At 32.6% G+C, this 72,089-nt stretch overlaps 5 protein-coding genes and 3 pseudogenes across 5 annotated transcripts; 6 read left to right on the top strand and 2 right to left on the bottom strand.

The window, feature by feature from the left end:
- The first annotated feature begins 22,765 nt into the window (after nt 1–22,765).
- On the top strand, nt 22,766–24,409 carry LOC134240690 (E3 ubiquitin-protein ligase Midline-1-like; annotated as a pseudogene).
- A 1,503-nt stretch (nt 24,410–25,912) lies between these two features.
- LOC134240711 (uncharacterized) lies at nt 25,913–31,160 on the bottom strand (annotated as a pseudogene).
- A 1,611-nt stretch (nt 31,161–32,771) lies between these two features.
- Nucleotides 32,772–35,285, top strand: LOC134240667 (uncharacterized; annotated as a pseudogene).
- A 3,926-nt stretch (nt 35,286–39,211) lies between these two features.
- LOC134240666 (uncharacterized) lies at nt 39,212–45,605 on the top strand. Its single transcript, XM_062722730.1, has 4 exons — nt 39,212–39,717; nt 39,982–40,074; nt 42,551–42,657; nt 45,359–45,605. Exons 1-4 carry the CDS (start codon nt 39,576–39,578, stop codon nt 45,590–45,592), a joined length of 576 nt encoding a protein of 191 aa, XP_062578714.1. The 5' UTR covers nt 39,212–39,575; the 3' UTR covers nt 45,593–45,605.
- Nucleotides 45,606–48,181: 2,576 nt separating this feature from the next.
- LOC134240689 (universal stress protein in QAH/OAS sulfhydrylase 3'region-like) lies at nt 48,182–53,347 on the top strand. The gene is made up of 4 exons (XM_062722755.1): nt 48,182–48,485; nt 50,405–50,500; nt 51,991–52,091; nt 52,925–53,347. Exons 1-4 carry the CDS (start codon nt 48,416–48,418, stop codon nt 53,123–53,125), a joined length of 468 nt encoding a protein of 155 aa, XP_062578739.1. The 5' UTR covers nt 48,182–48,415; the 3' UTR covers nt 53,126–53,347.
- Nucleotides 53,348–55,950: 2,603 nt separating this feature from the next.
- Nucleotides 55,951–58,877, top strand: LOC134240665 (universal stress protein Slr1101-like). The gene is made up of 4 exons (XM_062722729.1): nt 55,951–56,138; nt 57,493–57,588; nt 57,898–57,998; nt 58,332–58,877. The coding sequence occupies exons 1-4, from the start codon at nt 56,069–56,071 to the stop codon at nt 58,533–58,535; spliced, it is 471 nt and encodes a 156-aa protein (XP_062578713.1). The 5' UTR covers nt 55,951–56,068; the 3' UTR covers nt 58,536–58,877.
- Nucleotides 58,878–61,526: 2,649 nt separating this feature from the next.
- LOC134240664 (universal stress protein in QAH/OAS sulfhydrylase 3'region-like) lies at nt 61,527–66,007 on the top strand. Its single transcript, XM_062722728.1, has 4 exons — nt 61,527–61,689; nt 63,493–63,588; nt 63,943–64,049; nt 65,390–66,007. Exons 1-4 carry the CDS (start codon nt 61,620–61,622, stop codon nt 65,585–65,587), a joined length of 471 nt encoding a protein of 156 aa, XP_062578712.1. The 5' UTR covers nt 61,527–61,619; the 3' UTR covers nt 65,588–66,007.
- A 728-nt stretch (nt 66,008–66,735) lies between these two features.
- On the bottom strand, nt 66,736–70,276 carry LOC134240663 (heat shock 70 kDa protein 12A-like). Its single transcript, XM_062722727.1, has 4 exons — nt 69,883–70,276; nt 69,215–69,433; nt 68,528–68,684; nt 66,736–68,439 (listed from the first exon to the last, which is right to left on the bottom strand). Exons 1-4 carry the CDS (start codon nt 70,255–70,257, stop codon nt 67,382–67,384), a joined length of 1,809 nt encoding a protein of 602 aa, XP_062578711.1. The 5' UTR covers nt 70,258–70,276; the 3' UTR covers nt 66,736–67,381.
- Between the last annotated feature and the right edge of the window lie 1,813 nt (nt 70,277–72,089).

Below are 72,089 nucleotides of genomic sequence, written 5' to 3'. Positions count from 1 at the left end.
TTTAACCTTGGCCTTGACCTGCCATCAAGGGGCTTTAGTGTTCTGCAAACAGAATTTATGTCATAATCTACAACTTTATAATTAATGTACTTGGTTTAAACTCTATTCGCGACAATCCTTAAAAATTCTGCATTTGGTTGTAATTGTTCCTTTACTACACTTGCTTATAGCTTGCAGATTATCTTTCAGATGAGTGTTTAAATAACCTTTTTCCCGGCATGCATTGGCAAAATTTAAATTCCTCATGTTCATAGGCTCACAGGTTTAAAATTTGATGAGTTTCACAAGCTTGAAATGACCTTCTGCAGCATACAGTCAATCAATCAAACATTCTGTTTGTTTTTTGTTAAACATTCCTCTCGAGAAGTTTTACACACATATGGAGGGGCCACCATTTGCCGGTGGAGAGCTGCAATTTTTGTCTTCTACATGTACTCGGCACTCACGGCCATGAGCAGAGAGGGATCTTTTTCTTGACAGCCCGTTCTGCGACACGGGACCTTGGTTTATACAGTCTCATCCGAAGGACCGGTTTCAACGTCCCACAGTGGGATTTGAACTCGCGGTGTAAGGATCAACTCCTTACTTTACGACTCTAGAGCAGACGCTCTAACCACTGCACCAGAAATATTTTCAAAGCACCTAAAAGCAGATGAAGAAATAATGAATTAGAAAAAAAGTAAATGCAGAGTCATGGGAGGATTACCTGAGGTAAATGTACATTTTTATACAAAGTATAGGTTCCAACTATTTTATATTTATCTTGTATATTATTAAAATCTTTAACAAGTCTGTACATTTTATATTCATTATCTTTTTATATCTTTTTACTATTTATAAATGGAAAGGGCCTAATCTCACAAGCTTCATGTATATTAAAGTGTTCTCGGGTGCCACTATTTCGTAAATAATTAATATTCGCAGAAGACAAACATTCACTATATGGCACCTTCAAATTAACTCTATATTAAAGTGTTATTTGCATTCGTATATAGCCATTTTGAATACGTAAGCAATATTTCGATTGTTACATGTACCAAACAACAAAGTTTAAAGCGTAGTGTTGCTTTTGTAATACTTCTATAATGTATATCTGTGTAAAGACAAAAGGTAATACAACAACTTATCTCCTTTTCACCAACATACTATTTTTCGTTATATTTTAAATGATACTTTAACAAGTTTCTGAGAAAAAAGATTTTGGTCGTAGGAGGACCTTCTTTTGTACAATAAACAATGCATGTATTTTGATTTTAATCACATTTATTCAGATAAAAAATTCTGGGAAAAGACAGAATTGGAAGATGGAATGTTTATAAGGAAAAATTATTTTCTTTCTTCCAAATCTATTTTTTATTAAAGAAAACTTCAAATAGGACACGAGCACAGAGAGCCTCAATAATGTTGTAACAACTTATTGTATGAATTTACAATGAGCCTTGTACTTTTCATTGCTTAATTTTAAAGTTACATAAATGAGTCAAAATCGTGCGTTTCTTTTTAGATATCTATATCACACAGAGAAAGATTTATATATAGCGAAGATCTTACTACTGTAGATCACTTATTTTTCGCGACACCTTATTTTCGCGAGATAGTCATTGACTCTTCATTAGCGAGACAAAATTTTCACGAATTGTGGTCATTGTTCTATACAATCTTAAGTAATTCTATTATACCGCTGGCTACTCAATCAATCTGAATGACTCTGATAAATATATTTTCAAAGCACTTAAAAGCGGATAAAGAAACAATGAATTAGAAAAAAAGTAAATACACTTCTTTGAGTCATGAGAGGATGACCTGAGGTAAATGTACATTTTAATACAATGTATAGGTACGAACTATTTTATATTTATCTTGTTTATTATAAAAATCTTTAACAAGTCTGTACATTTTATATTCATTATCTTTTTATATTTTTTTACTATTTATAATGGAAAGTGCCTAATCTCACAAGCTTCATGTATATTAAAGTGTTCTCGGTTGCCACTATTTCGTAAATAATTAATATTTGCAGAAGACAAACATTCACTATATGGCACCTTAAAATTAACTCTTATATTAAAGTGTTATTTGCACTCGTATATACATGTAGCCATTTTGAATACGTAAGCAATATTTTGATTGTTACATGTACCAAACAACAAAGTTTAAAGCGTAGTGTTGCTTTTGTAATACATCTATAATGTATATCTGTGTAAAGACAAAATGCAATACAACAACTTGTCTCCTTTTCACCAACATACTATTTTCCGTCATATTTTAAATGATACTTTAACAAGTTTCTGAGAAAAAAGTTTTTGGTCGTAGGAGGACCTTCTTTTGTACAATAAACAATGCATGTATTTTGATTTTAATCACATTTATTCAGATAGAAAATTCTGGGAAAAGACAGAATTGGAAACGTTTATAAGGAAAAATGATTTTCTTTCTTCCAAGTTTATTTTTTATGAAAGAAAACTTAAAATAGGACACGAGCACAGAGAGCCTTAATAATGTTGTAACTACGTATTGTATGAATATACAATGAGCCTTGTAATTTTCATTGCTTAATTTTAATGTTACATAAATGAGTCAAAATCGTGCGTTTCTTTTTAGATATCTATATCACACAGAGAAAGATTTATGCAAAGCGAAGATCTTACTACTGTAGATCACTTATTTTTCGCGACACCTTATTTTCGCGAGATAGTCATTGACTCTTCATTAGCGAGACAAAATTTTCACGAATTGTGGTCATTGTTCTATAAAATCTTAAGTAATTCTATTATACGCAAGAACGAAATTTTCGCGAGCATACCGTCTCGCGTAATTACGCGAAAATAAAGTTCTATAAAAAGTGGTTTACAGTAAATGTCAACTAAATTGCGCTGTTAAGCAAGAAAAATTGCCAAATATTACTGCCGGAACAACAAAGGTTGTATCTACTGTGTCGTTGTTTTCGTGTCAAGTTCACGCCACTTTTATTTTTAGCTGAAACGTATGGACAACATTCCACTGTCAAGCATGCAAAGGTGAGAGGCATTTTCTAAGAACTTTTTAAAAAGATTGAATCGAAATTTTTGGTCTACCTACATCCATTCTTAAGTGCTTAAGACCATGGTAACCATGGTAACTCATTCAAATTCTCTGCGCACGCGTACAACAGGGAGGAAGAAGTAAAGGAAGTTTCGTGCTAGGACATACTGAAATTATATTTTTCTTAATTAAAATAGATTTTTTATGTTCTGAATCCTGTCATTTTCTGAAAATTTCACATGTAATACTTTCAGGAATTGAACAAAACTTACAGGGTTAAACAAAAAATTCTAGATTTCTCAACGGTGCCTATTTCAAAAATATTGAGAATCATTCATTTTAAAAGAATGTTTTTAAAGAACCTTTTTTTTCAGGAATAACTAAGGAAAACATCGCTTACGTGTGGAAAACAGAAAATTAATTTGGCATCTTTGACGAAACCCATCTGTAAACATGCACGCTTGACCAGAAGTTTTCTGTTCAATATACAGCCGTAGTTGTGATTAATGAAAGCAATAACATCTTACTGCTGCCCTCTGCTAGTCAAGGATTTTTGTCGGGCTAATTTGCTCATATTCATCTCTATTATAAGTGTAAAACGATAGCTTTGTTTGCAACAATACCAATTACTATGGTTCACCAAGATATTGGCTGTCAAAACTTCCAAGATTCTCGCAGAGGAGAGCTGAAATGTCCGAATTGCTTTCATAATGAAGTCAAATGGCAGTCTAGGTTTGTTCTGTCAAGGAAAATCCATCAAAAGAAGAAAGCTGAACTGATAATGCCAAACTGATATATTGTTCTTGTAATTTAAAGGTCCAAGATTGCAAATCCAAAAGCCACCAGTCTGTTTATTTCTTTTTAATTTGACAAAATAAAGGATATTTTTTGTGCAAAAAAAAATCCAGGCGGAAAAGCATACACTGTTCAATTTATAGAATTATTGAAAGTATTAATAATACGCTAGGTCATATATTTTGTCCTCGGATGAAATTAAAACAGAAGTCAATTGGAATCCGTTTAAATTAATTATGAGCTAAAACTGTCTTAATACTCTATGCCATACTGTGTGATAAGCACGTCACAGAAATACGGAAATAAAACATATCAATTTAGTTCAATGGCCGGCGTAGGAGTTTTACCCTGCATGTGAAAGTATTCACAGATGAGAAAATAATATATATTTGCAACTCTTTGAATACATTCACCAATAATAAAGGCTGCACATAAATCTATTTTTATATTACTTTTTAATGAAATGGTAATCACATGCACCATATATAGTCTTAACTATCTTTTTGCTGTGCGTTTTCAACACAATTCCGTGGATATAATAAAAACCATGTCAATACATATAAATATACGTTAAGTAAAGACGGAATAAAAGTGAATTATACACCAAAGCAAACATGGACCTCTTTATCTGCAGTACTATAGCTCTCCAAATAAAAATCATAGACAAACTGGTCTCTGGTCGTCCATTCCATTTTTTCGTACAATCTAGTTACGTATCTGCAGCTAGAACCTCTAAAACAACAGGTGGGATCAGGTGCCATGGAGGAGCAAACAATTCCTGTCGACCGGTCACAGCCGCCGTGTGCTACTTATGAGCAGGAAACAAGGGAAAATCTGTCGACAAAAATGGATTTACAGTTACAATGTAGTATGAAAAACGTCATGCAGTTGGCATAAGACGTATGACAGATTGTATTTGATATCATGACAAAGTAATTGTATCGACCGTACAACTTACAAAACAATGACTTTAAACGAGTCCTGATATTCTTGTTTCATCAACTTGTTTATTAAAAATCTACCTCGTTTCAGATATCCATCATATGTAGAGCATGTTTCACAGGACTATATGTCTGTGAACTTTCGGGAAATTAGCTTTGTAGGATAGGTACTCGCTTTTTCTACCGTAATGCTAGATTGGTAAAGATAAACAATTCCGATTGAAGTTTGTTACACAAACAATCATAATAAACAGATACAAGAAATAGATTGTTATAGTTAGTTTAAAATTCTCCGTTAACACCGTATGCAGGTGATAGGGTATAGTAATGCATAAAAGTAATGGATCTACTATCAGATTTTATTTGGCTAGCGCTAATGAAGCTTGCTTGGCCTGTTGTCAGACTTAAAGACAAAAAAAAACGAACAAGAAATTTTTATGTTCATACTGTTTGTATATGCAGACTTATAATCGTTATTAATCACTGATTATTACTTTTTATTTCATTCATCGATAATACTCAAAGTATCAACCGATACACGTATGTAAAATGATGAAAAAAGTCTTAAAATCATGTACTTCTGAGGTTAAAAAAAGTTGAGCGTTTATTTAATTACTTCCCCTCGGATAAATTATCAGATTTAACATTTATCAAATGAATTGCATAATGTCTGTTATCGCATATATTTGCCCGCTGTTAATAAACATGCAAAGTGCTTGTCTGTGAAATGGGCAGATAACCGAGTCTGGACTTTGTCACGGAGTTTTCCTAGCCCGATGCTTTATGTCTCCTAACCCGACCCTTTATATTTGCTCTTATCAAATTCCACTTCATAAAGTCAATCTGCCAGTTTTTTAGCGAGTGAGATGAAAATGTCACAATTGCACGAGTTCAACATTTCAAACAGGAAGTTATTCTCACAAAATCCCCACTAAAATCAATCTTCTCTCTGTTAAGTCGAGGTAAATAGATTACATTGCTGTGATAATCTCTTTGTTTGATAGTTTACGACTGTATGCTATTGACTTATCTTGATAATATAAAAGAAAATGCATTTCTTCAATGAAAGAAACCAGATATTGTACTTATAGTCTAAGAACTGTGTAAACTGAGTCAAACGTGAAAAAAATCTAAAGAGAATTGTTTTTCTGATCGCTCCAATCCGACGAAAAGAATTGAGAAGACCTGTTTTATTATGTAACACAATTTAGAGGTAAAATTGACCTTTGTTTTAAATTTAATTAAGTGGATGATAGTTTACATGCCCGTTTCATACATTAAAATATTTAATTTTAAAGATACATATAGTTCACTCTAAATCAGACGTGTTAATTAATATTGTTTTTAATTTAAGACCCCAAAGTTTTATTATCTTAGAATTTATAATAAGAAAATGTTGCTCATGCATCTACAAGTAAAAGAAGGATAACTCGATGAAAACATACATTTTATGCATGTGCGTATAGTGTAGAGGTATGGTGTTCTGGAAACTGCAGCATTTTAAAATGATATCCTATCATATGGAATTTTGTATAAAAAATAAATAAATTAATAAATAAATTGAGTAAAAAGACTACTCATTGTAAATGTTTATGGAAAGCTCGGTAGAATTCCACCTAGTATACTAGTAAAGTCCAGAATGGCTGGTTTCTGGCAAAGGATTTTGTGTGGTAAAAATGAGTAAATTCCCTTTAATTTGTACTTCATTTTGTATCAGTTTAGTTCAAAAGATTTTTACCATTCAAAATGGGTCATGGAAATTAAGAATATTTTACATGAATGAAATTTGAATCTAAAGTTGAAAGCTCACCATGTTGATAAACTTTGCAAAATTGGTGTGTTAGGTAAGAATTCATGAAGAAAAAATAATTTCATACAAGACTGTAATGAAAATGTATCAAATTCTTTGAAATACCTTAATTATAGAGTGTACACATATGATTTTGCATTGGGTTTCGAAAATTATCTAAACATATCATCAACTGATCTTAGATGATATTTATGTAGTTTCGTTGTGTCATTCAGTACTTGCCGATTGAAGATGATAGATTATAAAGTATTGATAGATCTGAGAGACATTGTAACCTCTACAATAACAATAAACTTTGTGACGAGTTTCATCATTATTATATTCCTCATTCTTATTTTCCTTATTTGTCCTTTTAACAATGAAAGACATAGATTTATTCCCAGATGTATTGACATGAACTCAAACACAAACTCTTTTTTATGATTTGATGAATACTTCTGATATACATAAACTAATAATTTAAGCTAAGTTTTGTTGAACTGTCCATACCTAAACTCCATACAATGAAGATATTAAATGATATTTTGACCAATATCAGCACAGTCCATGCTCTGATAATTTAGATGTGGATGTATGTTCATGTGTGTATCAATATTTGATCTTTTATATACCCCAATAATCGAAGATTCGGGGGAAACACTATAAATATTCTATTGCCCTGTCCATCCGTCTCTCTGTCTGTTTATCTGTTTGTTTATCAGCAAAAATATAACCTTAACCATAACGTTTGAAGAGTTGAAGCCATGTGCATGACTTTCATATTTTAAATGTGTATTCTTTGTGACAAGACCTTTCTATGAGTACCATAAAATTCGACCTTTTGACATCGACCTTTGAATCTGACCCAGTTTTGCAAAAATTTTTCCAAAATTTAATTTTGGCTATATCTTTTGAACAGTTGTTGGTAGAGCCTTTATTCTTCACATAATTACTAAATGTAAATAAATGCTTGTGACAAGTAATTCCATTTGATACCAACAACTTTGATCCTTTATCTTGGAGTCTGGCCTTCTTTTTAAATAAACTTTAAGACCGACTATAATTTTTGAACAGTTAGGGGTAGGACTTTTTCACTTCAAATATGTTATCCTTGTGACAATATCTTCCTTTAAATAACATCAACCTTGACCCTTTGACCTTGAATTTGAAGTTTCCAATACCTTTTAAAAAAATAATCTTTAACGTAGCATTTGAACAGGTGGTGCTAGGACTTTCATATTTAACAATTGGATTTCTTGTGGAAAGACCTTAATTACTTTGGGTACCTGAATATTTGATTTGCATTTGAGAAAGTTTAACCTTTGCTGTAAGTTGCCATACGGGGGCATCAGTGTTTCCCAAACACATCTTGTTATTCAAAACATGGATTAATTTTTTTTTACTTTTTTATAATATGTTCTATCTAGGATTTTTTTTGTGCTTTGTAATGGAAATATAGGGAGCATGTTATGGTAGGATTCTTCTCACGAAAAACTGTATTTCTTGTATTCGAAAATTATTGAAATTTTCACAGAATCAGGACAACAATATTACTAAGTGATGGTATCAGTTAGATTAGTTTTGACCGTTTTATATTAGAGTTAAGGTCAGTTCAAGGTCATTACCTTTTCCCTGGACATTAAGAATAAAAATAACTGCATCCAATCATGCGATGGAGTCTTCTATTTCAAAAGATTAATTTTTTTTTTCCTTTTGCATAAAAAGATATTATCATATAGGGTATATAAGATGATATTACCATATTGACGGAAATAGTTTAATAAAAATTGATTTGGACAAATCCGAATTTTTTTCTATTCTTCTTAAATCTTAAGGATATTTAGGTTATTTTTATATGCGCACTATATTTAATTTTTTTCGTATTTTCACATATGGTAAAGAAGTCATAAAGAGATACAAAAAAATGATACAAAAACAAGTATTTTCGACCGTTTTCTAAGAGAGTAAAATCACTTTCTGCTGATTTTTGGCTCATATCTGTACTTAGATTGGAAGCTTTTAAAAGCTAACATAATTGTAGTTTGTCTGGAAAATCATATTTCTTTGATATATTTAAAATTTAAAACTTTAGTCCCTTATTGGCTCACCTGAGCCAAAGGCTCAAGTGAGCTTTTCTGATCACAATTTGTCCGTTGTCTGTCGTTGTCGTCGTTGTCGTTGTCGGCGTTGTCGTCGTTGTCGTAAACTTTTCACATTTTCATCTTCTTCTCAAGAACCACTGGGCCAATTTCAACCAAACTTGGAACAAAGTATCCTTGGGCAAAGGGGATTCAAGTTTGTTCAAATGAAGGGCCAGGCCCTTTTCCAAGGGGAGATAATTATGAATTAGAGAAAAATTAATGGCATTTTTAAAAAATCTTCTTCTCAAGAACCACTGGGCCAGGAAAGATGAAACTCATGTGGAATCTTCCTCAGGTAGTGTAGATTCACGTTTGTTCAAATCATGACCCCCAGGGGTAGGGTGGGGCCAAAATGGCCGATCAAAGTTTTACATAGGAATGTTTAGAAAAAATCTAAAAAATTTTCTTCTCAAGAACCACTCGGCCAGGAAAGATGAAACTCATGTGGAATCATCCTCAGGTAGTGTAGATTCAAGTTTGTTCAAATCATGACCCCCGGGGGTAGGGTGGGGCCAAAATGGCCGATCAAAGTTTTACATAGGAATATATAGGAAAAATCTTTACAAAATCTTCTTCTCAAGAACCACTGGGCCAGGAAAGATGAATCTCATGTGGGATCATCCTCAGGTAGTGTAGATTCAAGTTTGTTCAAATCATGACCCCCGGGGGTAGGGTGGGGTCAAAATGGCCGATCAAAGTTTTACAAAGGAATATATAGGAAAAATCTTTAAAAATCTTCTTCTCAAGAACCACTGTGCCAGGAAAGATGAAACTCATGTGGAATCATCCTCAGGTAGTGTAGATTCAAGTTTGTTCAAATCATGACCCCCGGGGGTAGGGTGGGGCCAAAATGGCCGATCATAGTTTTAATTAGGAATATATAGGAAAAATCTTTAAAAATCTTCTTCTCAAGTACCACTGGGCCAGGAAAGATTAAACTCTTGTGGAATCATCCTCAGGTAGTGTAGATTCAAGTTTGTTCAAATCATGACCCCCGGGGGTAGGGTGGGGCCAAAATGGCGGATCAAAGTTTTACATAGGAACATATAGGGAAACCTTTTAAAATCTTCTTTTCAAGTACTTCAAAGCCAGGCTTCGTTATATTTATAGGGAATCATCCTCAGGTAGTGTAGATTCAAGTTTGTTCAAATCATGACCCCCTGGGGGGGGGTGTAAAATTCAAGTGCCCCCCCCCCTACCCCCCACCCCGTTTACTTTCAGCTATGATCTGATCTGAGCCAATTGCTCAGGTGAGCGATGTGGCCCCTGGGCCTCTTGTTATTAATTTAACTAATATTTGAAAAAAATCTTCAAGTCTTTGATTGTGTAAATTTAAAAGTAATATATCTATTGTTCTTTGATAATTTTTAGAGGCAGAAAAGGTATTTTCATTATGCCATCATTTTGCCAAATATATACCGGTAGTCCCTGCTAGTTTTCGAACACAATGACCATTTCTATTTAAAGTTGTACAGTTGTGATGAGAAATGAAAAATATGGTCTTTTGAATCTCTTTCAACTTAATACAACATTGAATATTTCCTCTAATATAGTCAGAAACCAGAAAAGAATCCTACCTGAACGAAAAAACCGCAGATAAATAATTATTTGATCAGGATGTATTTTTACAATTTTACAAAGAAACAATAATATGAGCTGTAACTCTGATGTCGGAAAAATTTTGTTAAAAAATTGAAATTAACTATTTTAATTATAGAAAATAGTGACATTCATTTACTTTTGTCTTTCATATTTGCGATGGAAGAACTATTAATGTGCTTAGAATGAAGCAAAATTACTTAATTGTTGTCCTGTACAATATTGATTTCTTGTATAAATTAATACCATACAAGTATATTCCATTGCACAGAAATCACTTTTCTTAAACAAATTAATACTTTCTTTTAGTCTAACTCATTATAAAGATTTAAATTACATACAAATTTATCGCAGCAGTACATTTTAACAGCAAAATAGAATTCTCAAAAGTGCAGTTCACATTACTTTAACTGCATGCTTGTTTATCATATTTTCATCATTATGACATAATAGATATTTCATCAGCAAATAAGCTTTTAATTATTTGTTTATGCATATCATTTTGTAATTAACTTGATAGACTTTTAGCAAATTACAGTAATTTTTCTCCGTTCTAATCACTGATGATTCCATTAAGAAAACAAACCCTGAAGCATAAAGGTTTTCATAAGTCCGCTATCTGATCCTCTATACAGCACTTCATATTGTTAAGGGGCTTTTATATAAAGCGGAGATAACATCCGTTTTGAAGCACTAATTGCCCTATTCACTGCAGAGACGCTGGTATACTACAACGATTATCGTTCTTGCTTAATGAATATTGCTGTTTCACCACCTTTGGTCAATCGATTTGTTTTTCGGAGTATATAATTATCTGTATGTCGTCACGTTTTCATATGGAAAATTTAAGAAACTATGGATAAAGCACGCCTAGGTTTTAATGATGTTGACCACAAATGATGCCTTCAATACCATGAAAAAGGTTTGTGTCATTTTGTTCATTCCCTAGTTAAAGATATTTTTAAGCTCCTGAAAGAAAATTCTGTATATAATTTTATTTCATAGTTGTTGACATGATTTGACTACATGTTGCTTTAAATCGAAGTATGCATATCGTGACATCAATTTACTGAAATATCTTAATCAATTCTAAATTTTATTTATCTATGTCCTTATTTCATTAAACCAGAATTGTCAATTCAATAACAATTGGAAGTATTGCCGCAATTACCATTTCTAAGTCCAATTAGCTTTTTATTACAGAATTTACATGTACATCTCTCTTCATGAACAAGCAGCTATGGGATGCTCATCGTCATCCTTTGATCCAATCACAGACTCCTATAAACCTCCAGTATCAAAGACGCCTTCTTCAATTGGCCACGAACCTTCTTCCGTCTATAACTCTTGTGAAGTTATGTCCGAAAGTGAAAAACGAATTGTGAAGAAAACCTGGAAGTATCTAGCAAAAGACATATCTGCAAACGGTGCTCGCGTATTTCAAAGAATATTTGAGCTCAATCCCGATCTTAAGAAATTATTTCCTTTTCACGACAAAGAAGGAGAGGCCTTATTAAATGATCCAAACTTTACAGGTCATGCTTCTAGGTTTATGCAAGCGGTCGGAGCGGCTGTTGACAACATCAATAATTTAAATGCTTTCTTTGGACCATTGCTGATCGGGCTCGGAAAACAGCATATCGAGTTTGGCGGATTTAAACCGGAGTATTGGGACATTTTTACGGAAGCCATGCTTTTTGTTTGGGAAGAAGAACTTGGTGAGGATTTTAACATGAAATGTAAAGATTCCTGGAGTAAAGTTTTTGGTTTTATTATGGAACAATTGAAAGAAGGTTACCGATTAGGAGTAGAAGAAGAACCAGGAAAATATTTTACAAAAGTTTAATATATGTATAATCTACTTTTTACACAAGTGAACATTTATTTGATAAGAAAAAAAATACATTTCCTTTTTAACAATAAACTCAAAATGAATAAATAAAAGAATGACAAATCATTTTGAGTGTGACACTCAGAAAAAAGATACCGTTGCCAATGACAATATTTTCAGTTTAGATTTGTATAAAATCTTACGAACAATTTTGTTAAAAAGGAAAATTTAACATTTGAACGCATTATATCATGTGTGGAAACAAACAGCAACAAAGCTGAAATATTTGAAGACATTAGAAAAGGGTTACGCAAAGGTTAAATATATATGTACGATAGCTGTTCAGAAATTAGATTAATACAAAATAGGAGAAGAGCAAAACAGACATCCTAAACATTAGAGGTGGGATCAGATGCCATGGAGGAGTGAGCATCCACTGCCGACCGGTCACACCAACCGTGTGCTCCTTAATGACTTTAAACGAGACTGCTGATTTTCTTGTTTCATCAACTTGTTCGTCAATAATTCATCTCGTTTTAGAAATTGATAATACAGATAATACGTAGATCATGCACCTGCGTATCGAATCAGCTGAGATATATAAACTCTGTCTGCATGTGATAAGGTATATTGTTGCATAAGTAAGGGAAGTTAACAATAAAAATATTTAATTCATCACGTTTATTTAAGAGCTTTGTTGTATGATAACCATTAACCTCTTTTTTTGAGCGCAATATCCAAATATAAAGCAGATGGGTCAGACTCTGTGGTATTTTTTATCTCAAACTTACCAGTATATATAGTATTGGCATAAGAAAGGAAATTACCATTGTTAGTTGACAAAACGTCAATCGATTTATATCTAAATATCTAGTTAAAGGCCACAGCAAGTGTTGTTTTCTTTTCACGCATAAGATTTTGCACAAATTCTGCTTCATATGAATGCAAAAATAGGTCTGCTAATAACGGGACGCAATCGGTACCAATGGGAATTCCAATAGATTGTTATAAGACCTGGTCTCCAACAACAACAAATATGTTTTGTCAATCAGAAACTCAAGCATCTTTTTGATGTCAAAATCAGAGTATTGTATGTACAATCAGAATGCTTTAAAGAATAAAATAATTTTGCAAATGACCATTGACAAGGTAAGTCAATTTACTAGTTTCATTTTTATTGAAAAAAACAGCTGCCAATGATATAAAAAATCCTGGACGGTACCTTATATTATCTTGGGAATGGTTTTGTATAAAGTGAAAACTCAGTAGTTTTTAAGCTGTTGATTTTGGTGAAATCTTATGATTTCAAATTATTCAAAAGTTCCTTGGAATTTTTAAATATCCACATCTTATTTACACAGCTTCTTAAAGTTTCTCCTTCACTACTGTTGATATCTTAATGAAGAGTAAAGAAATATGCTTGGTTGAACATTTACTGGAACCCGCTATGTATTTTTGTTTGTAAGGATTTTTATAAAGTTTTTGAATCTAATATACATGTATACTTATATGTAGTTCAAATTCATTTTGCTTCATTGGGGTATTAAAAATATTCAAAACTAACGTGTATAATTTCTTCCTTAGAAAGGGAACTATGAGTATAGGTTCGCTTATCATGTATAGAATCAAATCCAAGTTCTTCTAATATACAATTTATATAAGGAGCCTTATAATTACAAACAAAGACAATGTTGTTACCTGCTTTATCAGCATGTCCGGTACCTATTGATGATGTAATCTATCTAGCTCTTTTTCACTCCTCGGTTATTGAATACAGAAGGATAGATGGTTTTCGTATCGCCCCTCAATCTTTTAATACGTGATTCTAACATGGATCTTATACATTTAATCCATTCTGACAAAGTGTCAACATCTTTTTCATATCTTGGCCATCGCCAGGCGTAATCGTCAACAGAATCCATCATATTTATGAAATCCCGACGCCAGATGAAGGATCGGGCTCCCCTAAATTTAAATATGTTTTCATGCTACTTGATTAAATCGCCAAGTGAGTTACTTGTTAACATGCACGATTTTTATTTTCACGTGTGAGATAATTATATTGATATGCGATTTCTTTTCAGTAAACATGCAAAAAAGTTATGTTGACGTACGATTTATTTATGTCAACAAACATTATTTAAAGTTCATTATAAAATTGGTTTAATTTTAAGAAAAAATTACATTAAAATGTTGCTTGTCAATATAGCAATAATATTTTCAATTGATATACAACAAACTTTTCTTGTATGTTGACATAAATACACATACATGTATAACATGTATCTAGAAAATGACATTTTGAAATCGCAAGTTAACATACTTACATAACTAAATCCCAAGTCAAAGTATCTTGAATGATAATAAAATAAACCGTTACATTCAACATTTTAAGTTGAATATTAAAATTGCTCATTTTAAAGGGATATTTGACATAAAAAATCTGACTTATCAGCAAAAATATTTCACATGCCAACATAACGTATAGCGGATTTCCTTGGCGGATGTAAAATTTGGCGTTTTGCCTGCTCAAAGGTATGTTAATTTTGGTGAAATTCATTATAGTGGACACAGGGTTTCAGCATTTTGCAGATGATGAGTACTAAATATTTTTAGCGATTAAAATTTTAGCGGACTCCCATCAAAACGCCAAAATAGCCCATAATTAGCACCCTGCTAAAAATAACCCCTATACGGTAAATAGCAGCTTATCAACATAACCCGCGTGCTTGCATACATAAGCTGCATCAGAAATACACAGTGGTCGCATGCCTATATGTACATTTACAGGCATATTTCGGACCCATACCTGCAAGATAAATTATATCAATATGCTAGAAAAAAATGTCAACAGGGCGATGATTATGTCTACATACCAAAAAAATTATACATGCTAGTTATCAATCTTATAAGATTGATTGATTGATTGTATATTGTTTAACGTCCCTCTCGAGAATTTTTCACTCATATGGAGACGTCACCGTATGCCGGTGAAGGGCTTCAAATTTAGACTTTATACTCGGCACTCAGGGCCATTGAGCAGTGAGGGTTCTTTATCATGCCAGCGCCTACCGTGACACGGGACTTACGTTTTTAAGGTCATATCCGAAAGACCCGTGACTTTCACTTCTGATGCCGAGCGCTTGGCGAAGGAACAGTCACTACCTATTTTTACGTCTTAGGTTTGACGCGGCGCCGCGAATGAGAATCGAACCCGGGCCTCCCGATCACGAAGCGAACGCTCTACCACTAGGCTACCGTGAACGGTCAATCTTAGAAAGAGAATAGATTTAAAATGGAAAAAAATTTCTTACCAGTGCCAGTACCTGACATCATACATGCAAGATGCAACATGATTATGTTCATATTAACAAGTTGCATGTCTACATGATTATATCGCATGTAAACAAAAATATCTAGCATGTCAACATAGATTTGTTGCTTCCTGCTTGTTTCAAATGTCATATTATGGCGTACATATGTAAGTTTACCATAATGAAATCAACCTCTAAGATAAGAAACTTCCATATAAACATAATAAATTGCTTGGTGACATAAATAAGTTGCATGTCTACATAATTGTTTGTATGTTAACATCTTGCATGTAAAGAGCAGAAATATAAGGGTACCACCATATATAAAATATCTAATTATATAATTGATTAATTTAGCACACTTTACGGGAATCTGATTTTGAATTAGTATCTCTCATCAAAAATGCTAGATAATCTATTTATATTGACGTGTTACTTATTAAATTCAAAATGCGAGTTTAATAAATCAACATGCAATATATTTATGTCTATATGCAACATTAAATTTTACAAAGGAAACTATCAATAAATAAGTTGCATTATTATATCTTGCATGTTGACAAAAATAAATTGCATTTCAAGTTGTTTATCTGGTATGACAATGAAATATATAGAGATAACTAATAGAATTCAAGCTTTTAAGTCCATTTAACAATACAAACTTAGAGCATAACAAACACTTATCTCTAAAATATCAGAAGTGGGATCAGGCACCAGTGAGATACCCCTGCCGACTGGTCACACCCACCGTATGTTCCTTGACATGATAGGGAGATAATAGTCTGACAATTAGTATGAAAAACGCCAGTCAATATTTTTTAAATAATATACTGTGTTTGCTGAAAAGGTCATTGAATCGACCATAAAACATAGGAAATGATGACTTTAAACATGGCTGCTAGTACTCTTGTTTCATCAATTTGTTTGTCAATAATTTACATCGTTTAAGAAATTGCATGGCCTTTTGTATGGAATCAGTTGAGAGATACATGTATAAATGTAACCCCGTATGCGAGTGATAAGGGTGTATTGTTGTATATTGTTGAAGAAGTAAGTGATGTCGATGATTGAAAAGTTAGTCATGATTATCATAGAGCTTGGTTGTTTGATTACCATTAACGCCCCTTTCTAGTAGAATATACCCAAATTTGAAACAGATGTGTCAAACTCTGTGTTATCTTTTATTTCATGCTCTCTCCGGGATATATCTTTTCCACATATGAATACTTGATATCGCGATTAATCAACTTAGCAGAACTCTTTCGCGATGGAGGTAAGAAACGTCTGTTGGATGGGGGCAAATGTGCTATTGAATACTATGCAAGATCGATCATTGTAGAATTTATATGGACAAATAAGTAAAAAAATCCTGGTGGAATACCTTGCCAGACAATCCCTGAATCAGCCTAATCAATTTTTAAAGGAGCTTATCCTAAAATGTTACATTTTTTACAATTTGTTTTAACTAAGCGGACTCTTCTCATTAAATTTTAATTGAAAATCGTCGCATTTTAAAGCTTATAAAATATTTTAAACTTTCCTTATTCAATGTACTATTTGGAGTTAATCCATGATAATACATTGTACTTTCGGCATGAAATAGTTCGAAACATTAGATTGTTACCGTCTTCCTTGGAAGTCTTCGGACTATGCACTTCCTCTCTTCTGTGATTGGTAGAAATTACATGATGAGAAAGTTTTCAATTATTTCATTGGTTGAAATGCTGTTCAAGGCAAGGGAGATAACTTTCTGTTGGTCGAATTTTCGTACGACTTAACAATTTTTCAATATTTCCAATCTTAAAAAAATGACAAAACGAACCACAAAATCAGCAGTTATTAATTCTAAATAACAATATTTTTAATAGCAATAACTAAACAGGTCTCTTTATGTTCATGAAGTTGCAAATAAGATTTGATTTTTATTGCTTGCTGGCTCTACAATTTATATTTATTCTTTTCCCCTTATTTGTTTGAAGAAGGTGACATTTAACGGAATCAGCCGGGGTTTGCTGAAGGGCTCAGTCAGTTTACAGAGATGACCGAGCGACAACCGCGGTCGGGCTAATACCAGTAAAAATCTAATGTAGAAATACGAAATCAAGAAATTCAAAAGAATTATACGACTTGAAAGAGAATTATACGACTTGAAAGATGTAGATTAGTTTATTGTTTTCGATTGTTGCTAAAGACGGTAAGCTTTAAAAAGCTCTACTTGTCTCTACTGTAAACAATGTCATGTGCCCCAGAAATCTTGCGAGGTTTAGAGCTTTCTCGACGCCCCCGCAAAAGAGCGGTAGTAAGGTAGATAACAGCGAGGTATTCGCTATATTACATATTGAAATAACATTGTTAATTGAAAATACTTCGTCGATTTATCTTAATGTCGAGTTGAAGGCCACAGCTAGTGTTTTCTTTATTTCACATATAAGATTTTGAACAAATTCTGTCTAAAATGAATACAAAAAGGTCTGCTAATGACAAGGCGCAATTGGTTCCCATGGGGGTTCCAATAGTTTGTTGAAAGACCTAGTCTCCAAAAACAATGCACATAGATGTTGTCAATTAGAAGCTCAAGCATCATTTCAATATCAACTTCATAATAAGTTTGTGTACATTTGCAATTAGAATGTTTTAACAAAGTTATTTAGTAAATGATCAATGACAATCTAAGTAAATTTACGAGTTTCATTTTTTAATGAAAAAGCAGCTGTCAATGTTAATATATGAAATCAAAATATCTTCCATGCTAACATAATTATCTCGCATGGTGACATAAATAAGTTCAATATTGACTTTAAGAAGTCGCATATCAACACAATTATCTTGCATTTTGGAAAACGATGTGCAATTACACATAAATATTTTGCATGTCAAAATTATTACTCGCATGTTGAAAAAAATACCCTGCCTTTTAACATATTTGTGTAGTATTTTGACATAATTACAATGTATCATTCATGTCAAAATAATTTTCTAGAAGCATTATGACATAATTACTTTGCATGTCATTATAAATAAACATGCCTACATCATCAAATTGCATGTCAACATAGATATATATACATGTATTGTAATGCAACTTAATTATTTTGAAAGTTTGATGCCATATAAATTTATAATGAAATCAGATTCTGCTAAAAATTTTCGTAACTGTCAAGATATGACATATGAAGATACCTGCAGTTTTTACGCCTATATCTTTATAAAAGAAAGCAGGAGTCAATGATTAATTGAAACGTTTTTTGTTGAAATAATTGTAAAAAAAAAATTTCGGTTCGTGTAAGAGGAAGTTTTACGGTTAATGTTGCTATAAAAAGTCGCATTTAAGAAGAAGAGAAGAAGTAAACACTTCTAGCTGAAAAGTCAATTTTATTTTCCGTAAATTTACTTTTATCGGAAATAACAAGTGCAAGTCCTTGTTGATTATTTTCTGAAATCAATCTAAATTCATATTCATTATTTTTTATGCGTCTAAAAGTTACAGAAAACAATTAGCATTGATAATTTCAGTTAAATTTAAAAAAAAAAAAAAAAAAAAAAAAAAAAAAAACAGTATACAGTTGTATCATAAATGAATCAATTCTTCATAAGTGTTGGTAATTTGTAGTGTATGTTAAGATAACATTCTGATCGAAATCTTAACAGGCAGATTTATAATTGCATATAAAGACAAAGATGAAACATAATAAACTAGGTATTTCTCTTTGTACGAAGCTCAACACATTCATTTTTATGCTTTATCTTTCAGAATTAAATAAATTTCAGGGGGTATTCAGAGGTGCATAAAAACTAGACTACAAGAAAATTTTAAAATCAACGTTTGACCCTGCAGTTCGAATGGATTGTTTAAATTGGTCAAAAACAAAATAATGTGAATTGTTGCATTGTTTTCCTCTAAAATGAATTTTCTATGTCTTAAGCTTCCAGAAGACAATATAAATAAACAGGATGCCATACATTTTTCAGGATTTAAAGATAAAACAGTCTTGTCTTCAATTTTTGGTCGCGAATGTTGGGCCAGGAGTTGTAAAATTTGAACGGCAATTCATTTTCTATGAAAACAGTGCATGGTACTGCTCCTTACATACTCCGAAATAAATTTAATTCCGAAATCTCCAACGCGCAATTAGTTGGGAATTGGACGTTTTACTGCTAAAATAGTTACATTCCCGTTTCCTTCGATTAAAACTTTTGTCTGTGTATATGTTTCTGCATATATTAAAAATAATGTTTTGCAAAAATAATACAAAAATAGAATACAAGGCTACTACATTGAATTATTTTAAATCAATTCAAGATGCAATGAAGACTAACATTTTAGAACTGCTAAAAAGGTATAATGAGGTCAGACAGGATATATAGACACAAGTATTCACTGAATAAAGCAATTTATGAAGATTCAAGTAAACAAAACTTATAGCAAAATGTTTGAAAGGGAAATTAATCATTATACAATATATTTTGATAATCTTTAAAAAGGATCTCTAGAACATCACAAATGCTGCAAGTTAAAAAAAATTTTAGACGTTGACAACTATTAAACATTTTAAGCATAATATATTATGTCGTTCATTGTACAATCAGCAAATTAAGATAAAATGCCCTAAAACCTTTTGCTTGTTGATTTTTTACAGGAGGGGAAGCTATTCTGAATCTCTAGATATCTGAAATATCACAGAACATTTGCATTTTATGTAAAATCCTTGGCAGATTTCACAAATTTCCTAGGATATCTTTTTTGTTCTGAAGACATCTCCTGTGAGAGAGCAGGAACTCGCGTCCAGGCAAAAAAAAAAACAGATCTGCTCGGTACATATATGTAGCTATATTTAGTTTTAAGTACAAACTATCAGTAATACATGTAAGTTCGCCCTCGGGTCTAATTAGTAAATCATGGAAATTTCCAAATTTCGCGACAATATTGTGCAATACATTTTTCATCATGTCATACAGTATGACGATACCTTTATTAAAACCAAAAGATATCGGGAATTAATTTCGATGAAAACTATATATTTTTCTTTTCTGAAAACAGGAATATTCCGAAAGCATTCTAGAATTGTAAGATGAGATAGCAACACCTCCTTCAAAGACGTGGTAAAGTACAAGAAGACAAGTGACTCTCAATATTTCGAAAATACATGTTTCATTTGATACATGTACATGACTCTAAAGAAAACCAAACCAAACCCTTGCTTATCAAAAGTGTTTGATTAATATCAAGGAACAGATTTCAAAAAATAAATTTATTTTAAATATATAAGAGAGCCCCCCCCCTTATGGTACCCCTGACCCTGGGACCTTGAAATCCACAGTTCTGGAAGAAGGATCATAGCTCTATAGGTAGTTCATTCGCTTAATACCCAGGAGCAGAGAAGAACATTTTCAAAATTTTAATGTATTTTACTATATAATCTATAGAGCCCTGCCCTATTTCAAAAAATTCATGAATTGTCACAATTCTGGTAGAGGAGTAAATGCTTTTTGAAGATTGCATTAATTTAAGTGTTTCTGGACCCACCCTTCAGCCCCCGGAGGGGGGGGGGTGCACACACTATGAAATTCATAACTTTTGTTTCCCTTCATCCATCAATGTCATATGAGTTCAAAAGAACATACCTTGAAATATTCTTTTAAAATGAAATTTATGCCTCGTATAAAAAAAAACCCCATATTTATAAGGAATGCTAATTTAAAGCAAATTTGTTAAATGATGATCTTAAGCTATTCTATGTATCTTAGAAAATATTGGCTTCCTATAATAATGTCAGTTTTTACAATCCTTTCTGTAAATATCTTACTTTTTTGGGTTTATTTTGTATCTGTGCTCCTGATTACAACAAATCAAGAGAGATAACTCTAAATGACACCAGACCAAGAGGCGTAATCTTCGTTTCCAGCAGCTGATAACAATGTCTGCCATTGCCGGATTTAATTTTGCAGACAAATAATACCCTGAATTTTCTGTAATAAGGTACTCTTTTCTTTGTTTTCAATATATATGAATAACCATGCATTTTATTATTTGGTAACATCTGTATATGACAGAATAACCTAGCTCTCTGTGTACTTCTTAAATCAATACGCCAGGAGTTATTACAATTGAAAATAATTCAATTGATATCTTTAAAAAAGAATACTGTACAAATGTCCTTTAAAATTATCTTGTGGCCACATAGCTCACAATTTTTGAAAAGTTGATAGTTAATTCATACAGAAGAGCAGATTTCAAAGCATTAATTCACCACCCCTCCCCTTGGTACCCATGACCCAAGGGTCATGAAAATATTCATTTTTAATGAGCACCTTTCTTCATCCTAAATATGTACTTAGATCATTGGCATAACACCTAAGAGGAAAGGGAAAGATTTTCAAAAAAAAAAACCAAAAAAAAAACCATGCATTTTCATTATTTAATCAATAAAGCCCTGCCTTAACATCAGAACCCCTGTCCCTGGAGTTCTGAAATTCACAAATTTGAAAAAAAAGCATTCTTCCTCATCATAACTATGTACATAGTTCATTGCTTTTAAATCTAGGAGCAGATGAGAAGATTGGTAATGAATTAATGCATTTTTACTAAATAAATTATATAATAATTAGAGCCCTGCCCTTACACCAGAACCCCTGACCCAGGGTCCATGAAATTCAGAAATTTGGAAGAGGTATGCTTTCTCATCACAACTATGTACATAGTTTATTGGTTTAAAACCCAGGAGCAGAGGAGAAGATTTTTAAAGCATTAATGCATTTTCACAATATATTATTAGAGCCCCCCCCCCCTTACACGAGAACCCATGCCGTAGGGGCAATGAATGTCATAATTTTCGTATAGGCACCCTTCCACATCATAAATACTTGCTTAATAATCTAAGTCGTAGGAGAAAATTTCTCACGAAATGATACATTTTCACTTTACATTGATCATAGCTCTATCTTATAACCAGAACCCCTGACCCTTCAGCCTAGAATTTCATAATTTTGGTAGAGGGCTTAATACTTAATACGATCATGTCAACAGTTTAACTGATTGATGTCCAGGAGTAAAGAAGAAGATTTTTAAAGATTGCATTAAAGTTAGTTGTTTTGGCTCCACCCCTCAGGCCCCAAGATGGCAGGGACCATGAAATCCAAACACTTTAACCCATAGATGCAATATGCTAAATTTTGTCGAAATTGGTTGAGAAGTGGTTTCACAGAAAAAACTAATGTGTCATTGTAACGCACGATGCACAACGCCTGACGAAAACAGATAGCAATAGTGACCCAGGTGACCTAAAAATACTATAATACAAAATATAATACTTTATGGTTTAAGATCAAAAGTTACCATGGATACCCGCCTAAGTGCCCAGGACTTGACTAGATGTGACCTTTGTGAGACAGCTATAGTACAGATGTACAGTGATTTCTGTCATGTCAACCTCTGTAAACCCTGTATTGGAGAACACATCGCTGATGAATATGACAAACATAAAATTGTCCCATTCAAACAAAGAAAATCCACCTTGATTTATCCTAAGTGTGCAATGCATTCTACAAAATCCTGTGATTTACAATGCAAGGAATGTGACAACCCTATTTGTGCTATATGCTCAGTATCTGAACGCCACAAAAAAACATACATTGTCTACCCTATTTGAAATTTACAATTCAAAGAGACAAACTATTGAAAAAGATTTAGAGGAAATAGAAAACATAATTTGCCCAACATATGAAAAAATTCCCACTGATGTAGAAACAAAGATAGAAGGCTTAGATAGAGAATATGAGAAAATCACAGCAGCAGTAAAACACCACGAAGAAAAATGGCACAAAGAAATTGACAACATTGTCAACAAACTGTCAACAGAAACTAAAGAGATGAAAATCAAACACCTGAACATTCTGAAGAAACATCTGGATGAAATCAAACAAATTCAATCAGTTATTGAACAAACCTGGCTCAGTCTGAAAAAGAGTGGAAGAACCAAAAGAAATATCTATGACTATAGAATACAGGTCTAAAAATAAAGAATTCAACAATCTTCCTCCAAAAATCCAGGTATCAATGCCAAAAATTAGCTCAAAGACAATAGACAGAGAACAGCTTTACAAATTGTTTGGATCTTTTACACGATTATCCACCAAAACAGAAGAAAAGGGCTACCAAAGACACCAAAGACACCAACTAGAAAACTGCTTGAAGAACCAGAACTTATCACTACTATAAATACTGGGTATGAAGAACTCCGTAATGTTACCTGTCTCAGTGAAGAAGAAATCTGGACAAGTGGGGTTGACAGTCATATGAAATGCTTTATCATTCAAGGTTCACTTACCAAGACAATTCAAACAAAAACAGGAGAATGGCCTTATGATATAGCACTGACAGGTGATGGGAATCTTGTGTACTCTGAAGGGACAACAAGGACTGTGAATAAAATGAAGAATGGACAGACAGAGGAGATGACCAGACTACAGGGCTGGGTACTTAACAATCTCTGTGTGACCTCCCCTGGTGATCTCCTGGTTACCATGCACAGTGATGATAAAACACAATCCAAAGTTGTTCGTTACTCAGGGTCCAAAGAAAAAGAAACAAATTTAATCCAGTTTGATGAGGAGTGTAAACCTCTGTATTCAAGAAACAGCTTCATTAAGTACATCAGTGAGAACAGAAACCTGGATATCTGTGTTGCTGACAATAATGCTGATGCTGTAGTATTAGTTAACCAAACTAGAAAACTCCGATTTAGATATACAGGACATATCTCTACTGCAAAGAACAATCAATTTATACCCCGTGGTATCACAACAGAGAGCCGGAGTCAGATCCTGATAGCAGACCGTAATAACTGTATCCACATTCTAGACCAGGATGGACAGTTCCTATGTTATGTTTACATGTGGACAAAAAAGACAATTTGTTTGTGGCTGAATACACTGGAAATGTTAAAATGATTAAATATCTCCAGTTTTGTGACACCTCGTGAGAATAATGATAGCCAGAAAATTTATTATACCCGCACTTTCTAAAGAAAGTTCGGGTATATTGTTACTCATGTCCGTCCGTCCGTCCGTCCGTCCGTCTGTCACACTTTTCTTCCCTGAACTCCTCCTACATTTTACACAGTAGCTTAATCATCTTTTGGGAGATGGTTGGTGGTGTCAACAATAAGTGGAATATGCACAAAAAACGTCATTTTTCCACCCCCGTTTGATCCCCCGGGGAAAAAATCAAAATTATGAAACCTTACTGCACATCTACATAACACCACCAACCATCTCCCAAAAGATGATTAGGCTACTGTGTAAAATGGAAGAGGAGTTCAAGGAAGACGGGGCTTTTTGCATAAAAAACATCATTTTTCAACCCCCATTTGACCCCCCGGGGCAAAATCAAAATTCCGAAACCTTACTGCACATCTACATGACCCTACCAACCATCTCCCAAAAGATGATTAGGCTGCTGAGTAAAATGTAAGAGAAGTTCAGGGAAGACGGGGCTTTTTGCATAAAAACGTCATTTTTCAACCCCCATTTGACCCCCCGGGGCAAAATCTAAATTCCGAAACCTTACTGCACATCTACATGACACCACCAACCATCTCCCAAAAGGTGATTAGGCTACTGTGAAAAATGTAGAAGGAGTTCAGGGAAGACGGGGTTTTTTGCATAAAAAACGTCATTTTTCGACCCCATTTGAACCCCCGGGGCAAAATCAAAATTCCAAAACCTTACTGCACATCTACATGACACCACCAACCATCTCCCAAAAGGTGATTAGGCTGCTGAATAAAATGTAAGAGGAGTTCAGGGAAGACGGGGCTTTTTGCATAAAAAAACGTCATTTTTCGACCCCCATTGACCCCCCAGGGCAAAATTAAAATTCTGAAACCTAACTGCACATCTACATGACACCACCAATCATCCCCCAAAAGGTGATTAGGCTGCTGAGTAAAATGTAGAAGGAGTTCAGGGAAGACGGGACTTTTTGCATAAAAAACGTCATTTTTCGACCCCCATTTGACCCCCCAGGGCAAAATCAAAATTCCGAAACTTTACTGGACATCTACATGACACCACCAATCATCTCCCAAAAGGTGATTAGGTTGCTGAATAAAATGTAAGAGGAGTTCAGGGAAGATGGGGCTTTTTGCATAAAAAACGTAATTTTTTAACCCCCATTTGACCCCCCGGGGCAAAATCAAAATTCCGAAACCTTACTGCACATCTACATGACACCACCAATCATCCCCCAAAAGGTGATTAGGCTGCTGAGTAAAATGTAGAAGGAGTTCAGGGAAGACGGGACTTTTTGCATAAAAAACGTCATTTTTCGACCCCCATTTGATGATTAAGCTACTGTGTAAAATGTAGGAGGAGTTCAGGGAAGAAAAGTGTGACAGACGGACGGACGGACGTGAGTAACAACAATATACCCGAACTTTCTTTAGAAAGTGCGGGTATAATAAATTTTCTGGCTATCATTATTCTCACGAGGTGTCACAAAACTGGAGATATTTAATCATTTTAACATTTCCAGTGTATTCAGCCACAAACAAATTGTCTTTTTTGTCCACATGTAAACATAACATAGGAACTGTCCATCCTGGTCTAGAATGTGGATACAGTTATTACGGTCTGCTATCAGGATCTGACTCCGGCTCTCTGTTGTGATACCACGGGGTATAAATTGATTGTTCTTTGCAGTAGAGATATGTCCTGTATATCTAAATCGGAGTTTTCTAGTTTGGTTAACTAATACTACAGCATCAGCATTATTGTCAGCAACACAGATATCCAGGTTTCTGTTCTCACTGATGTACTTAATGAAGCTGTTTCTTGAATACAGAGGTTTACACTCCTCATCAAACTGGATTAAATTTGTTTCTTTTTCTTTGGACCCTGAGTAACGAACAACTTTGGATTGTGTTTTATCATCACTGTGCATGGTAACCAGGAGATCACCAGGGGAGGTCACACAGAGATTGTTAGGTACCCAGCCCTGTAGTCTGGTCATCTCCTCTGTCTGTCCATTCTTCATTTTATTCACAGTCCTTGTTGTCCCTTCAGAGTACACAAGATTCCCATCACCTGTCAGTGCTATATCATAAGGCCATTCTCCTGTTTTTGTTTGAATTGTCTTGGTAAGTGAACCTTGAATGATAAAGCATTTCATATGACTGTCAACCCCACTTGTCCAGATTTCTTCTTCACTGAGACAGGTAACATTACGGAGTTCTTCATACCCAGTATTTATAGTAGTGATAAGTCCTGGTTCTTCAAGCAGTTTTCTAGTTGGTGTCTTTGGTGTCTTTGGTAGCCCTTTTCTTCTGTTTTGGTGGATAATCGTGTAAAAGATCCAAACAATTTGTAAAGCTGTTCTCTGTCTATTGTCTTTGAGCTAATTTTTGGCATTGATACCTGGATTTTTGGAGGAAGATTGTTGAATTCTTTATTTTTAGACCTGTATTCTATAGTCATAGATATTTCTTTTGGTTCTTCCACTTGTTGTAATTAGTCCCGTCTTCCCTGAAGTCCTCCTTAATGTTACTCAGAAGCCTAATCATCTTTTAGGAGAGTTGAATATTTTGAAAATTATGTAAAACAGCAACGTCAAGGGGTAAAAAAGCATCGCATGCTGGGAAACACCTTGAAGTCTTATGAGTAATTAATGTACATGTCAAATGTGAGCGTCATATCTCATCTCAATCAAAAGTTATGAGCAAATGCAACATTTTTGAAAGTTAGGTTAGACTTCAAGGTCAAGGTCACAGAGTAAAAGTCATGATTCATTTGGAAAGATCTTATCACAGTTAATAATATACATGCATTATAATATGAATGCCCTAACTTTTCTCTTTCAAAATGATGAATTTATAACAATTTAATTTTTTTGCAAGTAGGTCAAACTTCTAGGTCATATGTAAAAAAAAAAACCATGCCATTCTCACAGGTTAATACTAGTACATAAGTTTATATGAATGCCTTGTCTCTTCTCATTCAGTAGATATGACCGTGATGACCAAGGTTAAATTTATTGAGACAGATGGACAGTCTGACATACAAATGTACATATTTCTATATGAATTGGGTAAAATTGGCCCAGTGGTTCTAGAGAAGTTAAAAATGTAAAATGTTTTCAGACAAACAGATGGACGACACGTCACGACAGACGTTATATGATAAGGAAACCAGAAAAGCTCAAATGAGTGTTTTGAAAGGGTTACAATATGGTTGCAGTATTTGAAAAGCTGTTTTTTTCATGCAGAGATATGCATGACTAACATATTCATGTTTTATATTTTCTTTAGTAATTTGTTTGTTTGTTGTGAATACACCTCTCTCAGGAATTTTTCCCTCATATGGAGACACCACCAAATAATAATGAAGACAAGATGTGTTTGTGAAACACTGATGTCCCTGTATGGAAGCCTATGGCGAAGGTTGAAGTTTCTCAAATATATGTCAAACTCAAAGGTCAAGGTCAAAGGGTTCAAATTGTTGATATCAGAAGAAAGTCTTGTCACAAGGAATGCACATGTGAAATAAGTAATCCCTAGTACTTCCTGTTCAAAAGTTAATTGCCAAGGTTAATTTTTTTTAAGTGGTTCAAACTCTAGGGTCAAGGTCAAACATATTTAAACCTGTTGACAGTTCACAATGAATACACATTTTAAGCATGAAAGCCCTAGCACCTACTGATCAAAATTTAAGCCAAGTTTAAGGTTTGGTATTTTTCTTGTAAAAATGTGTATCCTAGGTCAAGCGATCAGAGGTAAAAATTAATGGTACCCAAATAAAAGGTCTTAATTGTCACAAGAAATAAACCTACAAAATGTGGAAGCCATTTGTATAGCCCATCCCACTTAAAACTTATGGGCAAGGTTATAATTTCTGCCGACAAATAGACAGACATAATATAAACACAAGAAACAAAATATGTATAATTAGTCAAATGGAAAAAATATACTATTTCAGGGACAGGGAGTGGGTAGGGAGATTGGACCCCCCCCCCTGGAATTTGCTTTGTTATTTAAACAAGACTATATACTGAAGCAAATAAAAAATGACTTTGGACATCCTCCCCCTAACTTAGAAAACATTGAACCCTGGTGACTATCATTGGTTTTATTTTGTTTATTTGTTTTCAGTTTTTTTTTTCTCCTGCTTGTCAGGAAATTCTTGGCTGGAATTTTTTGACTGAGATGTGAACCCCCCTCCCTACTCCCGAAAAAAAATTCTGGATCCGCACCAGTATTGGCAGTAACTGAATGTCACATCGACAAAGGGGGATAACTTCACAATATGAAATTCGTGTAGTGATCTTTGACCCTTTTTGAACTTTAACCTAATCGTTTGGGTTTATTTTACCCTCCACTATACTTAAACTTGTACTTGCCGACCTCCATAGGTCTTGTCAACTTCATGAAATATATAATCCAATTATAACAGAAAATGAATATTATTAATCCAATGCACACCAGACTGCAACATGACACTGCTAATGCTATTCCATTCGGCAAACCTTCGTGCCGTCGATTCCGTCACCTTATCAGATGAAGTGGGAATCGGCCGAGGTGTGCCGAATGGAGTTTAATCTAAAAATATGATAATGGGTGACGCAACGTGATGTGATGTAGAAATTTACATGTTAACATGTATAGTACAAGAATAAGTTTTAAATTAATTCATAACAAACGATGTTTTAACAAAACTGTTCCATCTAGCCTATTCCAAAAAGTATGTGCTGTGTGATTGTGATGTCGAGAGGGGGGGGGATTAGTAAATTTGAAAAGGTCCTCAGCAATTATGAGCAAAACATTTATCAAAATCTAATTTACATCATTAATGAATTCAAATTGGTATATAATGAATTAAACATGTAAAATAAATATAAGAGGTTCAGAGTTATAGGTCATAGGGAGAATTTCATACTCAATTTGATGAATACATGTAAATTATATAGAATTATCTTGACTTTTTCCTTGAAAAGCCGCCCAATATGTAGGAGCGTGTATTTAGAGGCAAACACCTTAGTGCTGGTATTACTGTCTCATGACAGCATCTAGTTTAATGTTTGGAATCGAATTATCATTGAAAATATAAATTCTTTTTTTAGTGTGGTAGTTGAAGTTTTATTCCAATCTAGAGAAAAGTCAAAATAGCGTAATTCAACGCTTAAAGTTGACGTCTATACTTTGTGTTGGGACCTTTGTTATATCTTTCATATTAAAAATATTAAGTAGAAAATCTAGATTCTTTATAAATTGCTTCATCTAATGTCAACTAATTCTTCAGTATTGTTTTTATAATCTCTATTAGCATCATGTTTCAATATACGTGAACATGGAATGTTTTTATATAAGTAAAAGTACTGAGATCAAATGTACCTGGAAGACAAATAATCCTTGTTAGACATTACTCCATAGTCATTTTCAGATTTTGAGTTAAACAAGATATGTTTGTGTAACACTGATGCCCCCGTATGGCAACATAGCGAAGATTAAACTTCTCTTAAATGCAAATTTAAAATATTGGTACCAAAAGTAGGGTATTCTCAACGGAAATACAATTGTGAAATATGAAAGTAAGCTAAAGTTTAAGTTTTCTCATCAGCACGTAAATCTCCGAGGTCAAGGTTAAAAGGTCAAGGTAATTGGTATTCAGTGAAAGGTCTTGTCACAAAAAATACATATGTAAAGTATGGAAACCCTAGCCCAAACCGTTCAGAAGTTATAGCCAAGGTTAAAAAAATTGAAAAGTGGGTCAAACTCCAAGGTCAAAGGGTCAAAAGTCTTGCAAATGAAAGGTCTAGTCACAAGAATTTAATATGTAAAGTATGAAAGCACTAGCCCTTACCCTTTAACAGTTATCATCAAGGTTTGCTTTTTAAAAGTAGTTCAAACTCCAAAGTCAAGGTCAAAGGGGCAAAGTTCTTGGTCTCCAACGAAGGATCCTCTCACAAGGATCACATATGTGAAGTATGAAAGCCCTAACCCCTATCGTTTAAAATTTATGGCCAAGGTTAAAGTTTTTTTTTTCAAAAGAACGGAAATCTCTTAGGGCAAGGTCAAAAGGTCAAGGTTGTTGGATTCCAATGAAAGATTTTTCAACAAAGAATATATATGTGAAGTAAAAATGTCCTGGTATCTACTGTTCAAAAGATATGGCCAAAGTAAAGTTAGGATTTTTTGTGTAAAAGTGGGCAAACTCAAGTATCAAGGTAAAAATGTCAAATTTGGTGGTACCCAAAGAAATGTCTTGTCACATGGAATACACATAATGTGAAATATGAAAGCTCCTTTAAATCAAAAGTTATGGGCAAGGTTAAAGTTTTTGCGAACAGACAGTTAGACAGACAGACAGCTAGACAGACAGACAGACAGAGACAGATACTACAAAAACTATATACCCCGAAACTTCGTTTACGGGGACATAAAAAAGATTAATAAATAGGACTAGGCATCCAATATCTGTTCTCTTTCCTGTTAAAAAAAAGGTTGTTTTTTTTTTTCATTTAAAATAGCTTTTATTTATATGCATATTTCAAAAATAAAATTTTATCTGTAACAAGGCTTTCATACAATACGATTTAGAGCTCACATCTAAGATTTATTACCCTTGGAATATCATAATATTTATTTACGCATATTTGCATCGTAGTAACAAAACCGACTAGACATCCAGTTTACTAGATATTAATTTCTCCTCATACTTGTTTATGTCTTGTAAAGACATATTTGCCAATTTTTTCATTTGCACATTTCATTTATGACTTAAGTTTTACAATAGGATTTTGAAATTCATTGAAAGCTCTCTCCCAAACGTATATGACATCATCACAGAACGTTATGGAAGCTTTGTACCAAATGGCAGAAAAATCCATTACTTACAACTTACGCAATTAACAACCCTAATACTATATGCGACGTCATACATTCAATTTAAAAACCCAATGAAAATCAGAGGAAAAGAAGTGTTATAAGGATCAAATAGTATTCATAAATTAAAGCAACTTACAGTTCATTTACTTATTCAATTTTTGGCTACCATGCAGCCGAGGATTTTGACGTCTTTATATTAGAAATTAATAAAATGAATGCATCGTACTATTGTAAATCAAGAAGTCATTACGTTCGATAACTACCAAATATACTCATAATCAGAAAATCTGGAACGTAAATTAGGAGCATTTTTAGACATAACATCATATAGTTTACTCGAGGATATGCCTCATCTACATGAGCATGTAAGTATGGATTCTCCAATGAGGGTCTGCAAACTTTTAAGATGATCATTGCATATTTGAAGAGTTTAATTTGACTCTTTCCATGTAATTTTTCAGAGACTTTGTTTATCAAAATTACAGTGAGGATTGAGTCACGGGAAAACTCAAGCAGCTCTTAACTTGTGAACATTTTGTCACTCATCTTGTAACAGGAATTAAAAGGACTGAAAGTGACACGTCTTAATTTAAAACAACAAATAGAACACAACACGCCTTTATCGGTGATTTTATTATTTGCTAAATATATCAGGTAAGTCTGTCTGATTTATACAACATGAATACATCTTTCTAAATAATTTTCTCTCGGAAAGTGATACAATTATCTGATGCGCGGATGTTAAATATGATTTTTAATATGCACTGAACACAAATTGTATACACACTTGATCATGGTTTTGTCAGATTTGAACTTTAAAGAAGAAAGTCCGGAACTTATTGAGTTATTGAGAATATTTTATTTTCAGATGACATTAAATTATCCTCTTCCCTGGAAAAAAATTAATAATTTAAGTTTGATCTTTTCTGGCTTCATTCAATCTAAGTAAAGCCATCGAATTATCACCCGTGAATACTTCCCGAATGAATCTTAGAAACTCGTATTTATACCCTATTTATATAAATAAAATAAATAATTTTTTCTTATAGAAATGATACATTGTGGCGATAAGTGCTTACAATATTGAGAAATCTTTCACAGAAGAGTTGCCTCTCTTTATCGGTCTAGGTCAACGAGAATCATCCATATTGTTTTAAGATCAAGTTTAGTTTACTAAGTATTCTGCTTTTATCAAGGTAAATCATGCGTTTTTTGATATAAATGTAAATTTAAAAAGAACATGTATTGTAAATATTTTGTAGATCAAATTCAAAGTGAGCAAGTCTTGCATATTTTAGATTTTCGCTTGGATTTTTAAATATTACTAACTGTGTGATTATTATGAAGGGAAAATTTATTATCAAACTTAGACCAATGGTGAAATTAAAACAAAGGTTTTATTTGCACCTTTCCTCCCTTTTAATTTTAATTTTTTGTTTTTTGTAATGCATTCCAGAAAACGATACCCCTGTACAACATGGCGCACATCACTCAAGCTCAAAAGATACTACTCTGTGATCTTTGCCTGGATCCAGTGTACAATTTTTGTCGAAAATGTCAGACCGGACTTTGTAAAAGATGCACAGCCAATCATTTCGTTCTAAGACCATCAGAAGTGCATGATATCGTTCCTTACAAATACAGAAACGGACGCCAACATTTCTTTCCTCAATGTCCATGCCAGTCCGTCGAACAACCGACGTTTTACTGCTATAATTGTTATACTCCTTTCTGTATTCTCTGTGAGGAAAGTCATCGCACGCATACTTCAGGGTGTATTTCAGAAAATATTCACGTTCTTGTTGAAATGATCCAAGAACAGAATTTAGATCTTCTTAATAATAAAATTTCTCATTATCAGTCATTGATTGACTCGACGATGACACAAATTTCTGACCTACCCGGAAAGTATAAAGAGATCAGAAAGGAAATGGAGACACACAAACAATTAGTGCACAAAATCATTGATGAAAAATTTGAAAGAAAATTCGAAGAATTGTCTGCAATGGAAGCACAGCATCGTACAAGACTATTGAATCATCTTGACGAATACAAACAACAAATGCATTTCTTGAATAAAACCGTCAAGCGCAATAATTTGGTAGTTAGTGACGCTGCAAAGCTCCAGGAAGCAAATTCATTTAAGACGTTCAAACCTGTTATCGAAACTTTTCCAAAATCTATAGACTTTAGCATCCCTTCATTTTCTGCAAATTTAGCAGATTTAAGCGTCCTCAATGTTGTTGTTGGTTCTTTACTCGAGGGGGGATACGCCATTCCTTCTAAGAAATTGACATATCAAAAAACATTTGAATTAAAACCAATGAAAACGCCTGAACAAATTAAACTATTTCCCTTAGAATTTTATGCTGGTGATATTGTCTGTGAAAGAGGTGAAACGGTTTGGGTTTGTGGACTTGGGTCCAGGACAATTATGCAATACGATGTACATGGAACACAAAGAAATACATTATCTGTAACAAGTAAGCCCTCTTTCTTCTCTTTAAATAATTCAGGACATTTATTTTTCACAGAATTTGGAGACAGTTCTGTGAAAATTGTCACCCATGAAATGGCACAAACCTTTATTAAACCAAAAGGATGGCAACCCCGGGGAATTCATTGCAATGAAAACGATAACGTTCTCGTTTCTGAGTACAGTAACGATCTGGGGCATTCGAGAATAGCCAAATATGATAAAAACGGATCTCTAATAAATGCCATTGAATATGATGAAAAACAGATGCCTATCTTTTGAAAACATTCTGTTCATTTGTCAAAATAAAAACGGTGATATAGGTGCGACTGAGAGAGAAAAGGCGATTGTAACTGTTGTGCGCAAGAACAGAAGAAAGAGATTTCAATACTCTGGACGCATTAGATCCAGTGCCTTTACAGACTTTGAATTCAGTGGAATTAGCTCAGACAGACGCTGTAACTTTGTCATTTCGGATCCTCGTAATTATACTCTTCACGTGATTGACTGGCAAGGGAAATTCCTCTTTTATGCCATGCCTGGGGAGATTGTAGCTCCAATGGCGATTGGTGTTGATGAAAAAGATAGAATTTGGGTTTCCGAAGCCCGTGGCTCGATCAAGGTGTTGACCTACATGGATTTTAACCTGGGATAGTATATTCAAATGTTGAATCAACATGGGGGATAAATCTCCTCCTTATTATATGTGTGAAAGCAATTTTTTACTTAAAACATACATACAGAAGCATTTTGTGGAGATAGTGAGCATAGTAGATGTGACTACAGATCATCTAAGAATTTTCAAAATCCAGTTGAATTTGATAGAAAGACTATAATTGTTTTGTAATTCTTGTTCAATGTTGTTGATGTTCGAAAACTTATAAAAAAATTTCAAACTTTTTTTTTAAAGTGGAAGGTGCAATTTCGGTTAGTAAATGTAAAAAAAAACTCTATAGACAATAGAAAATAAATTCCTTTACTGCTAGGTAATAAATGTTAAGGTATACATGCAGAAAGTCATTTATCCTTCATAAATAAAATATATGTAAAATAATGATGAAATTTTCTTTATACTAATTACTTCCGATGACACCTTTCACATCTGTACGTTTTCACCTGCTGGGTAAAGCTCATGAGCTGCAGAGCAGTTGTTGTGGTCTTTTCTAGCATCGTTACTGTTGACAATACCCTGCTCTTTGTGCCTGTCGGGAAACCAGTGCATTCGTATCACAATTATATGTACAAAGATGTACACGGTTTTAACCAAATAATGTATTAATTTTGCGAATTTCTTCTTAAAAATTATTTATAAAACATTTCATTGAAAAAAAAATATAACTCTCAGATAAAACAAATTCGCAAGGAAGTACATTTATTGAATTTTTTTTGTCAAAGTTATAAGATCTTTCGAAAAATGGCGTCCCCTTTTGAGGTCCTTTTAAAAAATAATCAAATTTGAGGTTGAAATGCCACTGTTACCGATAAGTATTTTTTTTGTTTTATACATTTCTATCTACATTGTAAAATTTTCAGCTTGATATGTACAATTAAATTAAAACATAAAATATAAATACATGTACTATGTATTATACGGAAGCCTAAAAAGCTCTACACTTGTTGTGTTATAACTGTATAAAGTCATATTTTATCGCCTTATCAAAATCTTCAGTGTAAAAACTCCTTATTTATACACATGTTTTGAATTGTATTAAGATGTTTTATATAATTAAAAACAACCTCTTTTGTTTAATAGATTTTATTGCTCTAAGTTTTATCGACTTAAATATTATATTTATTTTCAGATATAGATCGAAACATGATATTTAATCATAAAAATATGATAGTATTTTCGATATTTAAAAATAAATATATTATAGTTCTATAGATATAAATATATGAATATTATCGAGAAAGAAATCAGAAAATAGTGTGTTTGAATTAACTTCGCAAGGGTGGGAATTCTAATGAATCTTCACTCCACTTGGGATTCAGTGAAATCTTATTCACTATCTATTGCTATCGAGTAAGAATGTAGGCTGAAACATGAAACAGGGAGATGGAGAGACATCATCAGTTAGATTCAAAGGGAGGGGGATATTGTACCGATCACCACTTTTAATGAGGGGGAGGCAAGAGTATCTTTGTGCCCCTCATCCGGCTTTAAAAATAAATGAGTATGGTAGAGATTCTCTAATATATTCCCAAAATAATGAAGAATTCTTGCAGTTAGATTATTAACTCTATGTTACTAAAATGATATAAAATAATTTGTGATTTCAGCGAATAAGTGTAAGCTTAATCACAAAGTTAAAGGGGAAAAGTGTGATGTCAGCCAAATAAAATGTATGACAAGAAAAAAAATAGAGTTTCGATCGGTACATGTACCTTAAAATCAATTTAATATTTAAGACGATAAAACTTAAAGCAATAAAATCTATTGAACCAATGAAGTTGCCTTTAATTCTGGAAATAAAAATCTTAAAGAAAATACGGTCACTTCTCAATGGCATCTGATCCCACCTCTGATATGTTGGAGGTCCGTGTTTGCTCTGTTCCTATTCTGTATATCGTCTTATGAACTTTTTATCTTGAATGGTATTATCTCTATTTCTTAAATTATTGAATAATTCCTATCTTTCTGATTGGCTGAGATCCAACTATGTTGAAAAAATACTACGTTGTATTGACCTGCACGTGACGCTTCAGGTGAATACAAGGATTAATTTCCTCTACATTGATATAAAAATAGATCGGGAAATTCCAAATTGATACAAATTGTTTTGGAAAGCTATATAACGACTATGACTTTTTTCATGTGAACAAAACATAAGCAAATATATATTTTCGGGTGAGGATGGTAAAGGGGGATGCAGGGACCCCCTCCAACACTTTTATTCAACAACAATTTTTACTTTTTTCGGCTGTCAGTTTTCCCTGATAAATTAACTCCTTCCTTTCAAAATATATCCTATAAAAAAGATTAACATTATATCTTTTTTCATGGAAACTTAAATAGATAAAAACATTTCAAATTGATACGACTGGTAAGGTTTATTTACATGTTGATTCTGCTTCTCTCTTGCAATTTGCTAGGACTAAATTAAATGCAAACAAGTAACGAGCTGTATTACTTTATTAGTGAATCATATAATAAATCAATTATTGCTGTTTTTTCGGTCAATTCAATGATTTGGATATCTTTGAAGTTTTATTTACATGTTGATTCTGCTTCTCTCTTGCAATTTGCTAGGACTAAATTAAATGCAAACAAGTAACGAGCTGTATTACTTTATTAGTGAATCATATAATAAATCAATTATTGGTTTTTCGGTGATTTGGATATCTTTGAATATTGCCCTTCGGGTTCGGTGAATATTGTACTCCTCGGATGGCTAAATCATTGTATTGACCTAAAAAAAAATCAGCGATAATTGTATAATGTTTCATGTGTATATATAAGGGGTATTACACTTTATATGTAAATAAGACGATAAAATATAAGACCATATACAAAGTTAAAACACAAGTGAAGGAGTCGCCCGCACGGTGTAGCACTGGTTAAATTAGAGCGTCTGCTCTAGTGTCGCAAGGTAAGGAGTTGATCCTTACATCGAGGGTTCGAATCCAACTGTGGGACGTGGAGACCGGTCCTTCGGATGAGACAGTATAAATCGAGGTCCCGTGTCGCAGTAGGTGCTGGCACGATAAAGATCCCTCCCTGCTCAATGGTCCTGAGTGCCGAGTATTGGACAAATATTGCAGCTCTCCCCGGCAATGGTGGCGTGAGTGAAAAATTCTCGAGTGGGACGTTAAACAACATATAATCAATCAACTAGCGAAGAGCCCTCTAGGCTTCCGTACTTTTGTGTTCGCATAAGTAGGGAGTTACAATTACTAGTATTTATATGTGGTACATTACATCATCGATATGTACTGCAGATCACTTAATTTTGGCGACACCTTATTTTCGCGAGATGGACATTGACTATACCAAAATTTTCACAAATTAATTGCTGATTATAAAGCAGAGAAATTTTCGAGCATCTCGCGAATAAAAAGTGATTTACAGTATAGCAACATAACTGATTATAAAGCAGAGAAGTCGATTTTTCTGCACACTAAAAAGGAACAAAAGAAAATATCAGCTGATAAGAACTTATCAAACTAGGAAAAAGATATCTAGATCTGTAATAAATACACATTCAAGCATCTGATCATTATTCGTCGGCATATTGAATGACTTTTCCCCCTTAAAAAAGCTTCATCTCTTACAACTTTTTAATAGAAAAGTTTTGTACAGTCAAAGAATAGTTTTTCTTACAAAGACTATGACAGTTCGTTCTTTTCCAAGTCCATCCTTAAAAAAATGTTTGTTTGGAATTGCCGCCTGGAGGGGTTCTGACAAAAGAGGGAGGGAGGAAATTATTTTTATTTTCGAAATTGAAGAATGTTTTTTTAATTATTGATAAAAATCTCAATAAACAGAAAGAAACATTTTCTAACCTTTTGAAAAAAAGTATCTTTACCATCAACAAAGAATACTGATTTTGCACAGATCTGACACTACAATATGTATTTTGTGTAGTACATGTATATGTGATAACAGACAAAGAAAAAAACCCTTCTTTCTTTTGGTCAATAATATTTTTTTCAGGAGGGGGGGGGCATTTCAATGAGGCGGGAGGCAATTCCAAACAAACAATAAATTTATTTCGGCTCAAGTATCCTACTAGAAAGTGAATTTTTTGCATAGGTATAGTATAGAGCTTTATAAAGCCAGCAAATTGATGATCATTGCTTAGCATTATCATCTTTCTATAATATTAAATGAATTTTATAGCCGTATCAATCCTTCTTTTATATACGCACATTTGTAATACATACAATATCAACCTGTCTCAATACGATACTGATATGCATGGACGCTTTTTGCGCATTACTATAGGAGAGGTACAATCTTGAAACTCACGTATTTGCAAGGGAAATGACGGAATCAACCCAACACCTCTTCTGAAAATAAAAAAAAAAATTAAATCGATTATGTCGATATGGTGAATTTGGGAAATAATTTCCGAGGCCTCTATAAAAAGAAGAGAAAAACTTAGTCTTTAGTTATTTGTTGAAAAATCATCAGGTCAAGTATTTCTAAGAAAGTGGGAATTTCATATCTCAAATGTAGAACCAGGAAGAGAAAAGAATTTTTTTCAAAAATATAATTTAAAAAAACCAGAAATCAGTTTTGAAACACATACAAAGAAAAAGAAGAGAGATACAAATGTCTCAATAATGTAAACAATAGCAGACACGTGCAGTCAAATCACAACACTGACCTCAACATCAAATGTCGTGTTACTTATTTTCCTGTCTCGCGCAGCTCTCGTGCACGCATACTAAACCACAACATTCATATTCCTAGCACATTCCGTACTTTAACTTCCTGCCCTGATTTCCTGTACTACAACAGCGGCATTTTATATATTTATTTCCCCATGTATACCATTGTTTGAATGTGTTGATTCCTCGGACTATTTTGTTGTGTATGTCGGTGTTCCCTATGACATCTGGTGTGTGACAGTGGCTGCCCGCGGGTCCACTTCAGATGCAGCTGGCTAACTGATCCTGGTTGATAATTATGCATATTTATTGTCTATACGGTTGATATATAAACCTGTGGTACAATTACGCACTATATTCACAAACAATCAAACTTCAAAGCTGTTCGGTGTCTGAGAGAGATCAAGTACTTGATGTTCAACCATTTAAGGCATATATGTGTTGGTGTGAGGAAATATAATGCTTAAATTCGCTTATGGTCACCAGAATCACCCTAGTGGTTCGAGATCAGCGTCATTCGGTGACATTACCGAGACGTTTCCCCCACGGACAGTGCTTATTGCTTTAGATGGCAGCGATGACTCTAAATTTGCATTTTATTGTGAGTACAAATCAAACGTTCTTCTTCATTTCTAAATTTTGCCTCAATTTATTTGTGTTGAAATCATTGCTTAAGTAAGTAAAAGAAAAAAAAAATTGTTAGAGAAATTTAAATGCACAGGCATGTGTGTATATGATTGTAAATTGCTTCAATACGTCGACTAAACCCCGTAATCTACACCTGTAAACAAGGTGATACTATATTTTAGGACGTGTATTACACTTTGTTTAAATTTTGTTTAAATAACACTATTTTTCTTTCTAGGGTATACTCAGAATATATACAGACCGGGTGATCGAGTTGTTTTAGTGTATGCAGTTGAATTCCATTCTGAACTTAAGACAAAGTGGCTTTATTGTAAGTATATTAAATCAGTAATGGTATACTGGCTATGTAGAATTCAGTATACGTTAAAATCATAATGCTGAACTCAATTTAAAACTTTCATGAGCATTTATTTTTCCAAGTCTACTGTCTTGCATTAAATTGACGAAATTTACATAATTATGTAGCTCGCTATCTTTGGATTTCACACATATTGAAACAATTTAATAATGGTCAATAGGGGAAAAGTGAAAGAACATGATTATATATTTTTCTGACACTTGTTTTATTTCTTTGGGGAATTAAAAAACTTTCCCAAATTTTATTTCCATTATATTCTCTTTGCTTCAAAAGCATTTGTACATATATCTAGTTTTTTTTCATTGTCCTTGTTCTCTTAGTTTGATCAAAGGATTCTAAAGAAACAATGATGGCTTTTAAGAATGTCATAAAATTTTATTACATTATCAGTACACATGTACAGCGGGGTCTTTTTAGGTTGTTAGTCTACTTGTGCGGGGATTCCTATGATAGTCTTTTGGTTTCACTTTCTGAATAGTTTTCAGTCAGTGTTACGTATATTTTTTGTTTCTTTTTGAAAAAAAAGTAATTGATATCATTGTCAAATTTTTGGTCGATGGTATAAATATTATCAACGGTGAGTATTAGTTTGAATACCAAGACTGGTTTATATCGTATCTTCATTAAATATTTTCAATTTCTGAAGAGTCGTTGATATCCGTGATATTGATAAACTAACCATGTTAGACTGAATGCGTACGAGTAAATAAAAGGAGCCTTCCTACATACTATTAGGTTTTTTATTATTAAAATTTTCATTAGGAGGAAAGAAGGCTACAGAATATCAATTTGACTTACGGACCTTCGTTAACTGTTAACCAATTAATTGAATGAATCCTCTAAGCACACATTTCTATAAATTGTGAGTCATTTAACACGGCCAAGATGAAAAACAATGCAATAAAATAACTGTTGTAAAACATCCGTAATCAATATTTTATTATTGTTCATAGTTGATGTCTATATAATGCGTATGGTAGTAACTCCGCATTTATCTGTGTACAGAGAATACGTAGCATTAATTTCTTCACAGCTGGCATCGAGTGTTCTACAATGGCAATAAAGGTTCATGCATGTTCCGGACTGAGTGCAATACACGATAATTATGTCCCGCATTTGTCATAAATTCAATTATTAAAAGAGTTAGAAGTACAGAGTTCGCTGAATCAAGTGTATACGTTATTGATTTAGCAAAGGAAATATTTTGGTTATTAGCTTTTTATATTGACTAATATTTAATATTGATTTGATGTTTAAGAAAAAATCATTTTGAATATTCGAATAATCCCTTATACTCTTCTGAAACAGTGAAATTAAAAGTATAAATAATTGTTAATTTTCATATATAAGCCTTAGGTTTAACAATCAAATTCGTAGAACAAAGGCTATAATAGTTCTCTAAATAATGACAAACTGCTAAATGTAAAACGATAAAATATGGCGATAACGAACAGTTAACAAGCTTTAAAGTCCATCGAAATATTATAAATCGGGGGGCAGTGGAAAACAGACCTCTACAGACATCAAAGTTTGAATTAGGTGCCATGGAGGAGTAAGCAACACCTGTTGAGCTGTGATATTTGCTATGTGCTTCTTTTCATGATCCCGAATCATAAAATCTCTTGACAATTCAGTGTGTTAAAAAGGATCGATCAATTATAAAAAAAAAATATCAATATTTAACCATTCTTTTTTGACAAAAAAAAGTCATTGTCCGCGTTTTTATGAAAAAAGATTTTTTTTTTTACATTGATTTGGTATATGCCAATTTCTTTATTTTAAAATTTAATTTTATTAACATATAAGTATGAACAGGATGTTTTTGTTTACGGTTACTGAGGTTTCCTGGTTTAAATTTATCGATGTCGTCACTATATTACCTATGGGTTTTGACCCTTGCAATAAGTTATTCCACACTTAAATGTACGGGTCATCAGCAAAAACGTTCTCAACCCTGAAACCAACCCAATTAAGGACTTAAAATAAGTGTTCCTCAATGGGTTTAAAATTGTTTTGCAAGATGGCCTTTCCTTGAATACTATTACATCCAGTCTAAATCTTGATACATTTTTCAGGCGAAATCACTGAACAATAATTATGCAAAAGTTTTAATACATAGCTAATATGATAATATTTGAAAGACAAATGTATATGTGCCTTTATAATAAGATACGCTTGAATAAATGTACATTATATAAAGTTTGAAGAAAATTAATAAAGCTTTTCCCAATACTCATTAGGATATGAAAACTAAATCTATGTTAATTATATTTGGGGATTTTGTTTACCCCCATTTTAATGTTGCCAATGATTTTAAAATGAGGCGGGTTATAAAAATAAGATTATTCTCCTTCACACAACTGTGTTAAATATTTACTACTGTTCTGTCTTTTTTGACAAATTTTGAATTTAAACATTTTTGCTTTAGCTTTTACTAAAAATGAAGAAGAGAAAGTTGGTGAAAGCATGGAAAAGGAAAGATCTAGACACAAAGAAGTTATGAAAAACTTTTCACAGATGCTAGTTAATGCCAAGGTAAGCAATCTGTGTATTGTCATTCCCCCACTGTGGTTCGATTCCCTGCAGTGCAAAGCACTTGTGGTCCTGTACCTAAAAGAGAAACATGTATTTCGCATTGTCTTTATCAAACATAATTAAAGCAGAAAAAATGCCAGTTTAGTACTTTCCATATCCTGGATTAACTTTTTAAAAGTAATGGGTTTTCTTATACATGTAAATAGATATTCAATGTTCCACTTTTTTTTTTGGCAATATATATAACAGCATATCATTAAAGCTAAAACATGTACTATAAAATTGCACGCTATATTGCATAGTATGTTATAAATAAATAAACCTCTACCGCATTTACTTGGCTTCTAGTGAAATATTATTGTACATGATAATATATGTAACAGTCATCAGTTCATCCTAGCAAATGAAAAAATGAAGTATTCATCTTCTGTGTTATTTAGACAAAGATTTTTTTGTGAAACTTTTTGAAAAAATATTCCAACTGGTGCAAATTATTTCAACTACAAAATTATAATTCTGTAAAATTGTTTCAATACATGTAGGCTATCTCTCCTAAAATATTTATTTGATTTTAGAAAAACGTAATTCACAAGTATCCTTGCCAACTATTAAGTTTCTAACAATCAAAATGCAATTTATAGTCTAACATTCTACTTTATTTGCTATTTTCGTCTTTCTTTATTTTAATTATTTTCCTGTAGACCAAAATGTATCCACGATTTTTGGTTTGTGGTTATTTTGTAAGGGAAAAGGATTAATAATAATAAATAGTTTAATATATCAATTTATTGATTTTTTTCCTAACTTGGGCTTATAGCACTTAATACATAATATTATGTATGGTTGTATCTCTACACAGGTGTTCTTGTAGATAGATGTATATCTTAATAACTTAAACAATATTTATTTAGATTTCTTTTCCTTGTTATTTCTACTTAGATATTGAAAAAGAGTACAAGGAACGGGGAAATTTAGTTTATAATTGTGTCACTTAATCAAACTGACAAACTATCAACTACGTATAATAAAACAAGCAATTCACAATCCAAGTTATAGACGGCTTAACTATAAACCTCTCCCAATCGAAGTGCAAATTAAATATAATAATTTTCGTAGAACAAATAATATCAACTTTAGATATGTAATTTAGTACATTTTGTCATTTATGTGGGCATAATTAGTGTATGCAATTTCTCGTTATAACTTCTAAATCATTGTTTATCTAATTTTCATAAATAAACATTAAAAGTAATGAATCATGTGTACTGCGCAAAGCTTATGTTAGTCATGGGATTTTTTATGACATTGATTTATGGCGCAATGTGGATATTTTTTTTTGTTTTGCTTAAGTAAAAGATAACTAGAATAAATAGTTACATCAGGAAAGTATCGATAAGGTACTTACCTATTTTCTTTTCACCAGAAGTTTTTTCTATCTATATTAAATCAAACATCTTTATATCTTTAGAACCAAAGATTTACGCAAATAGAGTCATTTCTAGTATAACTAAAACGTTTCCTATAATTTTTCCTTTCTTCTGGATTTTAGAAAAGATTCCCAATATCAAAAGTCCTCCTGTTAATTATATCTTTCAACACTCTACTATTACACATCAAAGACTTGCATTTAAATACAGTGTATATTGGGAGGTATCTGTTGTCAGCAAAATTATGAAAGCTGTTACTCATATTGCAATTAAATAGGATAACAACAGCAACACATTGCTGTAACACAAAGCTATCGGTGATGAAGTTAAATTGGTATTTAATCGTCATTTTCAAAAACTTAAATTTCTTTAAGTTACTAAAATAAAACAAATAAAAATTAAAATAGACATAAAATATATTTATGCAATATATAAAACCCTGAATTGAAGAAGGATTTCCCTGTTATTTCCCGATCATGACAAGGAGCACAAGGCGTGGGTGACCGTTCGGCAGGGGATGTTCACTCCTCCTTGGCACCTGATCACACTTCGGACGTTTTGAGGTCCGTGTTTGCTCTGTTTCTATTTTGTATTGTTTTATGGACTTTCGATATTAAAAACTGTTCGTAGGAGCATCAACCATCTTGATTGCACAATTTATCAGGTCAACAATACCTAGAGTTGAAATCATCTTTAAAATGTATTTACTTTATTGCGTTCATTTCATCCTATGTCAAAAATTTCCTCAATAGCTACAAAATCCTAAGATAGATATCATATACTAGTATATAACTAAAAGATAGCAATGTATATCACGGATAACACAGGCGTCGTACAAACATTTAACAAGAAGGAAATATTAAAAAAAAAACATACTTAATATAACTTTATATACATTTCTTATATATCGGTACTAAAGAAAATTGATGCAAAAAGAAAAAGTATACATGTATAAGCATACAAAGAAGTATAGATATCACATACTGGTGATATGATTTGATACAGACTGCCTCCTAACTACATAAAATATGCATCTTAAATTCAACACCGATTCCTCAACACTTTAGGACATAATAGTTTTTAAAGCCAAATCTATTTTCATGATTGAGTCCAAATTGCCTGGAACAGGCATGATGAATATTATGAATATGAAATAAGAATTTTAAGATTAATCAATATTCCTCCTTTATGCTATTGGAAAAAAATATATATATACCTATGATGAAGATTGTCAATACCTAGTTCCAATATTAATCTCTTCTGTTTGAATTTAGATTTTAGGGGAGGTAAATGCGATTGATTCAAAATCACCAGGTGAAGGAATAGTGTCGGCAGCCAAGGAAATCCACGCCTCCTTCATTGTGACGGGCACCAGAGGACTCAGTAAAGTTAAACGGACTCTGATGGGAAGTGTTAGTGACTTTATACTCAGGCATGCGGCGGTACCTGTTATTATATGTAAATATAATGAAAAGCAAGGTTGTGAAAGCAAAGATGTACATAAATAAAGTTTTACACTATCACCAGATTTTTTTAATCTTTAAGAAATTGTTCTAAGCATATATACCTTATCAAATATATGTTTAACAAAAGATTTATTGTACATTACCGATTACCTGGTGATTTTTTTTAATCAACATGCATTTGTTTTGTGATATAAATATCGTTTAACATACATCAGGGACATACGAGAAGAGAAGTGTAGAATGTGTTTCATAGAAAGGATAAGAATTAATTAATTAATAAAAAAAATATTGTGTTTCAATTGTAATTCATTGTATTTTTAATGCACTTTAAACTTAAAAAAAAAACCAGAAAGTTTCATGTATCTAAATGAGCTTTTAAATGGCCATGAATTGTAAATGTCACAATTTATGATGTAAGAAACCAGCCCTCGACAGACGGATTCGTAGTTATCCAGCCTGGTGGGAGACTTACGATAAATCGCCATAACGTGATATTTATTATTTTTACAATTGTATGTTTGCTTATTGTCCCTATCAAGAATTTTTCACTCATATTGAGTCGTCACTATTTGCCCTAGGAGGACTGCAGAACTTAGAGTTATAATTGAGATTCAGGAGTTTTGAACATGGGGAATACTTTTTTGTACCAACATCAACTGCGACACGGAACATTGATTTATACATTTCAGGTCTAGGTCAACTTTGGACAGAAGATAATTTAAATGATAGATCTTATCTCATTACAAAACAACAACTGTTAGATGTTTCTAGGCAAGCTATATTAGAAAATATATCAAACTCTTCAAAGTGTAATTTATATCAACATTTAATTGACAATTTCTGTTTGCAATGGTATTTAACAAAACCTATTGACAAAAAATTAAGACAGCTATTAACAAAATTCAGGTTATCTAATCACATGTTGAATATTGAAACAGGTCGACACCATAACGTACCTAAAAATGATAGATTATGTACATGTTGTAATCTCCATGATATAGAAGATGAATTTCATTTTATTTTGAAATGTCCATTGTATATTGATATAAGAAAGAAATTTTTGAAAAAGTATTATTATACTAAGCCTTGTGTCTTTAAATTAATTCAGCTGTTAAGTTCCCATAATGTTAAAGATCTCGTAAATTTGGGCAAATTTTTGAACGCAGCAACAATGTTAAGAAAAAATAAAATTGATGTATAGAATTATTCCCATGTATGTGTTCTTTACGTTCACTCTCTCTGTATGTTTTTTTCGTTTTGTTACTATCATGTTTGTTGTATAACTCTGATGGGCCAGTTGGCTTAAAGAAATAAAGAAACTGAAACTGAACTGAAACAGCTCGAGGAACCGTCTTTACATCCCGCAAATAGATTTAAACCCGAAACACAATTTAATTACACATTTCTCATGCATGAAAAAAATACAAAGATTGGTCATTATTCATATTCTGTGCCTCCTGGATTGTATAAAATGTTTAAATATTGCAAACTGGTGTACAAAATCCAGACGGAGTGTTAAATTCAAAACCGGGCAATGGGGCATGATTGTGTCTGTTTTTTATTTTATAATGATACATGTAATTTGAATAATACAAATTAAATTCCTAAAATGTCAACAACAACAAAAACTGCAGATTTTCGTGATGTTTATTTTTTTTAACCTTTTTTGTAATCACCTTCAGGAACTTCTGCAATCCTTATCACTTATTTTGAAATAATGCATGATTGTTAAGAAATTTTAATAAAAAAGGAAACTTTGGAGACTTAACAACTTCATCCATAATAAAGTTCTTTAATATTATGATTTTCGAAAGAAGGTAAGTTTATAGAATGCTTACAAGAAATTGCATCGATATAGAGAATTAAAGGAAGATAACCCCTTAAACATTAACATATATATGTGATGCGAATTACCCTTCTTGTCGACTTAAAAGTTTTAGCATGACAACAAAAGAGGTAATAACCGATGAAAACGATTAAATTGTAAACTAAATCTGTGTATCGATCAATTCCATTATTCCATTTTGGATAAAAATGCCGTTCAGCTATTCATAGATCATGAACCATTCAGGTGTTGAGGAATGATATTAACTTAACATGCTTAATGTTTATGTAAATCTAGACCTAGTTTCCTGAATTTTGATATTCAATATTTCTTAATTTTTGATTGCCTAACATTTATGTCCTTCTCTGTGTCTTCTATCTTATATTCTTACTATCTATTTTAATTTTACACTATAGTTCAAAACAAAGATTTTTGAAATGTTATCGTATAAAAGATTTTTTACTGATAACAATTAATATCACTAAAACGGAATTTCTCTAAATTATCTCACAGTCTTATAATACATATGACGTGTTAACAATCAGTTAAACGTAGTCTTACCATGAACTTTTTAAAAAAGTTTTGGTGGCTTTAAAGGTTCAATAATCGTGCTATTTTCATTAGAAAAACAAAACTCTAAATGGACAAATAACTTAACAGATCATGTAATATAACATGGCAAATGAAATGACACTAAACAAACATGCCCTGTGCAGACCATGTTTATTTTTTAACGAAATAAACCACAAAAAATGTTTTGTTATATAAAGACCTTTAAATTGATCACGTGGTATAAACATAAACGCTTATAAAGTAATGGGTAAGGGTTCAATGATCTGTGTTTGACCTGGAATTCAATTCTCATGCCAGATCGTCATACACATGAACTCGTACTAGCTAGTATTTTGTGTCATTGACTCTTAAAGGAGTCGCTAAGACTTAATGCATTTGTAGATGTGTTTATGTTAGAAAGTGGTGTAAAATAGTGAAATCTGCTGCAGGAGCAGCGATACACGTGTGAAAGAAATTTATTCGAACAGATGGCAGATAAACAAAGAACTGTTGTGGTGGCTATGGATGGAAGTGATCACGCTATAAAGGCGTTCAAATGTGAGTACATTATATGAACTGGAAGATAAAGGTATACAGGTATTGTAAAAACGTCAAAGGAATTCCATTCTGTTGGAATAGAATATTGATTACCATTAACAGTTTCATGGAGGAGAAACTCAGTTTAATGATTACAGAACGTACAAGCTTGTTTTTATTTGCATTGTATAAACTTCATTCTTTCTTTGTATAAATGAACATGGTCATCCTTTTTTGAATGGATGCTTCAGAATATATTACTATTTTCCTTCAAAAATAACAGATACCAACATATATGATTATTACGGAATAATTGATTTGTTTTCTGTGTATATTTTAAAAGATATTTCTTTTGAATGTAGGGAAAACAATCTTATGCACTTTTTTTTTTTTGGGGGGTGAACATTTTTACTCACTCTTGAAAAATTTTGAATATTCTAGTCAATGATTTTAAGCTTTCACAAATAATAAATCTTGTTATTATTAAAATATAATTGTTTTAAGTACAAGTCTTCCGTCATTTGAATTTTACGCTGACAAACGCTCTCTTAGTTTTATATATTAAGATAGTGACTTGACTCATAACAATTTATCTCTGTTATGTCTTACACGGCTTTTAAATGCTTTCCTTCCGACATCAGGACGTCATATATGTTTCCATATTGATGGTATTCGTTTTTGCATTCATAAAACAATGTTTTATTTTTATATGTTTTTAATATGTCGCACGATGTCTCGATTTCTCCATTTGTATACAAATTTTATCCAAATTGACTACCTCGATCATCACATGGATACAAATTGAATAAATTTTGTGAGAAAAAATAAAGATAATCAATTAATAGTTTTTTTTCCCGTGGGTATTTAGCAACGGTCTTTCTTGGAGTGTATGATTTTAAACGATTGTAGAAGGAAATGATTTCTCATCTAATGGAAGTTTATCTGTCGGCTTCCTAAATCATTTTTTACTACTACATCTGAAATTTCTACTACCTTTATAAAGTATCTAACAAGTTTTCCAAAATATCTAACATTAATTTATAAAAAAAATAAAGAATATATTTTACTTAGTGTACACATGTTGCAATATAACTGTCTCCAAATAAAATGGAGAGTACAGAAACAGAAAAATTACTTGTTTTGCAGAAATGTAAAGGGAACTTATAACAATTGTCTGAAATACAACAGTTCTCTTGTTAATCTTATGAAATAATCTATCAAAACGAATCCTGAAATCAGACAGTCTTGGAATAAGACAAACCAATTGTTAATATATTTATAAGACTTTCTCCAAATCAAAATTAAAAACGAACTATTAATAACGGAAAAGATTTAACATTTTATGAAATTTTGAAAATTGAGTTAATGATCAATGACATCACTGTACATTTTCTTACCTCGTACGTCTTAAATGTCACTTTGAACTACAGAAGGTAATTAATTTTTCAGTAAGACAAGGAAGTGGTCAGCGACTTGTATGCTAATTATTTTCTATGGCAACATTGTTTCAAATTTGATGTTGAAAAATTGAAAGACTGAAAATAGAAATGCAACATTAGTGGATGTTAAAAGTGTTGCATATTATCTGATTCTTTTTTATAAGTCATTTAGGTGGTAAACATTTCATTGTTTAATCTTAACAGAAAGTTAATATATATAAAAAAAAAAGCTTATCAAACATTGTATGTATCAAATGATTTAAATTAAAAATTAGTTTTTTTTCACGTCCTTTTTGAAAACTATACAGAAATAAATACATATCATAGTGATGATACAGTAATGATACAGAAAGAAATACATAAACATCTATAACATTAATAATAATAAACATATCAAATTTGAAAATAATACAAGAATTCAGCCTCTTACGATTGAATTGGTGAAGCCTGAGCGTATAGTACAAATAAGTTTATCTCAAATTCTGAGTGTTTGTATTGCAGGGTTCTGTAAATCAATGAAACATGACAATGACAAGGTGGTGATGGTTTACTCAGTTGAGCTGTATGGCGACGTCTACTCAACGCAGTGGCTCAGTGGTAAAACAATTATGTTAAATAGTACTTAGAAAAACTAGACTCAATACTGTGGCTCAGTGGTAAATTATACTGTACCAATTAATTTAAGACTTCCTATGAACTCAATACTGTGGCTCGTTGCTAAAATATGTATTTATGAATCTATTAACACATAAAACTTTACTTGTACATGTCTTAACAAAGGGGCTCCTTTCATAGTAAAATATATCCAACACTCAGATTTACAAAAGTCACCATCATGGCTCGTTAGTTAAATTATTTGTATTAATTATTAATGCAAAGACCTAACAAAGTGATTTAATAGAGATATTCTAGTATACTAAAAGTAAATACTAAAACTCAGTGTATTATGTACTCGTATACAGTTACAAAAACGCCAGCCAGTCAATAATGTACTCAAGATATTAGTTAAAAGCTTAAATATATAGCCTACTTCTGAATCAATATTGATATACATGTATAAGGCCTTCTCAAATGGCAACACAGTGGTAAAATATACTGCTGTGGTAAGTACTAAGGCTTTGGTAGTTAACACAGTGGTTACACCGTTACAATAAACGGTAACAAGAGTTACTCCACATAGTGACAAAATGTTTGATATAGAGTACAACAATAAACACAAGAAATTATACAACACAGAGGCTTAGTGATAATAAGATATAACTTAATATTTTGAGTTACTATACACATATGTATATCTGTTTACTAAAAACATTTGAATGATATTATTTATTATATGATTGAATAATTTCCATCTCTCTGATTGGTTGAGATCCAATTATGTTAGAAAAATACTACGTTGTATTGACCTGCACGTGACGTTCCAGGTCAATACAAGGATTTATTTTCTCTTCATTGATCTGAAATTAGATCGCGATATTCCAAATTGATACAAATTGATTTGGAAAGCTAATTAAACTACTATAACTTTTTTTTTCATGTGAAGAAAACATAATCGAATATATATTTCGGGTGAGGGTGGTAAGAGGGGATGCAGGGACACTCCTCCAACACTTTTATTGAACAACAAATTTTACTTTTTGGTAGTCAGTTTTCCCTGATAATACTCCTTCCTTTAAAAAATCTATCCTAGAAAAAAGACTGACATAATTTTTTTCATGGCAACTAAAATTGATTAAAAAAAACTTAAAAGAAAAAAAATAAATACGACCTGTAAGGTTGATTAACATTTTAATTCTGCTTCTCTCTTAATTGTATTTGGATAGGACTTAATTCAATGCAAACAAGTAATGGGTTTTATCATTTTATTAGTGAATCATATAATAAAACAGTTATTGCTTTTTTTTTCGGTCGTACAATGATTAAGCCATCTTCGAAGTACAATATTCACCTCGCCCTCCGGGCTCGGTGAATATTGTACTCCTCAGATGGCTAAATCATTGTATTGACCTCAAAACACAGCAATAATTGTATAGTATATCGAATATTGTATATACACTAAATGATAAGGATCTCATAATATTTTTCAGTTCCATACTCTGGGCCATCTCTAACAGATATGATAGAAAAACAACGAAAGGAGATCAGAGAAAAGCTCGACGAATTCGCTAAAATGATGAAAAACGAACATGTACGTACTTATTTTCAGAACATGTTTATGTATTTCATATGCGTATATTTCATGTTTATGCAGTATAGCTAATACATTAAAATATAAAAATGAGATATTTCACACCTTTAAAATAGGTTTTATCATCAAAATAATATCTCAATTACTTTTCGGAGGAAATCTAAAGACTTCTGGTATCATATGCGATGCATGTACATAACGATGTATAAGGTATTTTTTCTAAATGTCTTAAGTTGTTGGTCCTTATGTTATTATAGTATAGCCATATCTAGTCTCATGTACATGTATCTAAACACTGAACACTTTGATTCATAACAATATTTCAATAGTCTACATTTGGGCATTAACTCATTTGGTATAAGCATTTATGTTGATGTTTATCATTTCATTGAAACTTTGGAGAATCTTCGTTTATTCTATCTAGCAGTGAACATTTATTATTTTTTTTACTTTTTGATAAACTATCATTCGTAAAGCAGATTTATGCTCTAAAAATACTGTAGATCACTATATTTTCGCGACACCTTATTTTCGCGAGATAGTCATTGACTCTTGATTAGCGAGACAAAATTTTCACGAATTGTGGTTATTGCTCTATATAATCTTAAGGAATGCTATTATACGCGAGAATTAAATTTTCGCGAGCACACTGTCTCGCATAATTACGCGAAAATAAAGTTCTCGCGAATAAAAAGTGATTTACAGTATTCTCAAAACAAGTTAAAGTGTTTAAAAAAGTACAATTGTATGCCTTTCAGTGTTGCTGGTCACGTTTTTGTTTTATGTTTTAGATTTCATCGTATAACAGGTATAACTTACATTTTCTTCCATAGGTGCCAGGGACCGTAAAAAGTGTTAATTCGGAAGATCCAGGAGAAGGAATCATCAAAGCTGCCGAGGAGGTCAAAGCGGACATGATTGTGGTCGGGTCACGTGGTCTTGGTGCCGTGAGAAGGACTATTTTAGGCAGTGTTAGTGACTATGTTTTACAACATTCCTCAATACCAGTGATTGTTTGTCCTGAGCAATCCTGATAGTTCTTACAAAGTCGTCCCTGATATTGCAAATTGGCATATGTACAAACTGTGTTAGAAAAGCAGTCTCAGATAAGTTTTGTTTGAAAACTTTGAATGAGTATTTATGCTTGTGTTTGTTGATGATGAAAATGAGATTAGAAATTGCATTGAATACCATCTCACTCAATAATTCAAAGACTTTTCATTACATATAATATACAAATAAATGTTTAAATATTTTTTTGGTTTTCTTTTTGTGTTTAAAATATTTCAGTCCAATCTCAAACTAAATGGAATAATTTATTATTCTTTTAATCACTCTCAAAATATTAATTTTCAAAGTCTATAGGTGGGTTAGTTTTAATATACTTAGCATAAGATTGGGCGAAATGACTCACATTCCCTATATACTGTAAATGGCTTCAGCTTACAGTATTGGGGTTTCATTGTCTTGTAATAATTGAAAGTTGCATTCAGTATTAAAAGTTCTCATGAAAGATGCTATGAGTTGAAAGTACAATTATTCTAATTTGTTAAACCCTATTTTGAAATTTAACCAATTTTGACTTTAGAAAAACTTAATTTGTTGAACTTCAGAGCCAACTTTGACTTTAGAAAAACTTAAAATGATGTATCAGATAAAGGTTATTCAAGTACTTTTTATAAGGCATACTCTCGTATACATTCCAGAATTACGGTTTTTAGCTAAGTGGCACGAAGTAGAGATGAGCTTAATGCTATACCTCCGGCATTCGCTTCGGCGTCCCTGTTAAAGTTTTAGGAGAAAATACATTCCAGAGTAACCATAAGCTTTGCTGCACCAAACCTGCAGGGATGATGTATCTAGATTATGGGTATTTCCAAACTTACTTCGGGTGCTGAATCTGGTCTACATTTTGCAGATGAATGACCACGTTAAAGTTTTCAGAACAGGCCCATTCCTAAGCAACTTAAGGTGCTTACTGGATCAAACGTGCATGGATGCTGCATTTAGATATGGGTGGACACTATCACACTAACTTCAGGTAATGGATCTGACTTACATTTTCGAGATAGGTGATCAGGGTGATATTTTCGAGCAGTTCTTTGATTATTTATCATATAAATAAACTTACATCGATGATGCAGAGAAGAATGGCTGCTTCTAGACTTGCTTCAGATATTGAAACTGACGGACATTTTTGATTGATGTAAATATGTTCAGGTTAAAGTATTTGGAGCAAATCCGTTTCCAAGTAACTTGAACTCCTATCTAAACCAAACTTATATGGATATTGATCTCTTGATGCACTCTAACAAGAAAAATATGATGAGAGATTAATTTGTCAAGTACTTAGGAAAGATAACATTTGTCGAGAGGTGAGCTTTGTAATATTTGTTTACTTATGTTTAAAAATATATTTGCTCTTAAGCTTCTGTCAAGTACTAACTTAAATAAAGTTAATAAAAACTACCAGTCTGAGTATTGAATATAACTTAAACGATAGTAAATATATTAAGAAAATCTTTTAAATATTGTGAATATACCAAATAAATATAATTTTGAATATCATTTTTTGTTTACAATCGTTAGATCGAATGTTAACTAAGTTTTTTCAAGAAAATGGTGTACTATTATGAATTACGCTGTTTACCTGATCAAGCGATTTAGATTGGTGTGACTGGTCCACAAGGGATACTTCCTCCGTATTGGCATCTGATTCCACGTCTAATGTTTGTCATCTGCTTTAAGTATGTGTTTTGTTTTTAATTAAATAAATAAATCTTGATTATAAGCCCATATATCTCAAGTTTACTTATCATCCGGACAAATGGAAATTGATGGATGAATTGCATATGGTTAAAGTATACACATGTATGTGTAAGTATTGGTGTTGAGGCCGATTTTTCGTGGACATTCTAGAAACTTTCCCTCCATTATATGTGAACCTTTTTGCTTGTCGTGTTCATAAATTCCCAACATATTGTCGATAACCTTGAGATAACATGAATATCATATCAGCATCTTTTACATTGGACAAATTACGCATTTAGACACAAGCATGAGCATAAATGCAATCATGAAAGGCATATAATGTATGCGATGAATGAAAGAGGCGCAGTTTACTTTGCATCGTTAACAGCCAACTACGACTAAATGGTACTTTGTATCTTAGGTTGAGGAGTATCAATGTTTCAAAGGTGCATTATTCACAAAGCAAAACAATAATAAATACGTCTGACTGTTTGATAGAAATGCCTTTTGTTTATTAATTGTGTAATATTTCTTGATCATATTTCTTAGGGCTGACAAGTTGCTATCGACTACAGTTACATTTTAACCTCCTGTTTTTATTTTTAGTAAAAATGTAGGAATATAGACCAGTAATTCACTTAAAAGTTATAATTAAATTCTGTATTGGTTAATTAACAAAACTAAATCTTTTTAATTGAATGCATGAACATCAAATTGATAATGATTGAAAACCAATCAGTTAGGGTATGAACATGTATTCCTATTTTCTATAATCTCTTTTAAAGTTCTATTTTTTCAGTCCTTATGCACGCATTGAAAAAATGATGTTCGTTTTCTTTATCATATGAATGATCGACCTCCAGCAAATACATGTACTGGGGTTGAGGAAGTAGATTACATGTAACTATGACGTTTTTGTATTATTATAAATTCATTTGAATTTATTAATTCATAAATTACATAAATTCGAAATCAGTTCGTAAATAATTATCACTGAAACAAAATAAGAGCCACGTTGACCCTCTCTTCTAATTTAAAAAGTTACAAATTCCCCCCTATTAAATAGCTAGATCCGCCCCCGTTTCAGCACATACCAAAAAAAAGTAGTCTGGCGTATATCCGTGCACACATGGTATAGTGAATATACGTCTGCTTGTGTCATTACAAAGCAAGAGCTGTACACCAACTTAACAGTGCAGTATTAATTAGTGCGATTCCAATCCAGAATGACTGACGGTGGACGTACAGTGATAATAGGAATGGACGGTAGTGTCCAAGCAGTAAACGCATTCAAGTGTAAGTTTCAACAAATTTTTATGTCAATCAATAAACACTTGAAAAGGGACAAAACTTGTGGATTTCTTTCTCAAATGTAAACAATTCCTCACTATCAAGCAGTCGTTAATTATATTAATAATTCCTTGAAAATGAAACTGCATTTTTATGCATTTTTAGTTGATATTGACAATTTTACCTCGAAAGTATAGAGAAAAACATAAATTCATTATTTTATGTAATTTTCTTCATTTTTTCTTCAATTTTTCATGCCATTTTTGCATGCATACATACAGTTAGTTAAATATACATTTTTTAATTCAAAAACGATATATGCAGTTAATACCTGTGTCAAAATGTCAAAATATATACCTAGTATATTGACTTAGTGAACACGATCCTTCAAGGCTAATGATGGGTGTGCAGTTACGTACTGCGTTGAATTTTATACGAAATAACCTATATATACATGTATACTTCAGCCCTTGCATTATCTTTTAAAAAGCAACACTACCTTCGATAATACACCATTCATAGTAGATAACTAGTCCGTGATGATTGAATTGTATGTATATGTATACTCAAGTATACGCATAATCATATGTTATATTATATGCTGTAACTAATAAAGTACATTGTTTAATACTATATACACTTGTATGTATGTTTGAAAATATAATATAACTATGTATATATTTAAATGCACCCCTTTCCCACGGTAAACTCTGTTTCAGCCCTCTAGCAATATCATCCCTAGATTCTTCGGTCCTTCTAAGGGCTTACTGTAGATTCCTTATTATACACAAAGAGTTAATTTCGCGAGAAGCATCACTCGCGAAAAAATATTTACTCGCTTTTATTTTTATGGTGCTGAAATCTATGTAAATTCTGTTGATCAACCGTACATTCGCGAATTATAATTCTCGCGATTTGACGTGAAAGACCCAGTTCGCGATAAAAAGTACTCGCGAAAAATAAGGAATCTACAGTATATTGATGTCTTGGGCTGAAACAGGATACGATATATAGAAAAATGTATTATATCCTTTTCTTCTTATAATTCATAAAACACATGACTGTGAACATAATCATTAAACAGCTTCATGCGTGAATGTACAGTCATGTACTTCAGCAATAAGTGTATGCAATTATGTATACATGTAACTGGCATATTACCTCAAAATTATGTTCCTCTCTGATTAAATGTGTCGAACCATATGTTCATTCGATTTTTTTGTAGGCGAAATGATACATACTTGTACACATATGGTTCATAGAAAAAGAGGATAAGGGTTTATAGATAACAATGTATCATAGATTTCGTATAAAAGTTTTGTGAGTAAAACTTGAATTTGAATTAATTTTTGTTTTCTAGGGTTTTGTCACTTTATGAAGCGGGACACAGACAAAGTAGTAATGGTTTACTCCGTAGAAATAACAGACACAATGACACCCAAACAATGGCTACACGGTGAGGGAGCTGAGAGTGAAATTAACTATATGTACTCAGTTTGATTGAAGAAACAATGATAATGTACATTACAACATTAATTTTTCTTTGAAACATATTTAATTTACCAATAATTGCATCTTATTTTTAATGTTATCATTTTTGAGTGATGAAAATTCCAAACATTGATGATTAATACATGTACACGTACATTACATGTACATGTACATATATTGATCATCTTATTAACGCTATAGTCTGTATATGTTAATTTACATATATAGGAGTTAAATATTTTATTTCCTTAAAGTTCCAATATTTATTTTCCAGTACCTTCTTCCGAAGAAGAGATGAAAGCGACTATAGATAAAAACATGGAAAAAGTCAAGAATAAATTGTCCGAATTCGCAAAACTTATGGAAAGTGAACATGTATGTTAAATCTCTCTCTCTCTCTCTCTCTCTCTCTGGATACCAACAGATATACGTATTTATCAAGACCTTTACTTGTTTTGTGCCCAATGCCATACAACGAAACATCACATAAAATTTGCTGTATTCTTTCCTTACTTTGAGAAAAAACTGACGAGTAAAATGAGAGGCTAATATATAAATATACTGTCTAATAGGAGCACTTTGTATCAGTCTGTCATAATAATTATTAAATTTTCTGCACTTGATGTATATTTACATAGATAAACAATTAATACATGCATGTATTACGTTTCTTTGACGAATTCTAAGTAGACTGTTCTCTTACCACAGGCAACCGGCACAGTGAGAACTGCCCAATCAGAGAGCCCAGGAGATGGGATAGTCAAAACAGCAAAAGATTTGAATGCTGACGTCATAATCATGGGAAGTAGAGGGCTGGGAACTATCAGACGAACAGTTCTCGGAAGTGTCAGTGACTATGTGGTTCATCATGCAAATGTACCTGTTATAGTGTGTCCGCCAGGCACTTCTTAAATTCTATTGGTCGATCAAATCCCTTTGACTGTGACGTATGCAGTCAGCATTTAAATCAACCAATTATATTTGTTCATTTGAATTGAGGGGTACGTTTACAGGGGTATTTCCATCGGGATGATATTGTGCATACAAAATTGACTGTACATGGTTGGTTCCATTCTGCTTTTAAATGGTATTCTTTGCATCATTGCTGTTTTATTGGAATCTAATTAATGGGTTGTTGATAACATTGTTGTAATGAAATAAAGAGAGCAAATAACGAGACATTTGTATGTACTGTCTGCCATGTAGTTTTGTAATACGTGGGTACTGTAGGAAGTCTTGAAATGGATAAGAGTTTTTGGATAATTATATATGTTTCGAATGAAGTGTGCTACAAACCAAATAAGTGCGATTGTCAGTGTTCATGTTATTTTCATACATGTACGAGGGTTGTTCGAAAAGTTCGTGGACGATGGACACAGTATCACTACTTATGAAATTGCGAGTGAAAGACAAAGATAATAAAATCATTTTTGTGAAAATCTTTAAATACTTAAAGTTTTCTACTTTATTTTGATACAGAAATGTCAATACAGTGTTGTCACTTAAACATGGAAATAAATGTACATTTATCCATGCATGATTCTTAAAAGTCTCAGATGGATAATTATATATGTTTCGAATAAAGTGTGCTACAAACCAAATAAGTGCGATTGTCAGTGTTCAGGTTATTTTCATACATGTATATATTGTATCCAACAATATCAAAAAGATATTTCCGAGTATGCTATGATTTCTTACCCCTTGGCTTTGATCTTCAAGTTTGATCTAATTTTCAAAAAAAAAAATCCACTTTGGTGATATATTATGATTGACATATAATAGGGCGTTCATATTGGACACAATATGGCTACATGTATTAACAATCACATCTCGCCCACGAGGGGTAAGAATTCATAGCCTGTTCGGAAAAATCTTGTCACAGGTGATGTACATGTCAAATATAAAAGCCATATCTTTCCTCAATCAAAATTAAAAAAAAAAAAAAGGAAAAAATACCATTTTTGAAGGTCAATTGTCAACGTTCAGTGTCATGTGGTCAAATTCATAATGTATCTAAAAGGGTCATATCACAGATTATATACGTGTGACGTGTAAAGTCCTATTTTATCTCATTCAAAAGTTATGATCAAGGTTAAAGTTTTTAAAAAAAGTAGGTACAATGTAAAACTTCAAGGTCATGGCCATAAGGTAAAAAATCATAGTATATTAAGAACGATTTTATTACAGGAAAAACACATTTAAAATGAAAGCCCTGCTACCTTCTTTTATTCAAAAGTTATGGTCAATTTAAAGTAATGTTAACATTTTTGAAAAGTGGGCTGCCCAATCTTCAAGGTCAGAGGGCCATAAAACATAGTGTGTTGAGAAAGGTCTTGTCACGGGTAATACACATGTGCAATATCAAAGTCATATCTCTTCTCATTCAAAAGATACTAAATTACTCGGGTTAAAGTTTTTGTAAGAGGTGGACAGACAGACTGACGAACGTACATACGAATGATCGAGATTTAAAGCCCCCTCGCCTTCGCGAAAGCGGAGAACAGAAATAAAACACCTACCCCACATACACTGTACATGTACATACATACTCAGTACCATTGCTATCATTTCATATATAGACCCCTTCGTCCTCTATTGCTTTATTTTTCATTGAATATTCATACTACATCAGACTTATACTGTTATAAGAAAGAAGAAGTATTTTTTTGTTCTTTGCAGTTACATGTACATATTCTGATGAAATCCACACTGTAAAAAAATGTGTTTAGATGATTAGACACTTTCCTAAGTACATTCTTGTCACACTTTTTTTATACATTGAAATTCAAATTTTATTAAAATATGCTCCTCGCTGGCTGAAGTTGTATGAAATTTTTCACATGTTTGATACCTATTATTGTGCTACTTTTATTGAACCTCATTTAACCACTATAAAGTACTGATACCGATATAGATATTATTAATGACATTCTATATAATGTACTCCTTTCTAGATTTCAGAAATTTAAAATATAATCGAAGGGAATCTTGATCTACAACTACATGTGTAACCGCATGTCTATTTACGTAGCCCATCGTGGTCAATTTACCACAGGTATGTAAAATAAAAATGATAGTAATCATACCTTTTATCGTAGTAATGTCTCTTCATGATTACCACTTTGATTAGCATTCACTTCCTTTAATCCATCTTCTTTAGATATTACATTAGCATTTTTCTTTCAATTGTTTCGATAAGCGCTCTATTTATCATACGAATTTATATGCGTCATTTCCGGGAAGATAACTCTGCACTTCACAGAAATGTGTTCAATTTCTAAACACTTATATCTAAACATGTGTTTAAATCTACATGTAACATCTGATTTAGATATAACAGACGTTAAGACCTAAGTGTTTAGCCGTTAAACACAATCTTATACCTGTTTAGGTCAAAACACGGAACGGAAATGTTTATTTTCTAAGCGCATTTTTTACAGTGCATTGATCAGTAATAAAGGTAAAAAAAAAAAAAAAAAAAAAGAATAGCATTGGTCCCCGCTTTCGGTGTTTTTGTGGGTAAGATGTCATTATTTATTGCATATTGTGTCAAATATGAAACTTCAAGATCTTAGAGTTAAAAAAAAAGGGTTGTCACAGGTAATGCACGTGCATGTGTAATATATGAAAGTCCCATCTCTTCTAATTCAAAAGATATCAATTACTAGTAAATTAAACCAAGGTTAAAGTTTTTGCAATTGTGACAGACGGAGATACAGCTAGACAGACGCACAGACGACTGAGATTTAATGTCCCATCGCTTTCGCAAAATAATTTTATAATTTCATAATTTTAATGTTTATGTCCGGATCATTGATTTGACCCATATGTACTCTTGACAGAACACGAACTATTTAACTGCGCCATTTCTATTTTCCACGTGACATTGTTTACACATTTTTTTAAATGTCGAGTCGGCAAACGCAGGGCAGATAGAGAAAGAGAGATATTTCACCTGTGCCGAACGCTAAGTTACGAGAACTTTCTGTATCAAAGATGGCCGATAAACAACGAACGATCGTCGTAGCGATGGATGGAAGCGAACATGCTGTGAATGCATTCAAATGTAAGTAATAAGTACGTAAATATACTAAGGTGAATGTGCATTATTATGCATGTGTATTGTAAATCCCTATGCCGTATAAATACAGTGGCGTTTGCCTTCGATCAATCCGTCTTTTCCTCGACTGTATTCGCTGTTTCGACGCTCTCTTTGCGACTTTTAGTCGAGGCAAAAAACTGAAATATTGCTGCGATCAATTTTTTGACATGTGACGAGTACGTAAACAATGTAACGGGGGAGGATCAAAGTTCTTCTCAAGCCACGCTCTTAGATCGCAACTCAGTCTTCCGGAAAGAATTTTTGGTGAAATGGCCCTATTACTTCAGGGAAGTCGAATTAACAGCTGGAATTTGATATTAGTCTAACATGCTTAATGTTCAATTTTTTTCAACAATCATGGTGTGATGTTACTTTTTTTTGAAAACGTAGAAACAATGTACACAGTGTATGGGAAATAAGATCCGTGAACATGTTACATTTTAAGTATACATAGGGTGTGTGTGTGGAGGGGGAGGGGGGGGGGGTGGGTGGGTAGACGTTTGATATATTGGTGTTGGTCTTCCCCTGTAGTGTTTAAAAAATAATGTGATTTATTGTTTCATAGTACGCAAAAAAGTATGAAGATATTATTTAAAAAAAAAAAAAACTGTCAAAATGCACACTTCCACAAATTCAGTAAAACATTTGTACCTTCTATATATATATATATCTCCCGTAGATTTAAAGTGTTATTATTTTATTGCAGTCATGAGTATATAACAATTTCATGTAATTGCGTTTTGCATTTGATGAATGTACGAATTGCGCATATATTAAATGCATGCTAGACTACTAACAGAAAATTGCAACTTTGCAATTTTATATCCTGTTTGGATTTGCAAAGCGGCGAATTACAAAATTACAACAATTTCCCAGCTGACTAAATGCTTTTCAGCATATACATGTATTTCCCTATAAAACGTTTACATGCCGCGATCAATAGATATATTTTTCAGTAACAGGAACATATGTGCATGTGGTTTATGTTAGCACAAATGATCCTGTCTATATTATTAGAAAGCTACATTGATTGAACAGTTATTTTCAATATGGGTTGCCCTCTGAATTTGCTCTACAATTACAATGTATCGGCCTATATCAGCCAATCGATTGTCATTACGGTCCTCTCCATGTTGAAATAACGATCTTTAACCATTCTACAGTATGCCCATAGATAACCAGGAAGATTCTTAATAAAGTCCGATTGTATATTTGGTAACCAAGGTATGTAAATCTAACGCAGTGCCAGTAGGTGTTCCAACATCCATTATTATCAGCATTATGTAACTTGTGGTAAAAGGAATTTGTTCATGTGTCCAGATTTCCGTTTAGATAACAGAGTTCTGATAATGCATGTGCTCACAATCTCCATCGAATAAAAAATAGAAAAAAGAAAAATGAATGTTACAAAAATACAAGTAAACATCATTTGTCAGATCTATATGTCCATGTATCAAATGACGCCCCATCAAGGAAGGTTAAAATTAAAGTACATAGATTGATAAACCATCACCTGGCACTCTTTCTCATTCACCTCTTAAAAAAAATTTCCTCTCATTATTATTCCAGTCACAACTTAAACTTCTATTTATATACTTGGAGAATATCAGCCGATATCTTCTTTAGCTTGCTACATATTTACCCGACAAAAATAAAATTTGACCAACCAAGCATACGTTCCCGATGGACAGTTGATATATATTTAAAATTGGATACATATATTCTTTTGATCTGTCACGAATCTAAATCTATTTTTCTGTCTTCCAGGGTTTTGTAAATCTATTAAGAGAGACGATGATCAGGTGGTAATGGTATACTCCGTGGAAGTCTACGACCCTATGTATGCAACGCAATGGTTTAATGGTATGTAAAAAAAAAAAAAAACTAATTCAGAACGCATTAATGCAAGCTAAGCAAAAATAAAGCAAGGATACACATATTTTGCATACACACTCGGGATTCGCCACTGTAAATATTGTAGTCCCATTTGATTGAATCAAGATTTAACAGCAACAGCTGTTGGAAGAAGATTTATTTACTCCATACATTGTTCAATATGTTTAATGCTTTCTCTAAAAAAAACAAGCTTGTGTCAGAGATATAAAATCAAGTCTGGAATTCTTCTATTCGTTCTCGATTTGATAAGTTGAGTTTCAAATATGTTATGCCTTTTAATGCATTATCTTCATAATTTTATCCACATTCTTTAACTTTCAGTTCCGTATTCCGTGGACAGAACAGCTTTGAAAGCAATGTTAGAAAAACACGCAGAAGAAGTCAAAAAGAAGTTAGAACAATTTGCAGAAATCATGAGAGCTGAACATGTAAGCTGGGGTTACTATCTTATAAAAAAGATACAATTTCATAAAAGTCTTTTCTGCTTTGTTCATTTGAATTTTATGAAGGTTAGGAATTTAGTATTGATAGAATTAATTCACTTTTGTTAAATGGAAAGTTAAGAATATTCCTCCTTAGAAATAGAAATGGAACTTTATGGGGAAGTCAGCTTTTAAAGAAGACTCCTGTTTATTTCGAAGTCAAAGGACATTTTTTGTTGAAATTTTGAAAAAAAAAAATTTAATAAAATCTACATTCTTTAAGTAAAAGGTTCTAGTTTGATTTTGAAGTCTTAAGGTTAAAGGTCATGGTCAGACATTAATTAATGTTAATTTGATTTAGAATGTTTTACAGATGGTATCTCAAGTTGACAGCTTTTTGGAATAAACTATAATAGAATTATAGATCTCGATAATGTAGGAAGGAACAATATTGGGGCCAAAAGATAAGAGGTCTAAGTCATTTATATTTTCTCTCTTCAATGCCCTTTTCATCACTTACTTGGTCATTAAATTTCTTGATTCAATAAGCTTTTCTTGAGATTTTCATTTACACGATAATGTATTTTTTTGCGGGGACTTAGCAATGCTGATCGATTTCTTCATCTGTAATTAAGTTATCCATCTTTCATAAACCTGTCATGGCTTTGAGGAAATCACAGCTGATGCCTTATCAATAATGTATTTTTCCCTTGTTAAACATCTAGTTATTCGTTTTATTGTCTTTTCTTGGCATAAAATACTGTGTTTTTGAAATTCTGCCTTCCTGTATTACTTCTTAATACATGTAATTAGGCAAGAAAATAATTTTTTCTTGTGCGTACACAAGATATTTTCATTTTAGGATAATGATTTAAAATAGAAACATATTCTAATTACTTGATAATCAAATTTTAAGAAACATTTAATTTCTAAGGGGATTTTAAATTTTTTAAATTAATTTCATGATTTACACGATAGTAAGCCTTTAAAAAAAATATCTATGCTTTTGAAAAATATCATAAAGCGGAATATTTTCCTGCAAGCATCATTAAGAATACAAAGAATAAAAAATGAATAAAGTTTGTTTACATATAGATATTTAGATGGAGGACGTATATTTTCAAATATCTATGAAACTTTAATTTTAGTTCCCTGACTCTCATAAGCTTCTACAGTACTATATATGTAGCTCATTTGATTTAAAAAAAAAACGAATTAAAATTCTCTGGATTATGAATGTTTATCTGCCTTTTATATGATGTCTTTTCTGAACAATTTCCTATCTTTATGCTTTATAACACCTTTAACAATACACTAAGGCTACAATAATGACTTTTCTTTTTAAGGCTTCTGGTAAGGTTCGAAGCACACACGCCGAAAAACCCGGTGAGGGAATCCTGAAAACTGCCAAAGACCTGAACGCCGATATGATCGTCTTAGGGACCCGGGGAATGGGGACCATCAGGAGAACAATTCTGGGCAGTGTCAGTGACTACGTCCTACATCACTCCCCAGTCCCAGTTATCATCTGTCCCCCCAAGTAAAGTAACGTGCAATAGGACCACCACAAGGTTTTAGTCATAATTGACTTACATGCATTCATGCTGTGAGATCAACAAAGGGCAGACAATTCAAAGGGAATACTTTTATATGTTTAGAAATATTATTAATGGGTAAAAATTGTAAAATTATTGAAGAGGATTTCGATTTGGAATGCTGTTTAAAGGTTTAGGTGCATTGTGTGATGAATGAAGCATAATAAACGTTGTTGTTTCGAATAGAATTGTCATGTATTAAATATATCAGGTACTACATTTATAGTTATAGAGTATTGTGTGGTAATATAATCCTAGAGTTTTTGTACTGCAAGTTGTGGTGTAACATTATGCATTTGTTTATATATGTGTTTGAAAAATGAAATTTTGATTTTAGATCAGTTGACACGTCTCTTAAAAATATATAATTTTACTTCAATAATTTGTAATTGAATAATTGCTACTTTAACAAGTTTATTTGGAAAAAAACATAAAAGGTACTTTTAATATATTTTCAGTCATTTGTGCTAGATACCAGTGGGTAGCTAGTGTTTCCTACCTAATTCTAATGGAAAATACTGTACACAAAGAATATTTCGTCCAGTTTTATTTTCGCCCCTTTCACCATACTTACAGGTGGGCGAATTTAAAACGAGGTGAATTCAAAGCATACCGTATAAATTCTGTAACTGGATGACAAGGAATAAAAAGGGGGAAAATTGCTTATACATGTAAGTGTGAAGGTGCGAATATAACCTTATATACAGTTACTGATTGCTAATTTAACAATTTTTTTTACATGCTATTCCTTTTTAATACATTTTGAGAATTGTTTATAAATCATAAGAAGGTGATGAAAAATGTCTGAAAATATTTTTATATATATTACCATAAGAATATGAAAAGATACAAACAGATATTCTTGGAACGTGTCGTCTGACTTCTATTTGAAATGCAAAATATTGGTTCATTTGTGTTTCTTTAAAAATAATGACATTTTAATGTCTTTTTTCAATATTGGAAGTTTTATTTAAGATCTGATTATTTTGGATGATATGAATTACTTGATTCGTTTTTTTGTTTTGTATTTATATTGATATCAGGTTCAAATCTTAAGTTAAAGATTCCTAAACCGAGTTTTTACAAAAAAGTATTTTGAAATACGAGAATTATTAAGCGTACCAAACTGTTTTTATGTTAATCATCAGATAAATGTCAGTAATGTTTTATAAAACAAAAACTTTTGTTATCTAGTATATTTTCCAATAATCTTTTTATTGTTAAATGCATGACAATATAAAAAAGATGTATAAAATTATACAGAATATGTTCATGTATGAATATAAAGAATGAACAAAAATAGCAGAAAATTGAAATGAGGTAGGATTTACAATGATTTCATATGAAAGATAAAATACGAGTATAAAATAAAACAATGATATTCCTACAATCAAACAAACGTTACTGTAGCATTGTAAAGCAATCATGACAATTTAAAAACATGAGATTCTGACTAAAAAGGGTATTACTAACAGATTACACAGCTACATGTATCAATGGGGACTTGGGAGAAATTTATATATATATACAAGTAGAATAATAAATACTTGAATAAATATAATTTGTGTAACAGTAACATTTAATCTGATGCCTAGCTAAGACTGTCGTTCTCATGGATTTACCCAAACTTAAACTTAAAATGTTCTCATGGATGAGTTTTTTGTCTTAGCATAAAAATCAAAAAGTTGCAATGCCAGGACTCCATATTCGGTATATAATTCCATGGTATGGTAGTCGAACCACCTACGAATCGGAGAGCAAATCTAAAGTAACATGAACCGATTCTCCTGATTCATTGACACCCTTGCATGTTATCTCCTCGTCGCCAAAACTTAAAGACACCGTGACCTTTCTTTCTATCCCATAACCTGGCATGTCAAGCAGCATATTTCCGATCTGTGAGCAACTCTCATCGGTAACGTACCGAGGATTCGCTTCACTAGATCTATATACCCTTATCTTCATCTTTGTCATATCGACTTTGTGTGCAAAGACTTCAGTGTCTGCTGTTTCACCGACTTCAAAAGATTGACCGACTTCTGCAAGCTTGTTGAAAACATTTCTGCAGTATGGTTTGCCATCTTCCTCTATTTTGTTTGCTGGGTCATCGAAATCCTCAAGAAAATATCGAATAACGGCTGTTCCATAGGTATACTTGGATATTCTTGATTTAATCACTGACGGCTTTTGACCAAATATAGCAGCACCTCGCATAACTGCAAGCCATGGTTCGTCTGGGATGAAAACTTGAAGATTACTAAATTCGTTTGCTATTTCAGTTCTCATAAACTCTGATTCTGCAAACCCGCCGACAAGAATAAGGTACTTAATGTCATGAGCTTCAGGTTTCGCTAGCAGACTTTTAGTGTGCTTCGTAATATTATCCAAGCATTTCCTGAAAAAAGTTTCCACGATGGATTTGTCTACTCTAAGACAATTTCTTTTGATGTCAATTTTCCCAGCGTACTTTGATTCAAATGCAATGGCGTTTAGAAGTTTCTTGTTATTCTTTTTCTCATACACCTCTTGTAATTCGGCAGGTATTTGGAAAAGAATTCGCCCATCTTTGTCTCCTCTTGTAGTTTTCTTCTTTGACTCGACCTCCCTCTCTAAATCTAACCAGGAGGCTTTATGATTTGTTTTTAATTCATCAATAACATCCTTCCCAACTAAGCTCTCCAAAAAGGCCATAAATTCTTTATTAACCGCTAGCCCTCCCCATGGTCCACCGGAGGCGTGAAGAATTTCTTTGACCGTATTCTCGTCCGATATCTCTTTCAGCGTAATGTCAACAGTTCCCCCTAAAAGATGTTCGTCATAATTATGTTATTTCGTAAAATAAAAAGGATACTGCATTCAAATGAATTGAATTGTTTTTAACTTACTAACCTCCAAGATCAAGAACAATAAATCTGGTCCACTTTTCAAACGACGGCGACCGTTGTTGACTTGAACCGTGAGACCTTTGTATAAGGATTTCTTTGGCGTATATAGATGCAGCCTCGGGTTCCAAAGCAAGTTTTATTCTATTCCTCGGTATACCAGCCTGTAGTAATTAATATAGAGTCAAATCAATGCAACTTCTTAAACACTATTAAGGGAGTTGAAAATAGTTTAAAATGTCAAGTATATGCATGTAACATCAAACATTCATTTTGCTACATTTCTATATTTATGATATGTTTTCTTACAATCAATCATATTTAATTTCATTGCTAAAGATTTTTTAATACTATTTATGCATCTGAGTTTGTTTATTTATTGATAAACGTCCCCTCAAGAATCATTTTTAAATCCTGTGAAGACGCGCCACTTGCTGATGGATGGCTACAAATTTATTTCTGCTCGGCACTGAGATCCATTGGTACGTGAGGGATCTTTTCGTGCCAACACCTACTGCGACACGAGGGGCCTCGATTTATTCGATCTCATCCGAAGGACCGGTCTCCACGTCCCCCCGCATCGTAGGGATCAATTTCTTACTTCGTGACTCTAGAGCAGACGATCTAAATACTGAGCCACACAAGCGACTTTATGCATTGGGAGCCACAATGTTTAGACTAAACACAAATAAACCTTAGTTGCTGCCTCTCGCGTGAACTGCTTGGCGGCATCATTCCATATGGCAGGGACCGTAATCACCCATCTGATGTGCTCTTCTCCAATCATATTTCCCCTGGACTTCAATTCATCTAAAAGACGGTCTTTCATGAAGGTGATACTGTGCGCAAAAATGTCTTTGGCTTGCATTGCATGTCCTTCATCATCAACGAGAACTGTGTCATTCCTCAGAGTCTAGGAAGTTTTCAAAAAGATATGTTTGTATGCACCACGATTAAAAATAACATATCTTTAAGCATATTTAGATAATACAATATAAATTAACATTGCATTTATTTTATTTTGTGTTCTGAATTTTAATGTTTTTGTGGGATTGAGCAACAGATCATACTGTTCAGAAAGAATTACTAACAGTGCATAGGTATTTCTTTTGAAACAGTTTAATACTGTACTTTATTACAGTCTTATAGATAATAAAGCTATAAATAAGTACAAATTTATCATAATGACATATTTTCAAAGCAATTTAGAAGTATCATATATTTATTGCTTTAATAAAGCTATTTTTTGTAGATCTATTTACGATTAACCTATAGATACATCAATTTATATTTACAAATGTTAAATATAAAATGATGTATCTACAGGTTTAGTTGTTTTAAAACATGTACAAGAAACCGTACCTCATTTTCATACAACATCATTTTGAAGTTTCTGAAGAAATAATAACCAGATTGAACATTGTCGTCTGCCAGCTCACTGTACTGTTCTTCTGCCTCGTATCCAAATGCCATCATTTCTTTATTTGATTTTAGAAGCAAAGCAGTTGGTGTTTTGTAAGTGGCCTGCGAAGGACCAACCATACTTGACCATTGAAGACTGTTGATTCGAAGAGGATATTTTTCAAATTCGGCCACAAAAGACCAAGCAATTCCAGAGTAAGTTGTTCCAAAGTCCAGGGCTGCCACAAGGACAATTTCGTCAACAGATGTTTCCTCCATTTTCGAACAAATGTTAGTGACATCACATACTGTTGATTCTTTTACCTGGGTGGCCATTTCTTGTCAGTTTCAATAGAAGCTTCTACACCCAACTTTTCTAAATACATCACAAAAGTCATGTGCAATGCAGATGTATATGATAAACATGCATAAATAATTTTGGATAATAAAGTGGTTGAAAAACATACATCACTGATGAAAAAGACTATATTTCATTATCTCTGTCATTGAGAAAAAAGTTCAACTGCAATGATATTTGAACAAAACTAAAATTCAAGTTATGAATGACAAAGCAAACAAAATTCAGTTAAACATACATAATGCAGATAATGCAAGATTAGAACTCAAGAGTTAGATAAACCTTACTAATATGTTTCTTACCTATATGAAAAAAAGACTGTAAATCTTGTGAACTGATATCTTGTAAACTATTATCTCCCTTCCTAACCTGATTACATTGTTCATCATTGCATACAATATGAATATAAATATGTGTATTTATATAAAAGAAGAAGATTCTCAAAGGCTATCTAATTAAATAATACCACTCCATCAAAATTAGCTAAGCACAGTTATCGGTGATTAACTACACAAATCATATAACACTTCAGGTAGCACTAAATGCCTGTAAAATTGACTTAGATCGTGGAAATAGCGTGATTGAAAGTATACAGCTTTTGTCATTTTTAGCTCACCTGAGCCGAAGGCTCAAGTGAGCTATTCTGATCAAAATTTGTCCGTCGTCTGTCGTCGTTGTCGTTGTTGTCGTTGTCGTTGTCGTAAACTTTTCACATTTTCATCTTCTTCTCAAGAACCACTGGGCCAATTTCAACCAAACTTGCCACAAAGTATCCTTGGGTGAAGGGGATTCAAGTTTGTTCAAATGAAGGGCCAAGCCCTCTTCAAAGGGGAGATAATTATGAATTAGGGAAAAATTAATGCCATTTTAAAAAAATCTTCTTCTCAAGAACCACTGGGCCATGATAGATGAAACTTATATGGAATCATCCTCAGGTAGTGTAGATTCAATTTTGTTCAAATCATGACCCTCGGGGGTAGGGCGGGGCCACAATGGCCGACCAAAGTTTTACATAGAAATGTATAGATAAAGTCATTAAAAATCTTCTTCTCAAGAATAACAAAGCCATGAATGGTCATATTTATATGGAAGTATCTTCCGGTAGTGTAGATTCAAGTTTGTTCAAATCATGACCCCCGGGGGTAGGGTGGGGCCAAAATGGCCGACCAAAGTTTTACATAGGAAAATATAGGAAAAATCTTTAAAAATCTTTCTCTGAAGAACAACTGGGCCAGGAAAGATGAAACTCATGTGGAATCATTCTCAGGTAGTGTACATTCAAGTTTGTTCAAATCATGACCCCCGGGGATAGGGTCGGGCTAAAATGGCAGACCGAAGTTTTACATAGGAATATATAGGGAAATCTTCTTTTCAAGTACTTCAAAGCCATGATTAGTAATATTTATATGGAATCATAATGGTAGTGTAGATTCTAGTTCATTCAAATCATGATCCCGGGGGGGGGGGTAAAATTCAAGCCCCCCCCCCTCCCAACCTCGGTACACTTTCAGTTCTGATCTGATATGTGCTTTTTCCAAGTCGATGTGCTCAGGTGAGCGCTGTGGCCCCTGGGCCTCTTGTTATCTGTTACACTAAAAATCGTAGACAGTTGCTTCTTCAATAAAAATCAAATTCAAATACTGTAGCCTTAACAATTGATCTTTTGCAAAATTGATTTGATAAAAAATAATTTTTCACACTACAGTTAAGTAGTCAGAAGTTAATATTAAAAAGATGTATAAGTTTCTGATAACATCTATGCAATGTTTGGAGATCATGCAGGTCTTACAATCGGTTTGAATTCCAGGGA

The sequence above is a fragment of the Saccostrea cucullata genome, unplaced genomic scaffold (genome assembly GCF_032062105.1).
Source record: "Saccostrea cucullata isolate Sc308-1 unplaced genomic scaffold, CSIRO_AGI_Scuc_v1 ctg259, whole genome shotgun sequence".
Taxonomy (NCBI): domain Eukaryota; kingdom Metazoa; phylum Mollusca; class Bivalvia; order Ostreida; family Ostreidae; genus Saccostrea; species Saccostrea cuccullata.
Note: the sequence above shows the minus strand (reverse complement) of the source record. Positions and strands in the feature narration are given on the sequence as shown.

Excerpts from the sequence above, each read along its gene's own strand:
- LOC134240666 (XM_062722730.1), top strand. The coding sequence starts at position 39,576 with ATGCTTAAATTCGCTTATGGTCACCAGAATCACCCTAGTGGTTCGAGA. Across the intron at positions 39,718-39,981 it reads CTCTAAATTTGCATTTTATT|GGTATACTCAGAATATATAC; the intron begins GTGAGTACAAAT and ends TTTTCTTTCTAG. Across the intron at positions 40,075-42,550 it reads TAAGACAAAGTGGCTTTATT|CTTTTACTAAAAATGAAGAA; the intron begins GTAAGTATATTA and ends TTTTTGCTTTAG.
- LOC134240689 (XM_062722755.1), top strand. The coding sequence starts at position 48,416 with ATGGCAGATAAACAAAGAACTGTTGTGGTGGCTATGGATGGAAGTGAT. Across the intron at positions 50,501-51,990 it reads CTCAACGCAGTGGCTCAGTG|TTCCATACTCTGGGCCATCT; the intron begins GTAAAACAATTA and ends AATATTTTTCAG. Across the intron at positions 52,092-52,924 it reads AAATGATGAAAAACGAACAT|GTGCCAGGGACCGTAAAAAG; the intron begins GTACGTACTTAT and ends TTTCTTCCATAG.
- LOC134240665 (XM_062722729.1), top strand. The coding sequence starts at position 56,069 with ATGACTGACGGTGGACGTACAGTGATAATAGGAATGGACGGTAGTGTC. Across the intron at positions 56,139-57,492 it reads AGCAGTAAACGCATTCAAGT|GGTTTTGTCACTTTATGAAG; the intron begins GTAAGTTTCAAC and ends TTTGTTTTCTAG. Across the intron at positions 57,589-57,897 it reads ACCCAAACAATGGCTACACG|TACCTTCTTCCGAAGAAGAG; the intron begins GTGAGGGAGCTG and ends TTTATTTTCCAG.
- LOC134240664 (XM_062722728.1), top strand. The coding sequence starts at position 61,620 with ATGGCCGATAAACAACGAACGATCGTCGTAGCGATGGATGGAAGCGAA. Across the intron at positions 63,589-63,942 it reads TGCAACGCAATGGTTTAATG|TTCCGTATTCCGTGGACAGA; the intron begins GTATGTAAAAAA and ends TTTAACTTTCAG. Across the intron at positions 64,050-65,389 it reads AAATCATGAGAGCTGAACAT|GCTTCTGGTAAGGTTCGAAG; the intron begins GTAAGCTGGGGT and ends TTTCTTTTTAAG.
- LOC134240663 (XM_062722727.1), bottom strand. The coding sequence starts at position 70,257 with ATGGCCACCCAGGTAAAAGAATCAACAGTATGTGATGTCACTAACATT. Across the intron at positions 69,434-69,882 it reads TGATGTTGTATGAAAATGAG|ACTCTGAGGAATGACACAGT; the intron begins GTACGGTTTCTT and ends AAAACTTCCTAG. Across the intron at positions 68,685-69,214 it reads CGCGAGAGGCAGCAACTAAG|GCTGGTATACCGAGGAATAG; the intron begins GTTTATTTGTGT and ends TAATTACTACAG.